General features: G+C 29.4%; 11 protein-coding genes across 11 annotated transcripts; 4 read left to right on the top strand and 7 right to left on the bottom strand.

Moving 5' to 3' along the window:
- Positions 1 to 40107: 40107 nt before the first annotated feature.
- On the bottom strand, positions 40108 to 41160 carry Bfra_002163 (uncharacterized protein; the record flags this gene model as incomplete). The annotated part of the gene is made up of 3 exons (XM_037332587.1): positions 40108 to 40260; positions 40334 to 40554; positions 40605 to 41160. The coding sequence occupies 3 exons, from the start codon at positions 41158 to 41160 to the stop codon at positions 40108 to 40110; spliced, it is 930 nt and encodes a 309-aa protein (XP_037196741.1).
- A 1107-nt stretch (positions 41161 to 42267) lies between these two features.
- Positions 42268 to 46142, top strand: Bfra_002162 (putative alpha protein; the record flags this gene model as incomplete). The annotated part of the gene is made up of 8 exons (XM_037332586.1): positions 42268 to 42345; positions 42398 to 42597; positions 42640 to 42818; positions 43047 to 43085; positions 43195 to 44234; positions 44288 to 45233; positions 45261 to 45689; positions 45742 to 46142. 8 exons carry the CDS (start codon positions 42268 to 42270, stop codon positions 46140 to 46142), a joined length of 3312 nt encoding a protein of 1103 aa, XP_037196740.1.
- A 556-nt stretch (positions 46143 to 46698) lies between these two features.
- Bfra_002161 (uncharacterized protein) lies at positions 46699 to 47305 on the bottom strand (the record flags this gene model as incomplete). Its single annotated transcript, XM_037332585.1, has 2 exons — positions 46699 to 47199; positions 47255 to 47305. 2 exons carry the CDS (start codon positions 47303 to 47305, stop codon positions 46699 to 46701), a joined length of 552 nt encoding a protein of 183 aa, XP_037196739.1.
- Positions 47306 to 49810: 2505 nt separating this feature from the next.
- Bfra_002160 (putative bar domain-containing protein) lies at positions 49811 to 51331 on the bottom strand (the record flags this gene model as incomplete). The annotated part of the gene is made up of 5 exons (XM_037332584.1): positions 49811 to 50441; positions 50492 to 50772; positions 50823 to 50938; positions 50989 to 51156; positions 51205 to 51331. The coding sequence occupies 5 exons, from the start codon at positions 51329 to 51331 to the stop codon at positions 49811 to 49813; spliced, it is 1323 nt and encodes a 440-aa protein (XP_037196738.1).
- Positions 51332 to 56165: 4834 nt separating this feature from the next.
- Bfra_002159 (uncharacterized protein) lies at positions 56166 to 57382 on the bottom strand (the record flags this gene model as incomplete). The annotated part of the gene is made up of 2 exons (XM_037332583.1): positions 56166 to 56930; positions 56987 to 57382. The coding sequence occupies 2 exons, from the start codon at positions 57380 to 57382 to the stop codon at positions 56166 to 56168; spliced, it is 1161 nt and encodes a 386-aa protein (XP_037196737.1).
- Positions 57383 to 57958: 576 nt separating this feature from the next.
- Positions 57959 to 59056, top strand: Bfra_002157 (uncharacterized protein; the record flags this gene model as incomplete). The annotated part of the gene is made up of 2 exons (XM_037332582.1): positions 57959 to 58363; positions 58418 to 59056. The coding sequence occupies 2 exons, from the start codon at positions 57959 to 57961 to the stop codon at positions 59054 to 59056; spliced, it is 1044 nt and encodes a 347-aa protein (XP_037196736.1).
- Positions 59057 to 59432: 376 nt separating this feature from the next.
- Positions 59433 to 60215, bottom strand: Bfra_002156 (uncharacterized protein; the record flags this gene model as incomplete). Its single annotated transcript, XM_037332581.1, has 4 exons — positions 59433 to 59674; positions 59739 to 59757; positions 59814 to 60026; positions 60082 to 60215. The coding sequence occupies 4 exons, from the start codon at positions 60213 to 60215 to the stop codon at positions 59516 to 59518; spliced, it is 525 nt and encodes a 174-aa protein (XP_037196735.1). The 3' UTR covers positions 59433 to 59515.
- Positions 60216 to 61323: 1108 nt separating this feature from the next.
- Positions 61324 to 61881, bottom strand: Bfra_002155 (putative f-box domain protein; the record flags this gene model as incomplete). Its single annotated transcript, XM_037332580.1, has 1 exon — positions 61324 to 61881. One exon carries the CDS (start codon positions 61879 to 61881, stop codon positions 61324 to 61326), a length of 558 nt encoding a protein of 185 aa, XP_037196734.1.
- Positions 61882 to 63424: 1543 nt separating this feature from the next.
- Positions 63425 to 64888, top strand: Bfra_002154 (putative oxidoreductase nad-binding domain-containing protein 1 protein; the record flags this gene model as incomplete). The annotated part of the gene is made up of 2 exons (XM_037332579.1): positions 63425 to 63742; positions 63872 to 64888. 2 exons carry the CDS (start codon positions 63425 to 63427, stop codon positions 64886 to 64888), a joined length of 1335 nt encoding a protein of 444 aa, XP_037196733.1.
- A 719-nt stretch (positions 64889 to 65607) lies between these two features.
- On the top strand, positions 65608 to 66384 carry Bfra_002153 (uncharacterized protein; the record flags this gene model as incomplete). Its single annotated transcript, XM_037332578.1, has 1 exon — positions 65608 to 66384. The coding sequence occupies one exon, from the start codon at positions 65608 to 65610 to the stop codon at positions 66382 to 66384; it is 777 nt and encodes a 258-aa protein (XP_037196732.1).
- Positions 66385 to 68321: 1937 nt separating this feature from the next.
- Positions 68322 to 71333, bottom strand: Bfra_002152 (putative ubiquitination network signaling protein; the record flags this gene model as incomplete). Its single annotated transcript, XM_037332577.1, has 1 exon — positions 68322 to 71333. One exon carries the CDS (start codon positions 71331 to 71333, stop codon positions 68322 to 68324), a length of 3012 nt encoding a protein of 1003 aa, XP_037196731.1.
- Between the last annotated feature and the right edge of the window lie 756 nt (positions 71334 to 72089).

Genomic DNA, 72089 nt, shown 5'->3' with positions numbered 1-72089 from the left:
AAAAATCTAATTCCATTATATTGACCGTTTTCAATTTTTTTGAACTACTCTATAATGACTATATTTAACATATAATAAACATTCAAGCTATTAAATATTGAATTAAGAAAATAAACGAAATTCTTAGAATTAGTAATATTATTCCTCCATTTTTCACTATGTTTAACGATTTTTACCATAACTCGATTTTTTGGATTCATAAGTCTTTTCAAATATTTAGCTATAAGTCCAAATTCTTTTGTAAAACGAATTCCTTAATTAATTATAATAATGAATTAGGGGTGTTTAATATTCATATCCTCCTTTATTATATTTAAATATTTATAAAGCTCCTCCTTTTTATTGTAAGCGTTTATTTTTACTATAAAGTCATTTATAAACCTTTCCGATTATACTGTTTACACTTTGACCATATCTATTATTTCAGTTTATACTTACTTTAGTAACTCGGGGTTTGTAACCCTGTGGTGGTAGAATCCGTGGTTGACGAAGTGATCCTTTCGTAATTGTCATAAATTCTATAATACCTTCATTATATATTGAATAAATCATTTTTAAAGTATTAATATGATTAATTTAAGTCTTCATATTTTATAAAACTTATTCTAATTAATAAGTTCTTAGTGAATTTCTTGAATTCTGAAAGGTTAATTGAAAGTTTTGGTTTGAAATAATAATTATTTATTAAGTAGAAAGCTTTTAGGTTTTACTTACTTTTCAATCCTTTCTTTCTTTTTCTTTTCTTTTCCTTTTAAATTGATTTCTTATTAGATTTCAATAAAATAATAGAAAAGTTTTTTTAAATATTTCAATTAGAATTTATTAAGAATTACTAATCTTTTTATTATACTTTTATTTTGAATCTTTTATTGAATTTGAATTTATTTATATAGAGATTAGAAATAAATCAAATTCTTATTTATTTAATATATTATATATTTGTAGCATAATGGTAAAGCTTGTGATTAAAGAATAAATTGAAAGTGATATACTTCCGAAAGAGTCTGCTTCTCTTTAAACTTTCGGCTAATACTTTCTATTCATCTTTTAGCTTCTATGCTTATTCCCCTTCTTTCCCCTTTAGCTTTAGTTTATCTCTTTGATCTCCTCCTGGTTCATACGCTCGCTCCCTTCTGTCCACCTTATCTACAACTCTAATATTCGAAGATCTCGAAATTCCTAAGGTCTCTTAGAGCCCTTATTTTCTTTTTTTCCATTAAAATTCAATAATAAACGGGTCGCAAAAAGAACCAATTTGATTCGTTAGTGACGAAGAGCTTTATTCATTATTGACGAATATATATATTAATATCGTAATGTACGAAATAGAAATTTGTATAGGGGTTTATATTGAATTTCTCTTCGTCCGGAATATTAACTTTGTCACTACAGGGTAATGAAATAATCGAAGATATCTATGAATACAATAATTTCGCCTGTGTAAAAACTAATAATATTAGTATTTATAATAAAGGAATTAATAGTATAAAATTACTAGTCAAACAGGTCTTATATATCATCATCTAGCTCCAAAGTGGGGTATAGAATTATAAAGAGAAAGGGAGATAAAGATTGCAGAGGGATTTGAGATATATAATTTAAGAAACTAAATATATTATGAATAGCTTGAAACATTGCGAATATTTTTGTTTCCAAGTTGAATCAAAGAATTAATTTAGTTTAGATGAAATTGATTCACAAAATAAATTTTAAAAAGAAAAGAGAGTAAAGCAAGTATAAGAAAATTTTCAATAAAAAGCAAAATAAAGCAAACAACTTTTAATGAGATTTATAAGGTGATCTATACTTTATTTCTTTTTGATAAGGGATAAGCTTATTAAATAGATTTGTTTTTGATATAAACTCATAGGTTTTTTATTCGAAAGTTTGTTATAATTATTAATACCCTTTTTTCAGCTTGTAATTCAATTGGATAGATTCTTTAGTAATTCAGTAATATAGAGGTATTACAAATAAAAACTCCTTATTTTATATAGAGCATATATAATATCACTATAGTAATACTATATAGGATTATTATTATAGCTTATTCATTTAATCTTATATCAAACCTTATTTTAAATAATCTTAAAGGTCAATATATCTTATACTTTGAATTCAGTATCTATAGATATTACAATAGAGAATAGAAGATTTATCTTTTGACTAGAAATAAGGTTATTAGGGGCTAGATATAATTTGTTAGAGAAGAAGATCTTATAAACTTTTATATTTTTAGATAGGTTTAGATAATATGAGTATCCCTTTTTTGCTAAGATGATATAGGGTTCTATTATTTGTAGATTCAATTTTCTATTAGATCTTTTGATAACAAAGTTTCTAATAGTAATATAGACTTTATCCCCTATAGCAAAGTTGATAGATTATTTATATCTATTTATATCTCTTCTTTTCTTTTCTTGAGATTTGAGAATAATCCTTTTTGTTATTTTTTAGACTTTATATATCCTAATTATAAAGGCTTATGTATTTTTTTGAAAAAGCTTTTTCTGTACTATAGGAATAACAGATATTATAGATCTATCTTAATCAAAAGAAGTAATAGAAGAATATCCATTTTGAAATTCGAATAGGGATATTTCTAAATTCTTATAAAAAAGAGTAAATTAAGTATAGTTCATAATACATAATAGATTGAACTAATTGTTCTAATAATAATTAATATAAGGATATAGACATTAATCTAAGTATTAGTTTATAATCTCTATTTGCCTATTTATTTAAAAATGGTAAGCTATAGATAATTTCAATTTGACTCCCAAAATACAAATAAACTCTTTTCAGAAATTTGAAATAAATTAGGGATCCTGATTGGAAGTTATTATTGATGGGGTATCTTTCTATTAATATATATAATTGAGGTATATAATTACTATATTTTTAGCTATAATTGTTTTATAGTATAGTATAGATATTAATTGTTTCGATAGTTTATCTATTATTATAAAGATATTATTATATTCCGATTTATTAGTGAAAAAGGATTTAAAGTCTATGGATATATTTGCTTATAGTTGAAAGTGTCACGGTCAATCTGTGTAAGGGCTGGTGAGGGCACGTGAGTAGTCCCTGTGGGCCTACTTCGGACCGATGCCAGCCCGCGCACAATTATAAATTGTAGAATTTTCATAGTTTAGGAGAATTAATGAAAAGTTTTTGTGCGACATCACACCTAGTTGATTCATTGCTAGTATCTATTCTAACAGAAAGGGTATAGGCAAAGGCTAAAGGAATTCTGGTATTTTATCTCTAGGAATATAAAAGTTATAATAGATAGTATAGTTATTAATATATTAATCAATAAAATCTGATATATCTTTCCAAAAATATCTTTTTCTCAGGATTAGCTTAATCTTTATTTTATTAGGATAGGCTAAAGAGATTTGAGTATAGACTTTTTTTACAATTTTGATGTATAGATTATTCTTATCTGGAATTACCAAACAATTCTTGTAAAGAAAAAGCCTATTCTTTATTAAATAGTTCTTTTTGAGTTTAATTATCAAATCACACTTAGGTTGAATAAATATATAATTCCGGTTAGTATATAGAATTTTGTCTATTAAATCTAAATTATTAGTATTAATGGATAATAGCTCTATTATTTCCTTTCTCTTTATATTAAGTTCATTAATAATCTATTAATTAAAAATTATATTTGATAAAAAGATTTAGATTTATTATTCTGAGTATTTAATCTTTTACTCAATGATTTCCTGCTCTCAATAGTTCAGAGCATTTGCTATAGTATTATTTACTCCTAATCAGTATATAATCTCGAACTAGAAATTTGATAGAATCTTAATCTATCTAGCTTGGTATTAGTTAAGAGTCTTCTTGATTATAAAGTATTCTAACGCTTTATAATCAATATAAACCTTGATATAATAGGGAATCACTATATATTCAGTATGCTAAATCTTAAAAGCTTTTATAATAATTAATATCTCTTTATTAAATATTATATAATTCATTTCTACTAGAAATATTGTTTTAATAAAGAATACTACAAAATACTATTAATTGTTTTTCTATAATTAAAAAAGAACTCTGTTTATTATATTATTAAATATATCTATTTCAATTATAATTTGTTTCTTAATACAATAGTATTAGAGAACAAATATCTATATCAATTTATATTTTAGTTTTTTAAAGCTTTTCTTATACCCTAAGTTCTAAACAAATCAAATATCTTTTTTTATTAATTAAATAAAAGGTTTGGCTATCCTTTCGAAATTTTAAATAAATCACTAATAAAAGTTATAAAATCCTAAAAAGAATTATATCCCTTAAATATTGATTGATAATTTTTATTCTTTGATTATATCAATCTTTTTTGGATTGACTTTAACTTTATTAGTATTTATTGTTTTAATTAAAAAATAATATAATATATATATCTTTTTAAAGGCATTCAATCTAATATTAGCTTATTATATAATCAGATCATATGATCGTCGCTTATAAGCTTACGAAAGCGACCATTAATCCGAAAACAACCATTAATCCGAAAACAGCCATAAAATACGAAAACAACTATAAAATAAAGAAAACAAAAAGAGGCTTTATTTCGAAAGAATAGATAGATTAAAAAGAGATCTACAAAAGATTAATAAAAGTAGAAAAACTAAATTAATAGAAAAAAGTATAAAAAGAGATCTTTTTCCTTTTGAATATAAAATAAAAGAAATTATTATTCAATATAGATTCTTTAATATTATATATTATATTACTTATATAATTTATTTTAATTATTAATTAGAATTAATTTTTATATTATATATTATTAGCCTATAATCTATAATAGATTATAAGCCCAGTAATTTATATATACAACTAAAAAGAAGTATATATATATCGAAATATATATCAAAATATATATCGAAAAAATAAGAAAAGAGTAAAAAAGCTGAAAGATAATCGATTTTGTATTTAAAAGTAAAGAATATAAAGAAATTTATTTAATTTAGATGCTTTATATATTATATAAGCGATTCTATATATTAATATAAATTTATATTAATCTCAAATCCTTATTCAAATCCTAAAAATATATATATATATTTATATATATATATAATACTTTTATTATATTACTAAATAATATAAAAAGAAATATATATATTATTAGATATATATATTATTAATATTATATATTATTAAATACAAATAAGTCTTTTTAATATATATTATTAAATATATATAATATCAATATTATATATTATTAAATATATAATAATTCTCTTATTATATATTATTAAATATAGTAAAATTAAATATTATATTTTATTAAAAGTATAAAGCTAGTTATTATTTATATACAAATTCTTGTTAATTTTTATATATATTTAAGAATTATATATATATTATTAATTTTATAATATATATGAAATTAATTGAAAACTTTTTTAATTGGATAAGGGTATAAAAAAACATTAAATAATAGGAAATATAATATAATTTAATATAAAAAAAGAAGAGAAAAATATATAAACAATTTATATTATTTTATTATATATTCAATAAGGATTAAATATTATTTAATAGTTTAAGAAACTAAAAGTTAAGTTTGATTAGATTTATTAAATATATTAAATTCTAATTATAATTTAATTATATATTATAATATTAATTTAAAAGCTATTAATAAAAACTCTAATATTACTTTTGAAGAAGTCTAGAATTCGATTTATATTTAAAGTGTTATAATAAAAAAAGAATTAAATACAAATCCGAATCTAATTTAAATTAAAGATTAAAATATTAATTTAATATTTAGATTAATAAGAAAAAAGATTAATTAATTAAGATTATATTAAATCCCTATATATAAAAATATATTATATATTATAATATAAATCAAATATTATATAAATCTTATAGATCAAAATATATTAATAAAAATTATTAAAAGATTTAAAAAGAAATTAAATAATAAGAAATACAAAGTAATTTAATATGAAAATAAAAAAGAAATCTATAATAATAATAATTTTATTATTAAAATAGAATTTTGAATAATAGTTAAATATTATTTAAAAGTATAAGGAAATAAAACTCAAATCGAATTAAATTAATTAGATATTAAAGATTTAATATATAATATTTTTATATTATATAATTATAATATAGAAATTATTATATCAAATCTTATATAATAGAATATTTAATTTTCTATTTATATAAGGAATATTATTATATACTTATAAATAAATATAAATATTAATCTTTTTAATTTTAAATCTAAAAATATTGATTTAATAAACAATATAATTAATAAGAAATTAAATTATTTAGATAGATATTAAATTTCTTATAATTATATATTTATATTAAGAGATATAGATTAATAAATTTATATATATATTTTTTATATTAATATATATATAAATATATTATTTATTAATATATTAAGCTTTTTTAATCTATTATTAGTTTATATTTTTAAGACTAAATCTAATTAAAGAATAAAACTAAATCTTTAGAAATTATATATATATATATATATTATTTATAGTAGATTATATAATATTATATTTTATATAAAAATATTTTAATTTGAATAGATTTATATATAAGGATTTATATAGATTTATATTAAAAGATAATAATTAAAATCTAATTACTTTTTAAAATAAAGTTTTATAAAAGTTATATTAAGATTTTGATTATATAGTGTTTATTATATTATAATAAAATATTTATATATATTAAATAAAAATATATAAAAAATGAATACAAATTAAGAAATTAAGTTTATAGATTTTAAACTGAATGATTATTTTAATTATATAGAATAATATAATAAATCTAAGCTCTTTTTAAAAACTAATAGTTTTATATTCTATATAAATAATTCAGAAAAAGGTTTTAATTAATTTCTATATTTTAAAGAAAATAATATATTTATTTCAAAAGAAATTTATTTCAAATATAGTGAAAAAATAAAGGAATATAAAGATAAATCTAAAAGAGTTTTAGTAATATTAAAATCAATAATATTAATGAATTTAAAAAAAAGATTTATAATGAAATTTCATTTGATATAATAAATCGATATTTTAATAAATTAATAAAATCAAATTATAATAATTTTAATAATATAAATGAATATATAAATCATATATTATTATTATATATATATTTAAAAGAATTAAAATTCGAATTATAAAAATCTTATATAATATGAATTATATTTAATAATTTAAATAATTTATTTGATTTATTTAAATTACGAAAAATAGAAGATTTATTAAAAGATTTAAATAATAATAATAATATTAATTTGAATAAACTTATATTCAAATTAATATTCAAAAAATTAAAAATAAAAGATTTTATAAAATCTAATAAAATTATAAAATTATTAAATATTATTCTAAATTATATATTTTGTAATAAAAAAGGATATTTAGAAGAAAAGTATTTTAAAAAACATTTAGAATTATATAATAAGAATTATAAAATATCTAAAAACTTTAATAATAAAAGTAATTCTAAAAAACAATTTTATAAAATTATTAAAGAATTAAATAATCTTAAAAGATCTAATAGAATTTATAAAAACAATAAAAATAATAAAAATTCTAATCAAAAACAAAAGAAAAATAATAAAAATTATAATAAAAATAATAAAAATTATAAAGAAAACTTTGATAATAAGATAAATCAGATTTTTCAAATAAATTATAATTTAATATTTAGCTTTAAATAGAAAAATAATATTATAATTATATTTATATTAGTTAATTATATTAGTAGATCTAAAAATAATATTATAATAAATTCAGAAGCTATAGAGTACTATTATTCAAATAAAGATTAATTTATAAATTATAAAGAATATAAAGTTCTAAAATATATAAATATAGTTAATAAAGAATCTATATTAATATTAGAGTAAAGGAATATTTCTATTATTATAAATAATAAGAAAATATTTATTCGAATGGTAAAGTATATTTTATTATTAAAATTAATTCTAATTAGTATTAAATAAGTTATTAAAAAGAGTTAGATTAGTGGAATACTATTTTCTGGTAATATTTATAAATTTTCGAATAAATTTTTAAATATAAAGGCAAATATTAAATGGATTGATAATATTTTCTATTTAAAATACAATATAAATTATAATTTATTAAATCAAAATAAGAATATTATTTATAATAATAATAAAGATTCTAAAATAGATTAAATAAATAAATTTAAAAAAAAATCAGAATCTAAAAAAGAATCTAATAATATAAATCTAAAAGATTTAAATCTATAATATAAATATTTAAATTATATAAATAAAGATTATATTATAAAAACACTAAATTTAAAAGATTTTAAAATAGATTTAAATTATTATAAAGTCTATATATATAATAAAATAACTCAAAATATTAGTAAATCTCTATTAAATTTGAAATTAGACAAATTTGATAAAATTAGTATTAATATTTGTAAATCATTTAAAATACTAGGATTAAAAGGAGAAAAATATTTTATTATTTTTATAAATTGGGCTATATGAAATATATAAATATATTCTATAAAATTTAAATTAGATATTTTTAATATATTAAAAGAAGTATTTTATTTAATATATAATCAATTTAATATTAAAATAAAAATAATTAAATCAAATAATACTAAAGAATTTAATTCTAATTAATAAAATTTATTTATTAAATCTAAAGGAATTATATTAGAATATATTAATCCTTATTATTATTCCCAAAATGAAATAGCCAAAAAATTAAATAAATATTTAATAAAAAAAATACTAATATTTATAAAGAATAAAAATCTATTTATATTTTTATAATTTAATATATTAAAAGAAATAATTTATATTAAAAATAAATATTATAATAGAATTATAAAAAGCTTATTTTTTAAGTTATTATATAATAAAGAACCTAATATAAAATATATTAGAATTCTAGAATCTTTTATATATATATTAAAATATAAAGAAAAAAGAAATAATAAATTTGATTATAAATCAGAAAAAGGAATTTTAATAGAATTTGAATTTTTAAAGAATTTATTATTTTATATTTCAAATAGAAATAAAATAATAAATTCTAGTGATTTTATTATTAAAAAAGATATGTTATATTATAATAATAATATTAAAAATAATCTTACTAAAAAGAATCTATTAAAAAAGTTAAAAGAAAACTCTAATATTAATAATCAAAAAGAAAAAGTAAATATATATAATAATATATATAAAAATTTAAATAAAAATATTAATTTTAAAGATTCTAATATTAATAAAAACAGATTAATAATTAAAATACTATTTAATTCTAATTTATTTACCCTTATTAAATAATTTAAATATATGTAAAAAATAGAATCATAATTAAATATATATAATTTCGCTTATATATTATATATTAAATTAAAGAATTAAAATTATAAATTTAAATTAAATAATATTAATAATGATTAATATAAAAAGAATATATTATTATTATATTTTAATATAAAAACTAATGAAAAAATAATAATAAAAAGGTTTTATAATAAAAATCTAATAATTTTTGAAATATATTTATATAATGAATACAAGTTATAAATTCTAATTAAAAAGAATATTAGGAAAAAGCTATAGAATATAAAATAAAGATTTTTGAAAAGAATAAAACCTGGGATATTATTATTAAAAAGAATAATAATAATATAAAAAAACTAAATATCCTAAAAACAAAATAGATTTATAAAATTAAATACTTATTTAATAATAATATTGAATTTAAAGCTAAATATATAACTAAAGAGTTTGAATAACTATATGAATTAGATTATTTAAATATTTTTATTAATATAATAAAACAAATAACCTAGAAATTGATATTTATATTAGTAATAAATAAAGGGTGATATATATACAAAATAGATATAATTTTAGTTTTTATATAGAGAAATATTAATAAAAATATATGTATTAAAGCCTCTGAAATATATTATAATAATAATATAATATTAAAGCTAAATAAAGCTTTATATAAATTAAAACAATTTACTAGAATTTAATATATTATATTAAAAAGTATATTAAATAAATTAAATTTTATTAATATAAAATTAGATAAATATATATTTATAAATAAATATTCAGAATTAATATTGAATATATTTATTGATAATATTACTATTATAGATTCTAGCAAGGTTCTAATTAAAGATTTTATTAAAAATCTTAAAAACCATTTAGATCTAAAGGATTTAGATTTAATAAAGGATTATTTAGATATTCAAATTAATTTAAATAAAGATTATATTGAATTATATTAAGAAGAATATATAAATAAATATCTAAAAAACCTAAAACTAAAAGATTACATCCCTATAGCTATATCTATGATTACTAAAAATGATATAAAAATAAATCCTAATAAAGTTAATTTAAATAAAATAAAATGGGCTCAAAAAGCAATAGGGAAATTATTATATTTAGTACTAGGAATTAAATGGAATATTGTTTATTCTATATTAAAATTAGCAAGATATATGTCTAATCCTAGTAAAAACCATATAATAACTATAAAAAGAATATTTCGATATTTAAAAAAAACTAAAACATTTAAAACTATATATAAAAAAGATAATAATAAATATATCAAAGGATTTTGCAATGCAAATTATATAGAAAATAAAAGCTCTACTAAATTCATTAGTAACTATATATTTACATATATTAATAATCCAATTAGCTAAAAAACTAAATTGCAATTTGTTATAATACAAAATACAGCAGAATCCAAGCTAATTACTATAAATTTAACCACTAAAGAAACTATATATTTAAAATATATACTATAAGAATTAAATCAATTTAATTAAAATAAATTCCCATTATATACAAATAATATATCGGTAAGAGCTATATCGAATAATCCTATATATTATAATAAAAGCAAATATATTAATACTAAATATTATTATATAAAAAATCTTATAAATAAAGAATATTTAAACCTAATATAAATTTCTATAGAAAATCAATTAACTAATAAATTAATAAAGCTATTAGAAAGAATCAAATTTTCAAGATTTATTGATATAATTCAAAATTTTAATAATTATTATTATTAAAATAAAAATACATATAAAAAATTAGTATTCTTTTTCTTTTTAAAAATAAGAAGATTTTTAATAAGATTAATATATATATATATTTATATATATATATAAAAAGATGATACATATTAAAGGGAATTATTGTTTTAATTAAAAAATAATATAATATATATATCTTTTTAAAGGTATTCAATATAATATTAGCCTATTATATAATCAGATTATATAATTGTTGCTTATAAGCTTATGAAAGCGATTATTAATCCGAAAACAACCATTAATCCGAAAATAACCATTAATTCGAAAACAGCTATAAAATACGAAAACGACTGTAAAATAAAAAAAACAAAAAGGGACTTTATTTCGAAAGAATGAATAGATTAGAAAGAGATCTATAAGAGATTAATAAAAGCGGAAAAGCTAAATTAATAGAAAAAGCATAAAAAGAGATCTTTTTCCTTTTAAATATAAAATAAAAAAGATTATTATTCAATATAGATTCTTTAATATCATATGTCATACTATTTATATAATCTATTTTAATTATTAACCAGAGTCAGTTTCCATATTATATATTATTAGCCTATAACCTACGATAGAAATAGAAGTATAATATTCCCCTTATTATTGTTATATATAATTACTATTATCTATTTTCGATTATCTAATTATATAGCTTTATTTCTATTATATTTCTTAATATCAATAATAATTATATTAATATTTATAATATTTATTATAAAGCTAGTTTTATCAAAATTCTATAAATTATAATCAAGAATACTATATTTTGTATTAAAAGATTGAGTGGAAGAGGCCTCTGTATTGACTATATTACTACGCGTGTAGACATCTTGGTCCCCTCTTGCTCCCCTCGGAGGGGACCAATATGCCTGTCTATGGTTCGTCAAATCTAGCCTGTTTAGGTAACCGTATTACTAATCACAGCACGTGATTAGTACCGGTAACTTCTATTCCTTTTAACATTTTGTTTGTATATTCAATATAAATCGAAATCAGTTTTCAATAAGTATAAAATCTTTATAAAAAGCTATTTGAAAATTATAAATATATTTAAAATATGTTTTTAGTTTTATATAATATTTAATAAATCAATAAGCCCAAAGCTTTCGAACTTTTTTTATATTTCGAAATTCAAGAATATCATTCATTATATCTTCTATTTCCTTTTATTTAGGTATAAAACCTTTCAAATTTATATTAATTATATACTGAATAATGATTTTCTCTTTTAGTTCTAAGAGATTTTGAGATTTAAATTGAATTTCTATATAAAAAAATATATCATCAATTCTATATTATAATGTTGATTATAGGATATTATATAGTATTATAGTTTTTCGAGTATTTAGCTTCTTATTTTTCTGAATAGCTGTGATAACGAGTAATATACAGGCTTTTTTATTATTCGAATTCATTATAGATTATTGATAAAACGCGTGTTGAAATAAGAGAGTTGAATTGAGGTGAAAGTGGGCTATCTACTGATATGGGCTATGTACTGATAAATCACGTTATGTATTGTTTTAATTAAAAATAATATAATATAACATAACATATAAGGAACTTAGATATATGAGGAACTCGAACACTTTTAGCCCATCACCAATTTGAAACCATAATAACTTTTATTATATATATCTAATTACCTTCTATATCTATTTAAATTAAAAAGAAACTTCAAAAGACTATAATTTCATTTCAATTAAAAAAATTTAAATCAATTAGAAAAACTACAAAGCATTTTGAAGTTTTTAAATCTACTCTAACTAATAGACTAACTAAAAAGAAAACATATTCCTAAATCTACAAAATAACTCAAATTCTTTTAAACACAAAAGAAAATACTTTTATATAATAGATTTCATAATTTACTATTATTGGATTCCCTACTATACCTATATTAATGAAGAAAATAATCAATGAAATTCGTTTTTGATATATTCGGATTATATCATCTCAAAATCCTACCTTAATAGAAATTCCATTTATAAACTACAAATAAATCTATAAATTCCAAAAACGATATCTAAAATTTAAAATATACTTATCGTAGGTTATAGACTAATAATATATAATATAAAAGCTAGCTCTAATTAACAACTAAAATGGATTATATAAGTAGTATAACATATAATATTAAAGAATCTATATTAAATAATAATCTCTCTTATTTTATATTCAAAAGGAAAAAGACCTCTTTTTATGCTTTTTTCTACTAATTTAGCTTTTCCGCTTTCATTAATCTCTTATAGATCTCTTCCTAATCCATTCATTCTTTCAAAATCAAATCCCTTTTTGTTTTCTTTATTTTATAGTTGTTTTTGTATTTTATGGCTGTTTTCGGATTAATAATTGTTTTCGGATTAATGGTCGCTTTTATAAGCTTATAAGCAATGATTATATAATCTGATTATATAATAAGCTAATATTAGATTAAATACCTTTAAAAAGATATAATGTAATGTATAGGGAACTCGGACATATGGGGAACTCGGATACTTTTTCAATTATTCTATATACGATCTTATTCTATAAGCTATATAATCCTTCAATTCTAATTCCAAATCACTTAAACTATTCTCTAGTTTTTCTTTTTCAATTTCTTTTTCTGATTTTTCAATTAAGTATTTATATGATTATCCTTATAGCTTTTTCTCCTTTAATTTTTTCTTTGTTTTATATACTATTTTCAATATTTCCTTAATATTAAAAACAAATTGATCTTATAATTTGATTCTTTTGTTTTTAGTTTTTTTCTTTCGAATCTCAATTATCTTTTGAATATTAGAGAACTATTTTCGAAATAAGATTATTTTAGTATTTTGAGATTTTATAAGTTTAATTATTCTCTTAGTATATTGATAAATTAGTGATATAAAAGAATTACTATTTGTTAAAATTGTATTAAAGATTTGATTTGCTTATCTTAGTTTTGTTTTATTTGAAAAAAAACTTTTGAATATAAATAAATCTAGATTTTGATTGAGAATTTTCATTTATAAAATAGAAAATTACTAAAAAAAGTTAAATAATAATGAATTGAATACTTTTTATAGAGTAAAAAATATTAAACTAGTTTCTTTTTAGTTAGTTTTAATATTAGAAGAATTTAATGCTTTTTTTCTAATATTTTAAAAGAATTTTATTTATTTAATTCTTTAAATTTGTTTTATATTAATTTGAGAATATTAATTAATCTTTAAAGTATAATATTGTTTTATTAGTTTATATATTGTAATATTAAATAACTAAAATAAATAAAAGTAATAAGAAGATAATATAAATAAATTGATATTATTATTTATATAGAAAATAATAAAGCTATTTGTAATATAATTTGAATAGCTATTTATAATCAAAAGTTGAAATCGGTTATCTAACATTTTTTTGGATTTTGATTTGAAAATCTTTTTTAATTATTCTAATTTATAACTATTTGAAATTCATTTATTTGTATTAATAGAGAACTACTAACTTTAAGATATATCCTTTGGAATTCATATAGAATTCGTATTCTAAATCTTGAAAATGATTATAGATAATAAAGCATTTCTAGTTATATTAATATATTTAAATACAATTATCTATTCTTATTTATTAACTATAACTTTCTAATTCGATTTCTAAATAGAATCAATTATTATATAAGTATTTTGAGTATTTCTAATTTCAAATCTAGTTTTATTTATATTATATATATTATTTAATTTATACTTTCGCTTAATAAGATATATATAAAATATATTAAATCAAGTTTGAATATTCTCCAAAGTTACTTTTTTAGTTTGATTAGATTCTAATTAATATAAATAATATATTTTAAGTTTTGAATATTGTTTTTGAAATCTATAAATTTATTTGTAACCTATAAATGGAATTTCTATCAAGATAGGATTTCGAAATAATATAACCCAAATATATCAAAAACGAATTTCATTAGCTATTTCCTTTATTAATATAGATATAATAAGGAATCTAATAATAATAAGTTATGAAATTCATTATACAAAAGTATTTTCTTTTGTGTTTAAAAGAATTTAAGCCATTTCATAGATTTGGGAATATATTTTCTTCCCAGTCAGCCTATTAGCTAAAATAGATTTAAAGATTTCAAAATGCTTTGTAGCCTTTCTAATTGATTTAAATTCTTTCAATTAAAATGAAATTATAGCCTTTTGAAGTTTCTCTTCAATTTGAATAGATGTAAAAGATAATTGGATATGTATAATAAAAGTTATTACAGTTTCAAGTTAGTGATAGGCTAAAAGTGTCCGAGTTCCCCATATATCCGAGTTCCCCATATATTACGTTATATATTATATTATTTTTTAATTAAAACAATAATCCCCTTTAATATATATTTTTTTTTTTTATATATATATATATATTAGTTTTATTAAAAATCTTCTTATTTTTAAAGAGAAAAAAAGTACTAATTTTTTATATATATTTTTATTTTAATAATAATAATTATTAAAATTTTGAATCATATCAATAAATCTTGAAAATTTAATTTTTTCTAATAACTTTATTAATTTATTAACTAATTGATTTTCTATAGAAATCTATATTAGATTTAAATATCCTTTATTTATAAAATCTTTTATATAATAATATTTAGTATTAATATGTTTACTTCTATTATAATATATAGAATTATCCGATATAGCTTTTATCGATATATTATTCGTATATAATAGGAATTTATTTTAATTAAATTGATTTAATTCTTGTAGTATAGTTCTTAAATATATAGTTTCTCTAGTAGCTAAATTTATAGTAATTAGCTTGAATTCTATTATATTTTGTGTTATAATAGATTATAATTTAATTCTCTAATTAATTAGATTATTAATATATATAAATATATAGCTATTAATAGATTGGTACGCTAAGACTAGCGCACCTGCGTATATAGATATATATATAGCCTCTTCATAGTATGAATAAGAACTTCATCCTTTTTTCATATTATTCATATATCAATTAATAGCAAGTCCATAGTAATCATCTATTTGAAATATATATTTATATTAGAATACAATTATACTTTTGGGAGTGAGTTTGTATATATTTATTATAATTATTAGTAATTTCAAGATATATATCTTTTTTTCAAAAGATTTATATATACTATAATTCATGACTAATTCCCGCTCTTATTTCTTTATAATAGATACCTTAGAGAAGATTATTCGAATGGTATAATTACTTCATTTAGTTTATATTACTAATTATAAGTTCATAAATAAGATCTTCTTAAATACTCTCAATATAATTAATTAATTATTAATTAAATATTTAATATAATAAAATAATATAATTAAATCCTGAAGTATATATTGAAGATTCTTTAATAATTCTTTTATTATTCTATTTGAATAAAGTTCTAAATTATCTTTTCTTATTATACTCTAATAATTCAGAATAGTAATAAGTATTACTAATAATACAATATTAAACCCATTTCAAAAATCAGGATTTCTTTATTAATCAGATTTTGTTTATCTAAACCAATTGAGTTCTATCTACTCAAATCAATTGAGTTCTGTTTACTCAAGTCAATCAGGATTTAACAATCTATACAATTTAATTTCTTATAATAAAACTATTAAAGAAATCTTTTATATATATTCAATTCCTAGTGCCTTTTTGCTTTAAGGTGTATGAAGAATATTAAACAACTAGAAAAAGGAATAAGAAGCTCTGTTTTCATTACTACTATCTTCTTTATTCCTTCTAAACCCGATGAAACAAATATAGATAATAATATCGGAAATACTTAATATGAGATTATAGATAAAGAAGAATAAACAAAGTCAAAACAGCTTTAGTAATTTCTTTAGATATTTCAATAGAAAAAATAGACAAGGAGTATATACTATTAATAATAAATAATATCCTTAAGATATTAATTATTTCAATTTTAATTTATTAGAAGAATTTGGTAATAAAAATTATACTATTATTAAGAAAAATATAATATGGCATAATATATACCTATTTATAGATTATATCAAAAAATATATATTAGAAGATTAGATATCTATAATATATATAAACTTATATATATATTTCCAAGGTAAAACTTTACTTTGATTTACTAAAGAATTAAATCTACTTATTAAATATAATCTTATATATATATTGAATAGTATAAAGTAATAGTATAAACTGCTTATTATATGTTTTAAGAATTCAATATCAAAAGCTTTAAAAAAGCTTTAATAAGAAAAGTATATAATTAATAATACTTATAAAAATAAAAGTATTAGATTATTTATAGCTACAATTATATACCATATTAAAACAATTAAAATAGATAAGAATATATAGTAATGTAATGTATGGGGAACTCGAACATATGGGGAACTCGAACACTTTTAGCCTATTACTAATTTAAAATTATAATAACTTTTATTATATATATCCAATTATTTTCTATATTTATTCAAATTAAAGAGAAACTTTAAAAGACTATAATTTCATTTCAATTGAAAGAATTTAAATCAATTAGAAAGACTATAAAGCATTTTGAAGTTTTTAAGTCTTTTCTAATTAATAGACTAACTAAAAAGAAAACATATTCCCAAATTTATAAAATAGCTTAAATTCTTTCAAATACAAAAGAAAATATTTTTGTATAATAGATTTTATGATTTATTATTATTAGATTTCCTATTATATTTATATTAATAAAGAAAATAGCTAATGAAATTTGTTTTTGATATATTTGGGTTATATTATTTCGAAATCCTATTTTAATAGAAATTCCATTTATAGATTACAAATAAATCTATAGATTCTAAAAACAATATTCAAAATTTAAAATATATTATTTATATCAATTAGAATCTAATCAAATTAAAAAAGCAATTTCAGAGAATATTCAGATTTGATTTAATATATTTCATATACATCTTATTAAACAAAAATATAAATTAAATAATATATATAATATAAATAAAATCGGATTTGAAATTGAAAATACTCAAAATATTTATATAATAATTGATTCTATTTAAAAATCAAATTGGAAAGTTATAGCTAATAAATAAAAATAAATAATTGTATTTGAATATATCAATACAATTAAAAATACTTTATTACTTATAATCATTTTCAAGGCTCAGAATATAAATTCTATATGGATTTTAAAGAATATATTTTAAAGCTAATAGTTTTCTATTAATATAAATGAATAAATCTCAAATAACTATAAATTAGAATAATTAAAAAAGGTTTTTGAATCAGAATCCAAGAAAGTATTAGATAACTAATCTCGACTTTTGATTATAGATAGTTATTCAAATTATATTATAAGTAGCTTTATTGCTTTCTATATAAATAATAATATCAATTTATTTATATTATTTTCTTATTGCTTTTACTTGCTTTAGTTATTTAATATTATAATATATAAACTAATAAAACAATATTATACTTTAAAGATTAATCGATATTCTCAAGTTAATATAAAATGAATCCAAAGAATTAAATAAATAAAACTTTTTCAAAATATTAGAAAAAAAGCATTGAATTCTTCTAATATTAAAACTAACTAAAGAAAAACTAGTTTAATATCTTTTACTCTACAAAAAGTATTCAATTTATTATTATTTAATTTCTTCTAATAACCTTTTACTTTATAAATAAAAACCCTTAATCAAAATCTAGATTTATTTATACTTAAGAATTCTTTTTTAAATAAAATAAAATTAAGATAAATAAATTAAATCTTTAATATAACTTTAATAAATAATAATTCTTTTATATTACTAATTTATTAATATACTAAAAGAATAACTAAACTTATAGAATCTCAAAATACTGAGATAACCCTACTTCAAAAACAGTTTTCTAATATTTAGAAGATAATTGAAATTCAAAAGAAGAGAACTAAAGGCAAAAAAGTCAAATTATAAGATTAATTTGTTTTTAATACTAAAAAAGTATTGAAAATGATATATAAAGCAAAGGAAAAACTAAAGAAGAAAAAGCTACAAGAATGATTATGCAAACACTCAATTGAAGAATCAAAAGAAAAGATTGAAAAAAAAGAGCTAGAGAATAATTCAAGTAATTCGAAATTGGAATTAGAGGATTATATAGCTTATAGAATAAGATTGTATATAGAATAATTGAAAAAGTGTTCAAGTTCCCTATATATCCGAGTTCCCCATATGTTATGTTATAATAACTTTATTTATAATAATCTCAATCCCTATCTACAACTATACATTAATTGTTCTATAGATATCTAAATAGTAACTCAATTTATAAAAATATTAACTTCAAAGTAGGAAGTGTTTTATAATAAGATTAAATTATAATCTTATTCTAACTTTAAAAAACATAATAACAAATATCAATAAAATAACTTTTGTAATAATTATTATAAAAATAATCACTTTTTATTTCGTTTATTTACTTTATTCCATTTTTTTACTCTATTAAAAAACTCTTAGTCTACTTATTAAAATTATATTAATAAGGGAAAGTACTCAGGCTTCAAATTAATATTCCTAGTTCCTCTACAAAAACCTAGATTATAACTTATAGATAGCTTTTAATTATTAAAAAATCTTAATATGGAAAGAAAAAGCAAGTATCCCTATATAAATAATTTTTATAAAAAAAATAGGCAATCTATTTATAAACACTTTTATAAGTATAATAATATAAATTATATTAATAATAACTTTTTAAATATATTTAAAAAATATGAATTTATATATAATAAGGAATTAAAAGAATAAAACTATATTACTATAAAAGAAATTATTTATAAAAAAGCTTGATTTTAAAAAAATAAAAAAAATAGTAATTTTAAAAATAAATCAAATAAAAACGAATACTTTGTTTTGAATAGTATTCAAAATTATAAGAAATATAAAAAATATAATAAAGTATTTATAATTTAAAATAAGCTTTTTAAATATATTTATTTAAATTTGTATATAAAGAATCTATAGTTTATATAAGATATTAATCCCAATATTATAAAACTAATAATTATAGAAACTCTGTGTACACTAAGGATTAATAATAGCAAAATCTTAGTATACTAATAGGCTTACAATATAATCTTCAATATTAATACTAGTACTTCAAATAAAGATGTATAAAATCCGCGGGTTTCCTAAATACTTTTGAATAAGGAATTTGGGATTGTATTTAAACTTAATACCTTTTTTATACTATAGATTATTAATACTATAATATTAGTAATAAATAGGAAAGAATAATATAGAATATTAATTTATTTATATAATAATAATAGCATATAAATCGATTAATAGTTAAGAATTTAAAATCTATGTTAATAATAGGTATTCTTATCTATTAATTGATGTAAATTAAGTTTCTAATTAATTTAATATATAAATTGAGGAGAGTTTGTATATCAATATTAAGGGTATTAATAGTTACTTTTATTTAGAATAATTAGTAAAATTCGATATCTTCTTAATTAGTTCACTTAAAAATAAATTTGTCTTAAACAAAATCAATATTAAGATCTGAATAAAAAAGGGACTTAATAGCTTAGATAATCCTATTATTCTATTAGAAAACAAATTCCTAGTATTTTATAGAATCTATATAAATCTAGGTAGAAAGATACTTATTCTATATTTATATAGAAATCTAATTATATCTCTAAAGATTTATAATAAAGAAGAATTTGTAATCCAAAAGATTATATTTATAATAAGGGTAGTAATATCTCTAAATTTAATAATCCCTATTTCTATTAAGTATATTCCTTTTTTTAAGAATAGGGATTACTTATTTAAAGACAGGATCTCAGAAGCTCAGAATATTATTACAAATTATAACAATTTTATAATATTCACAAACGCTTTGAGCTTATTAATAATCATTTAGACAAAGACTTATATAAATACTATTAAGGATTACAAAGAAAATAAAGGATATTTAATTAAAAACAATTCTTAGGGAATAAACCCTAGTAGTCTTAAATATAATTTTGAGAGTAAAGAATATAATTTATAAGCATTATTATTAATAGAATATAAGCAGATTATCTCACTATCTAAGGAATATAGAATTCTGGCTCTCAAATCCATATTCTCTTTAAAGCCCAATATATTCACTAAGAATCCTTTATTACTTTTAGGTATAATCTGGAAGATAATATCCATAGGTATCATAAAGTCAATGGATATAGTAGAAATTGTAATATATAATAAAGTATATATATACTATGAAAATTAGGAATTTATGAAATATATTATATAATTAATTAAAAACTTTAAGAATATATAGATTAATAACAAATCTATTAATTTCTTATATAAAAAAGAAATATTAATTGAGTTAATTAAAAAATAATAAAATATAAAGATAGTATTATATAAATATCTAGTTAGTAAAAAGGATGAAGAGGTTATTAATATTATATTTAATAGACTGTATAATATAGATTATATAAAATAAATTATTAAGCTAATATTATTTGAATATATAATGTTTGTAGTGTGATATATAATTAAGGATAAGTATAAGGATTATATTGTTATCAATTTATAATTAGTCAATAAGACTTTAATCTTAAACACCTATCCAATATTATTATAGTCGAATGTAATCAAAGCTTTAAAAAATATATTATTTATTACTATTATTAATACTTCAGTCTTCTTCTATCAATTTATAATTAAAAAAGAAGATAGGGAGAAGTTTATTATTATAAGCTATTGAGAATAAGAATATTTCAAAGTAGCGTTTATAAATTTTAAGAATTTATTAATATATATATAAAGAGTTTTTAATAAAAAGCTATTTTTATATAAATAGTATATTTATACTTTTATTAATAATATTATTATTTTTTCTAAAATAGTAAAAAAATATTTATAATATTTTTATAATATTTTCACTTTTTTCAAAACTATAAATCTTATTCTAATTTCTAAGAAATCTTTTTTGATATATTCTTTAGTAATTTTATTTAGATATAGGATTAATAATTTTAGGCTTTCTATAATAATAAAGAAAGTAATAATTATAAAAAATCTAATATTCCTATTTAATCTATAAAATCTTAAGTATTTCCTTAGAATAACTAAGTATTTCAAATAATTCATTCTTTATTATATAAAGATAATCAAATCCCTTTAGAATTATAAGATAAAGCTATTAGCTTAAGGTTGAGAATAAGGAGCTATAGATAAAAAGAGAAAAGGCTTTTATAAATATATATATTGAAATCCGACCCCCATTGAAATAAAGGTATTTTAAATAATTAAAGATTATCTTTCCTTAAAGAGATTTTTTATTTATATAGATTTATTATATTATTTATTTATTAAAATTAATGAATTTCTAAAATAAAGTTTTAGAATTATAATATTCTATTTAAAAAAGAATTATATTCTTTTTGAGAATCTTTTAAAGATTGTATATATAGCTATATAATCTATTCTATTTCTTAGCAAATTACTTAGAGTAGCTAAAAAATATTATTATTTAATAGAATTTAAAATAATATATCTAGTTTATATATATAGACAATTAAGAGTTATATTACAATTATTTAGTTTATTAATTATTATTCTTATTGATTATATAGCGATTCAAGGGATTTATAAGAATAATTCATTTAAAATATCAAATACTATAAAAACAAATTAGAAATTGATTATAGTATTTTAATATTTATTATAATATAATCTCGAGATTCACTATATTCCGGGTTAGATTAATATTATTTCTAATATTCTATTCTATTTACTAGTTTCAGTTACAAAAAATATAACAAAAGATAATAAGTTAGATAATATCTGGATAATAATAAAGATATATATAGCTAATAATATTAAAGCAAAATTTATTAAAGAATATTATAAAAATACTTATTTTCAAAGAATCCTATATTTATTAGGAATTATACTAGATAATCTAATCCCAGATTATCTAATTAAAAATAATATCCCATTCCGTTTTAATAAGGATCTCTTATAATACTATTCTATTAATAAATAAAAAAGATTAGCAATATCTAATAATATAATTAAAAACATTTTCGAAATAGTATATAACAAAAATCACTATTTAGATCTTAAACAAACCAAATTCGAACTATAAAAGTTTTGTATTTCTAAGCTCACAAAGCGTTTTACAAATTATATAGAATTCTATTTAAACTATAAAACTAATTCTATATTTCAATAGAAACCTAATAAACAATTACAATCTATTCAAATATCTTCTAAACTATATTATATAATTATTATAAACTTTATTATTGATTTATTAGAAATTAAGATAATATTATTATAACTAATAAATAATTATAAATTCTTTGATTTTATAATTATTATAATCTACAAGTTTTTAAAGAAATCACTTTTGATTCCGGGTTATACTATTTATATAGTAGTCAACTAGATCGATATTATTTATATTATGCTTATACTATATAATTAGGAGATACCATATAATATCATTTCAAATAAGAACCCAAAGTTTACCTTAGAATTCTGAATAAAGATATTTCGAAAGTTGTAAACCAAATTATTTATATTAACAACTTGATATCCATAAATAGATAGTCAATCTAAAATAAAGAATCAATAAATAGAGATTACTATTAAACACTATATTTATTGTTATTCAAAAAGAATTAGATTTCTCTATTTATTCCCTTAACAATTATAATAAATAATATCTTCTATACTACTATTATTACCCCACTAAATAAACTAATATTAAAATTCTATTTGAATAATAAAATCTCAAGTCTTTTAAATAAAAAGGATAATAAATACCTCTCTAAAATCATTTGGGAATTATATTAATAAGATATTGAAGTAATTATAGATTTTGTAATTAATATAATAAAGAAGAATTATAACCACAAGTATTATTTATTAATAATAAATATTAATAATAATATATACCTTAAACTATATAAGGATTATTAATTACTAAATAAATCAAATTGCAAGATTTTAGAGTAATACTTAGAACTCTTTAAAATCTTAAGATATATAAGGAAATTAGTATACAAAATCGATCTCCCACCTTATTAGAAGGTTTATTAAGTTATATTCATTATGTATTTGTATCCCAGTTTTGCTAATAAGAATCCCTTTAATCAATCTAAATCCGATTATATCAAATCTATTAAAATAAAGAGTGATAACAAATTCTAATAATTATATAAATTAGAGAGATTTATACATAAAAGAATAATTAAATATAATAATAAAAATAATATTAAGTATTTAATAAAATATAAGAAATAAGGAAATATTTAGAACAAATAGTTTTCTATTAAATTACTTGATAATACTAAGAACCTTATTAAGGATTATAAGAAAAAATTGGAGATAGTATCAATTCTCTTTAAGTATAATAAAGGTTATCCTTTTAAAGAATAAAGCTCTACTAATAATAAAGTTTTATAGATAATTATAAATCATCTTATTCGATTTTGGAATTATAGATTTTATAATTCATCTTTACTTTTAATTACTTTCTGTATTTATTTTCAATAATATTATTAATATTAAAATTTAATACTAAATTATTTTCTTTTCTTAATTATTTTTATTTAAACTTTCAACCTTTTCAATTTCAGTTAATTACAATCTCAGATTGTATATAATAATTCTTTTAAATCAATTAGGATAGCCCCTTTACAATTAATCCCTTCTTTCAAGTGATTTCTCATTCTTTTTTATTCATTCTTCTTTTTTACAAAAAGAATATCGAGAATATAAATATTTCCCTAAATAAATCTCAAGAAAATTGCAATCTTTTAAATCTAAACAAAACAGATTGAGATATATATCTCGAATAAAACATTTTCTTATCTATACAAACTTAATTTAATATAAATTTGATAAAATAGGATTTTAATAATTCTCCTGTTTCTTTTTCAATAATCCCTAGGCTTATAAAAGCATTTTTAAGGAATAAGAATATAATCCATATCGAACCCCCTCAAAAACTTGGTAATCTATTAATTTTGAAAACTTTAAAGAATTGGAATCTAATATCTTTATAGTATAAATCTATAAATCAACTCAAAATTAGGATTCTTAATATTAATATATTAATAATCACTCCTATAAATTCTTTAGGATTTAATTCTAAATCTATATTAGTATAAAGAAAACCACTTTTAGAGATATTATTAGTAAAAATAACAAATCCTTTTGATCCTAGAGTATTCTTATATTTTAATAGATTTATAAAAAGATTCTTCACTTTCCATATACTAATCCTAATTTAGAATACAATTAACAAGATTTTTGATATAATAATATCAACCATCGAATTCTTTGATAAAGATATTATATTATCAATAAAGATATCTAAAACCTTAGAATATAGAATTCTATATAGAAGAATTAAGGATAATAAAATACTAGATTAAAAGAATATTAATATCTATATCAATATATATAATCCTATTCTAACTAATTTAAAAGATTGTATAATAATAATTGAAGTAAAAGAATTGAAAAAATATAAGTATTCAAAAAAAATGAAAATATTAGTAAATAAAATAGTAAAAATAATCATAGAAGATTCTCTAACTAAAAAGTACAGAAAAACTATACTATTAGAGTTATTTAAGTAATCTAATAATAATAAAGAGAAAACACTTTTTAAAAAGATAATATTAATACTAATTCCAGGATTATTAAAAACCTTTATTATGGTTGAAAAGCTATTATTCAAAAACTAAATAAGCTATTTATAATAAAAACTAATAGTAATAAAGATTCAACTCTTTTTATTAATAATAATATTATAATACTAATTATAGAGATTAAAAGTTTAATCAAAATTAAGAAAGAATTTATTAAAAATAATTAAACAAATAAATTCTAATCTAATATAATATATATTATAATTATTATATAAATATTTAAAACAGATGTCAAAATAGTTAGTATTACTAATCAACTTTTAGAGAATATAATCAAAACAATAATAATGCTTAGATATTTGTAATTAATTATAGATTTATATATTACTAATAAGATTATTTATAAATTCAAGAAATTCAATTATATTTAAAAACTAGAGAAACTAAGGTTCTTCTTTTTTAACAAATCTAATAATATATATTCCTACTTTATAACAAAAGGTATTTCAAATTCTTTCTATTTTATTTCTATATTTTTTATATTGATTATTAATAAAAATAAAGAAATACTCTAAATTTATTAATAGAATATACTAAAGAACTTTTGTTTTTTCTAAATAATAGTTATAGATAAATAAAACTCTAAGATATAATACTTTATATAAAAAAATATAATAATTTAAAATTAAAATCCTAATTATTACCAAAACAAAGTTTAATCTATTTATAAAAAGATACAAAAAGAATTCTATTAATCTGATTAAAAAGCTGAAACCTGGATCTATAGATTCAATTTTGAATTTGATTTTAAAACTAGAATTTATAGTAATTATAAGCCTATAGCTTATTATTACTTTTATTCTTAAAATAAGTATTATAATTATATTATATATAAAATAACTAAAATAGATAAAGGAGTTGTAAAAGTACTAATATTAGATAATTATTAAAGCTAAGGATAAGGCTAGAGAATAGAATAATATATAAAAGATATAAATTGTAAGGGCTAACAAATTGTTATTGGTAGGATAATAAATTAAATATAAATATACTTAATAAGAGAGGTTTATAAAAGAGATAGGTAAGTCAAAAAATCTTTTGTATACTACAGAGTTTCTAAAAGCTAAAATGAATATATAGGATATGAAATTTAATAATAATTTATTTATAAATTAGCCCGATCCTCTAATTCTGAATCGATATAAGATACTAATTCTACTTTTTCTTTTATTAATTATAATAGTATAATCTATATAACCTGTTCAGTCTATTTAATTTATTTAAGTTATAAATCCTATCTATACATAATTAGTATTAATATATATTAATCAATAGGGATTCGATCTTCAACAATTTCAAATAGAGTATAATAAATTCAATTGAGATTATAGTATTAATTCTATATAGATATAATCCTATTATTATTTTTAGATATTTGGAAATCTGATATAAGTACCTAGGTATTATTCTATATTCCCAATTTTATATCAATACTAGAATTATAATAAATATTAAGGTAATATAAATTTCAAAGGCAATCAAATATAGTTTTAGTAATTATAGTTATAATTTTAATAATAAGTATAATTCCAATTAAATCCTTATTAATTCTAAACTAGTATTAGTAGTTAGGATTAGTTTATTATTATATTGTAGGTTCAATATTAGGAGTACAATTATAGTGAAAATTAGTTATTAGATTTGTTGAAATAGTAGAATTAAGAAAACGATGATTAAGGAATAAATTAAAGAAAAGGTTATAAAAGATAGTATTTGCTTTAGTTTTACTCTTACTTTTCTTTCTTTTTTAATTTAAATATTTATAAAGATATTAATACTTTTAAATTTATAATAGAATTTTATTTATATACTTAAAATATAGCTTTAATTTTATAAATTTTTCTATAAGAGTATAGAGAAAATTTCTTAAGAGAAGTATTTGGTATATTAAGATTAGTGTATCTGTATATATAGATATATATATAGTCTTTTTATAGTATAAATGAAAACTTCATCCTTCTTTTATACTATTTACGTATTATAGATTTAATAAAGCTTTTATTTCTCATATAATTTGTATCGTAAAATCTTTTAATATATTTATTATTATCTTTTTTATATATAGTTTTAAATATTTTAATTTTTTTTAAATACTAAAATATTCTTTTTATAACTATTATATAATCTTTATTAGAATTAGATGTATATCTTACTAATTTTAATATAGAATAAATAACATTTTATTTAGTTTCTAATATTAAATATAATAATTTCTCTATTACTTTTTGAGTTTATTTTATTTTATCTAAATTAGCTTTATTAGAATTTATTTTTATATTATTTTTAATAACTATAAATATAGCTATAGGGGTGCAATCTTTTAGTTTTAGATCTTTTAGATATTTATTTATATATTCTTTTTAATATAATTCAATATAATCTTTATTTAAATTGATTTGAATATTTAAATAATTTTTTATTAAATCTAAATTCTTTAGATCTAAATGATTTTTAAGATTTTTAATAAAATCTTTAATTAGAATCTTGCTAAAACTTATAATAACAATATTATTAATAAATATATTTAATATTAATTCCAAATATTTATTTATAAATATATATTTATTTAATTTTATATTAATAAAATTTAATTTATTTAATATACTTTTTAATATAATATATTAGATTTTAGTAGATTATTTTAATTAATATAAAGCTTTATTTAGCTTTAATATTATATTATTATTGTTAAAAGGAATAGAAGTTACTGGTACTAATCACGTGCTGTGATTAGTAATACGGTTACCTAAACAGGCTAGATTAGATAAACTATAGACAGGCATATTGGTCCTCTTCGAGGGGAGCAACAAGGGATTAAGATATCTATACACGTAGTAATATAGTTAATATAAAGACCTCTTCTACTCAATCTTTTAATAGGTTATAAGCCCGATTAATACAGCCTTTGGATATAATTAATATAGTTATTATTATAATTCAATTTATAGAGTTAAAGAATATGTAATACTATTTTATAACTAGTATATGATACTATAATTACTATTATTATTAACTTGTGAAATTAAAAAAGTATATAATACTATTTATAAATAAAATATACATAGTATAATAAAAAGGTATATAGTACTAATTATATTTATATTTATAACTTATATGGATTTATTTATATAAAAAAAGGGGAAAAAAATCTTGCAAATTCTCTATATAAATATCAAAATGAATAAAATCAAAGAGTAAATAAAAAGTATTCCGAACTTCACCCAAAAGACCCACAATTAATAATTTCAATAAATAAAAATATAATTAAAAGGAAAGAATTAATTCTATATAATTGAGTTTATATTATAAGAGTATATTAAAGTTGAAAAAGTTGGAATAGAAATCAATAATACTAAAGTTTTTTCAATCCTCAAAGGAAGCAAAATTGTGAATATCAAATTCAATCTAAATAAAAAGGTCAAATATTTGAAAGATAAAGTTAGTATATTATTATATATATATAGATTACTTAGCGATAATAATAAAGCGCTTATTAATAAATATGATATAATACGAATATTATGAAACTATCTGAAATCAAAGTATTCAAGAACTAATGATATTATAATTAATTTATATTTGATAATAATCTAAACATTTATTTTTAAGTCTATTAATCATTTAGAAATAACTATTATTAAAACTTAAAATAAATTGAAAGAATATTAACACAAACTTAATACTACTAACCCTATATTCAAAAATTTATATAGAAATGAAGCTTTGTTTTTAATTATAACTAGAAATCTTTCAAATAAATATTAAATAATAATTAATATTATAAGTATTCAAAGTATATTAATAATAATAAACAAAATTAAGTATCTTATAATTAAGAAGTTTAATATTCAAGAGATAGAATAAAGCTATATTACTAATAGGAAATATATAATCCCAAAATAACAAAAAGAATATAAAAAATCAAATCTACCTATAAAGTAAGATCAAAACAATAAAGCTAAAACCTATACTTGCCACCTTTATAAATAAAAAAAATACTTTCTATATAATTATAAAGAATTCATATTTATATAAACTCTAATCCACAATCACTATAAAGTTAAGTAATAAAAAGCAATACTTAAAAAGATAATCAAAATATTATTTACTAAAAAAAGAAGCAATTATACTTATCTTATAGATAGCAAGAATCTTCTAATTAATCTCGATTTATTAAAAAGCGAAAAAGAGTTTAATAATAAAGAGTACTATATTTCTAAAGAATTTATTTATAAAACTATTCCTTCTTGTTAGTATATAGATACTGGTGCTTCTTTACATATATCTAATCAACTTTCCCTCTTTAGAAATATCAAGAAAATAAAAAGAAAAACAATAAAAGTTAATAAAAGAGTTATATATTATAATTGAATAAATACTACTATAATAAAACTAGAAAACAAAAATATAGTTTTACTTTTAAAAACATTATATATATCAGAATTAGGAGTTAATCTTCTTTCTAATAAGAAGATTTGTAAAGCTAAACTTAAGAATAGATTCAACTCAGATTATATATATTTTCGAAAAAATGAAATAAATATTATCAAAATAAAAATAAACAAAGGAATTTATATAATCTCAAATATTATAAAAGGATATAAAGATATTGCTTTTCAAAGTATAAAGATTATTAATAATATAGAATTAAACAAAATCATAGTAGAAATCTTCTCAAATAAATTTAAAAACTTAAAAAACTATTTATTATAATATAGATAATTTAATTATTTTAATCTAAAAAAGATATAAAATCTTTATAAAGTTATTATACTAAAAAAACTAATTAAAATTCTATTTAAGATTTCTGTATATAAAGTTTATATATTTATTAAAATAAAGAATCTAATTCCAAAACAATTTAATTTTTATAAAACAAAAAGATTAGAATTTATTTATTTTGATATTACTAATTTATTTCTAAAGTTTTTATAAAAAAATTATTATTTCCTATTAATTATAAATAACTAAATAAAAGTAAATTAGACTTTGATTTTAAAAACAAAAAACAAAATTATATTAAAACTAAAGAAATAAAAAACTGAATTAGAATTAGATATAGATGATAAGATATTAGCTATTCAAACTAATAATATATTAAAGCTAATTTAAGTTATTAAGAAATAGAACTCTAAAATCCAATTGGAATTGATTACTATAATATTATCTTATTAAAATAAAGCTATCAAAAAAAATATTAGTATTACTAAAACTAATATAAAAATTATACTAAAAAAAACTAGATTACTATTAGAATTCTAAAATAAAACTATTGAATATAATATATATTATAGAAATAGAATAAATATTAAATCAATTATTAATAATAGTATTATTAGTTCTATTGAAATATTTATAGAATTAACTTTAGATATCAGTTATTATAGAATATAGGAAAACAAATACTATATATATATTAATCTAAAGATAATCCTAAAGGATTAATAATATAATAAATTATAAAATACAATTTAAGTAAATATCTTTATAAAATACTTATATACAATTAATAAGTATATCAAAGTATATTCATTAAAGCTAGATTATATTGTATAAGTAAGCTAAATAATTATAAACAAATCCAAAAGGGGGGAAGACCTAAATCTGAGAATAAGAAACTTTATATTAGAATCTTAAGGTATAGAAAATGTTATTCCTAATAAGAAATTGAGAGACAGATCTTATAAAATACAAAAGATATAAAAATCCCTATCTGAATTATTATAAAATACTACTATCTCTAAACACCCAAAAGTTATAATTCCTAATATATCCAAAGTTAATAATATTTAGTAATTCAATAAAAATAGCAAAAGGAATATCATCAAAATCAACCCTCCTATAAAACCAACTCTATTTCTAAAAACAAAAGAAATAAAGATACTAGATATAATACCTATAATTAATAAATCTTTGATTGAGATTCTAATTACATATATAAATATAAATCCCCCTGAAAAATATTTTTTTCGAAAATACAAATAAAACAATAATAAATTAGATAAATATATCCAAAAATTGATAAAAATAATAATAATAATACTCTTAACAAATCCAAATAAAAATACTATTAAATATACTATAATCTCTATATCCCTTATACTAAAAATCAATTTAAATATTAAAACGAAATTATCCAAAAACCTTTAATTGATTTTGAGAAGTTTGATAAATAAGGATATAACTTTCCCTATAGAATAAATCTTAAATATTCCTATTCCTACTATATATAATTAGATAATCTCAAACCCTGAATATAAGAAAAAATGGAAATAAGCTATCAAAAAGGAAATCAGCTCATTGATTGTAAATAATATTTGGGAAGAATACATTCTACTGAAAAAAGGGAATCTTATTTCAATTAAATAAATATTTATAATAAAAACAAAGAATAATAAGGTTGAGAGATTTAAAGTACAATTAATAGTAAAAGATTTTAATTAAATTCTTGAAAAAAACTACAATAAAATATTCGCTTCTATAATATAGTTTGATATACTTTACTTATTCTTAGTAATTACTATAAAAGGAAACTTGGAATACTAATACTTCAATATAAAAAATACTTTTATAAAATCCTATCTCAAAGAAGAGATATATTTTGTATTACTTTAAAAAGTTAATATATTAGATAAATATGTTTTATATATATTACAAAGTTTATATGGCTTTAAGCAAATTGAACAAAATTGGAATTAACTTTTAAAATCCAAATTAATTAATTGAGGCTTTATTTAAAATCTCATTAATTCGTATTTATATACATATACTACTTGATAACTTAATCTATTAATTTATATTGATGATATAATCGCTTTCTCGATTTCAAAAGATTAATTCAATTAATTCTTTATAATACTTTTCTTGTATTTTAATGCTAAGAATCTAAAAGAGATTAATAAGATTCTAAGTATTAGGGTTATAAGAGATTAAGCAAACAAATCATTCACATTAAATTAAAAAGAATATCTAGAAGCTATACTTACTAAATTCGGAATTTTATATATTTAGTATTATATTAAGAAGATATCTACTATTGATTACTTATATCTACAACCTGCTATAGAAGACAATAAACTAATTGATATTACCGAATATCAATAAGTTATAGATAGCCTTATTTATTCAATAGTATATATAAAACCAGATATCTCCTTTATATTAGATTAACTATTATAGTATATAACAAAATCAGCGAAATACTATGAAATAAGAGTAAAGAATTTAATATAATACTTAAAAGCTATAATTACTTAAAAACTCAAATATAGACTTGAAGAAATATAATACCAAATTACAAAGAAGTATAATCTACCAGCAAATATTATAAAAATCTTTATTAATATAGATTGAATAAATAATTAATATAATTGAAAAAGTATTTCTGAGAAAGTTGTTATATTCTATAGAGGACCAATATTATAAACTAATAAAAAATAGAATTTAATAGTAATATTAAATATTAAGTCCGAATATATATCAATAGTGATATTCATTAAACAAGGGAGATAATTAGCTTAAATACTTAAAGATCTTAAAAAATAGAATATATATTTATATACAAAAATATTATTCAATTACTAAATAATAATTAAGGAGTAATAGCTTTAATTAAAAATTTGTACTTATATGAATAATCAAAGTATATTAATATATACTACCACTTTATTAGAGATTTTATTGAAAAAGAAAAGATAGTAATTAGTTATATTAATATATTGGATATAATAGTAAACGGGATAATTAAACTTCTAGTAAGAATAGTATTTGAAAGATTCAAAGAGATATTAGGATTGAGATAATAGAAATATAAAGAATTAAGGAGATCAAAAATAATAACTTCTATAAAGGAGTATTAAAAGGAATATAAAAAGAAAGAGATTTATATATTACTTGAATAAATATTTAATTGAAAATAAATTTCTTTCCTAGATTAACTAGAATCTAAGCTTCGATAGATATTGTTTCTATTACATTAATCTCTTTTAAAGATATAATAAATATCTCTAATATAATTATTATTATATTCTATTATTTACTATTCAATTAATAATATATCTAATTTAATTAGATATTCTAATTATTTACATCTTTTTGTTTCAAATAATTGATTCTATAGTTTTAAAGGTTGTTCTTAATTAAAAATATATTTTTTGATAATAAAATAATAAGAGGATATTTCATAAATTAATCAAAACTTTGATTAAAATAATCTATTTTAACTTGAGTTTCTATTAGTTATATATAGCCTAAGATTATATTATATAATCTTAAGTTGGTAATAAGAAATGATAGATAGAATTATTATCAAGTGTTAATAATAAAATTAAGAAATATATAATAAATAATTACTTTATCTTTTGTATTATTATAGTTTTTAATTTCAATAAAAGAATTAAACAATAAATAATAAGATTTAAATATAGAAAATAGTAATATAAGAAATGTCTTATTAATAAAAGTAAAATCATTCACTCCAGAGTTTATAAAAGATTAAATTTAGAATAAATATCTATTTTTTGAAAATATATAGGGTAGGCTTATAGAGTTATTTCTCATTAATTTTATTAAATCAAGAAATCTTATATCCTGGATTACGTTTAGAAGGGAACTTCTATTTAAGCGTATTGATTTAAATATTAGTTTTTGATATTACAAATGGATTTGATAGTTTCCGCTTATATTTCTAGGTTCAAACTCTTTTTGGTATTATAAAAATCTTTATGGGAATCTTTATTCTCTCAAATTTCTTCGATTTCGGTTATAGTATTAAAATTGTTTGTGTATAGGGTCAAACTACAATTAGCTCCTAGTGAGAAAAATGTAGTATTATAATTGAAATTGTTTTCTGGAAATGGAGTAGTGTTTAATCTAAAGATTCTTATATAGTTATTTGAAGTACAAAAAGAATTTTGGAAACAAGATTAAGAAAATAAAATAAAGTTATTATATATATAAAAAGTACCCTTAAATATACTTTATATAAAAGTACTATTAATAACTTTTTTGTTTAAAGTTTCTTTAATTTATCTATAACAGTTATGTTTTCGAATAATAATTTTAAGTTTATTAATCTCCATAAGCTTGCTAACAAGATTTTTGATAATAATATAATCTTTGATATGGAGGCTGATAGCTTGTTAAAGAAAATCGAATATTTTTCTTTCCAAATTACGAAAAAAAGTCTTATTATTAATGATTTCCGTTTATATAACAAGTAGTTGGAATTTCTAATATTATAATATAAAATTACCTTTTTTAAACATTATTAAGTATAATCCAATGTTTATACTCAATTTATATATAATCGACTTCAGTAGGATTTTTATAAATTGCTATAAGCTTATTAATCAATTATAGTTTTATTAAGAGGGGGATTTGGATATATAAAGAATATAAATATTATTGAGCTTTTTTTTCTATCTAATCTGCTATATAAAATCAACATTGCAATTCTAAAACAAATAATATTATATATAGCTTTAATTATTCTATAATTAATAGCTACTATAAACCTACTTTTGATTTTATACCATCTTTAAGTTTTAATAAGAGATTAGTAGATTTCGAAATATATGGTTTTTCTATAAGAACAATATTAAAACAAAAATAGAATATTTAATAAAATAATAAATCGTAATTGAATATAACTATCAGCAAATAGGTACTCTTTTCTAAATAAAAGCGAAATTATTTCAAGGTATATCTTTAAGAACGATTTTTCTTCTTTTTAAGTATAGAAATATTCTATTTGATAAATCTCATAGGAATATTAGAAGTTTGAACTCTGTTTTTCTTAAAAAAAAATATATAAGATTATTAAAAAATAATATAAAATGAATTAGCAATACTTTGAATATTATTAATTTATATTTATAATCTAGTGACTTGCTTTTATAAGAATTTGAATATTTATATTTAATTTACGATTAATTATATTTAAGTATCGATTTGAGTAGTGTTATTTCAAGGTTAATAAATAATTCCCTTTTCCTTATTCTTTCCCTTTCTACTAAAATTAATACCAAATCCAAAAACAATATTGTTATTACTTGTATAAATCTATTCTAAACGAGACTAAGCAAATAGACTAATTGAGAATGATTGTATACCAAATATTGATATGAATGAATTAATATTGGAATTGATAGATATAAATATAATAGTAATACTTGTAATTTGTATATTTATTAATAAATTATCTTTATTGAGAATTAATTGGAATAAATCTTTTTTCTATAAGTAATATCGAATTTATATAATTCATTTAAAAAGATATTAAATTATAAGATATTATTTAATTAGTTATTAAATAGTTATACAATTATATAGAGAATTATAGATAATATAATACTTTGTTTTAAAAGAACTACAAAAACAGAATACAATTTATCCTTAGAATTTATAACTACAGAATCGAGAGTAAAGTACTCATAAAGTGTTTCTATATACTAGTTATATATATGTGATTATATATATGCACATACGCGCATATAAGCAATTGTATTACGATTAAGTACGATCCGTAACAGGAGTACAAATAAGCTAGAGTCCAATCGGGCTAGCTCGCTTATGAAAATTCTGTATATCTTTAATTAGGAAGATTCTATATTATAGTTCTTCGAGCTATGTTTTAATCTTCAATTCAAACCTATTATCTGAATCAATATAACTTTGCTGAATTAGAACAAAGTTACTGAAACCCTATTATTATCTGCCTACCTTGTGATATTATATTCTTATTTATATAATATATTCTATATTGTATAGTATAATAATATAACTTATGATTTTATTTAAAAGCTTTTTTGTAGGTTTCTTTTACATAATATAACTTATAGAAAGGATTCTATTTCTCTTTAAACTTTTAGCTAATACCTCCCGTTCACCCCTTAGCTTCTATACTTATTCTTTTTTTCCCCTCTAGCTTTTATTTACTTTTTTGATCTTTTATGTATATATCTTTTTGTTTATCTTTTTTTCAATTTTAATATTCAAAAATCTTGAAAGCTTTAAGACCTTTTAAGATTCTTATTTTCTTTTTTTTAATCAAAATTCAATAATAAATGAGTTACAAAAAGAATCAATTTGATTTGTTAATAACGAAGAGCTCTATTTGTTATTAACAAATATATATATTAATATCGTAATATATAAAATAGAAATTTATATAAAGATTTATATTGAATTTATTTTTGTTCAGAATATTAACTTTGTTATCATAGAGTTTACGGAATTCGAGTTCACCATTTTTCAAGTAGTATTCACAACGAATATTATATCCAAATAAGTATGATTTTATGCCACTAAACCATAATCCCGTTCTATTATTGATAAGAAGTAATTGTTTTTATTAATATACCCCTAAAGTTCGTTGTGTATGGATGGAGAAAAGTCGGCTAGTCGGGTAACAGACACTTGTATGAGGTAAGCGAATCAATTTGCGTGTTTTCACGTGAGGTCAATTATTCTTATTGTATATTGAAGAAATATACAGGTTAATAAAGAATATCTGATAATAAAGGTTTTGAATCGATTATATTGAAGAGTAGCTAGAAGCAATCTCGACGATAAGTTTTAAAGTAGAGAGGATTGTAAAATACATATTTATGCTTGAATATAGACAGCTTTATATATAGTAGTCAATAAGCAATTGGTATTTATGTATACGATATCGATACCCTCTATAATATAGACATTTGAAGAAAGCTAGTAGGTTCGGAAGACTCATATAATAAACTTGTATAAAGCTTGAAAAAATTCATTAAGCGAACCTAATTCTACGTCAATACCAACCTACCTATCTAGCTAGGCAGACAAACTAGTAAGCTCATTAAACTTGCGATCAACTATCAGGTCCCCAAAGCTCTTCCCTTCAATAGTTGCTTTTAGTCATTCCATACAGGCTTTCTTTTCAACTGCGAAGACACAAGGTCCAGAGGATCGGGATTACCTGGGTTTCTGGCGTCAATATAGGCAATCAGCCGCCATGAAGACCCCAACCTATGTAGCCTAAGTACACATTTTTCGACATCTTAATATCATAATCGCGTGCTATTAAGGCAGATAAATACACTTTGGCATTCGAAAAATCTCTGAATAGCTGCAATGCCCAAACCTCTGTAGGCTTATGATAGGCCCAGTACCCAGACCGGCTTCAACAACCTTGATGCCTAGATGATGGGAAGATAAATGAAAATATATAAGAGACAAGAAATCGTCTACTGAACTTTCTCAACCCAATTTACCTCAATACAAAGTTCCTTCATCTATCACTCTATCTTAAATCTCCGCATTCACATTCACACATTAACAACCACCGGAAACTATATTTTCTCACCATGCAAGGAACCACGCAAAGAAAAGTTCTTCTCCCAATGTTCCGCTCGAAACTTCATGAACATATTCACCTAGAATACGAGTATCAGTTTTGGCGCATCTTCACTGGGGAGGCGCCAAGTCTAGAGTCAGTAATACAACTGATGCAGATCATTCTAGAGTATCCCACAATAGTAAAGAATGGACATTCTAATTGGGACACATATCGCAGGTTGGAGGAACGCCTACAAACATGGAGTAATGCTCATGGGACAAACACGGAAATTGTCTCGAAACTTTTTAGTATCTACCCCGTGTTAGTTCGTGACCATGGCTTAGCTTTTCAAGATAAGATAGATGATGTAAGGGTTAAGAAAGAGGCGGATAAGGCAAGAGGGAACGGACCAAAGCCGAATAAAAGGGAAAATTTAGGTGAAAAAACTCATAGGGAACGTTCCACAAGCCGTCCAAGGGGATCTGGTAGAAGATAGTTGATTTTTTAGTTGGCGTCTGAATTTGTTTTATTTGCTGTCTCAAGGATGAGATTAGAAATTTAATAATTAGCGTTTGTACTTTGCTTGTCTGTTGGCCCTCGAAATTGAATTACCTATCTTCATTTAGTCCTAAGAAAGAATTGTACAGTGTTTGAATCCATTGGGAACTAGGTACCATCCCCTCGGATCGCGGGCTAGCATCAGTGCAAGATATAATGCTTCGAGTCTTTTTCGCTGAACATCAGTTTAACTAGTTGTTAACGACCGCAGAGAAACGATATCAAAACATCCCGATCAAATTGAAGATAGTCCAACGAAGTCGGATCGTTGACTATGGGAATGTGTTTATGAGTTCTAGAGTATAAGCACTTCAAGCAGAGGGCTGCCAAATAAAGAAATTGAATCCAGTAATGGAATGATGATATTAGAGTTCGCATTAATCACAATATGTCGTCCTCTAATCTTGATGTTCAAGGTTGTTCTCAGCTTTCCAATAATTACTCACCTCGTACTTTATCATACGCTCCGTTTTGATCTATAAAGATAATTTCGCATCATCGTACACTCTCCTCAGAACGTCTCAACTAGCAGTGCTAAGTAACAAACATCATATTCTGTAGACAGACTCCTCACCAACACCTCGACTAATCATGTATTTGACTATTCAAAGATAGCCCTATCGCAGTATATACCGTCTCCTCGCCGTCATAGCTATCACTCTCTAAGCTCCCTCTCAATAACCAACCCCCCTTCTTCAAACATCGCGCGAAATGCGTGCTTTATATGAAAATGCGGATGATTACCGAATAGATATAATCATTTCATTGCCCTCGCTACTGCCGGTCCACTTTATTAGAGTAGTCTTTCATTATATGTTCAACTTATGCATGTCAAACTCTATATCAGTTAACTGAGTAGCTCTTTTCCCTTCATTCCCCATTCCATTTTCCAGGCCTTGGCGTAAAATATGATAAATCTGTTTGATACTAGCATCTAAGTCAAAAGGGTGTTTTCAAAGGCTCAGGAATATCTCTTAACATAATTCCGTCAAATACCTTTCCCAGAAAGCAAGGAGTGGCAGGAAATAGTCAAGAACTTTAGGAATAAGTGACAACAGAAAGGAAAAAGACTCAACCGGCACCTACCTACCTTAAATTTTTTCATAGAAGTTCTATTTCCAGGATTCAAAAGCTGTACTGTAACTATCTGTTGCTCATGAAAAGTTCGGAGGCTCACAAATGAGAGAAACAGTGAGAAAGTAGCCGAATGAATTCCTAAAATTGAGGCTTACTTGGGCAGATTTTCAAAGATACATTATCGAATTTGTGAAAAACACCAGATCTGTAGTTTTGCTTTTAGGAATCTATATAAATTTGATATTGTACTTTCAGAACTTTTGCTTTTCACCGTGCCCATTTTAAGGGAATCAAATGATTGTAATTTGGTGATACATCTTTCGAAACCTTATTGGGTAGATCATAAGAATCTCAACACTTTTGGTCGACCCAAACGTTCATACTCTTCTTCAGCCTCTTCCCAAATTCGATCACGATCTTCATCCCATGCTTCTTGATTGAAATTATCCGGCCAACCATATGTACCTTCTAGAGAATGCTTGATCTTACGCCGCTATACAAGCAGGAGGCAGATAGTTAGTCTCGTATATTACACATCATTCATTACAACATGGAATTTTACTCACCATCCATTCGTCTGCAAAGTCAATGTAGCTTAATGCACTCGGTCCCGGTGGAATGACATCTAAAGCCTTGATTCTATTCAACTGTATACGAAGGAAACTTGGAGCATGCCTAGGCCAATAGTTTCGATAGTAGCAAGGGTCATCAGGTCGCTCAAGGGGTGCATTAGAGGGGTTCGAATCGTCTGCACCATCGTCCATAGTAGATACTACTCGGATCGTATCTACAAGCATTATGTTAGGACGATAAGTTTGTCTCGGACATTACACTTACTTTCTCTTGTATCAAGGATTATAACAGGCGTCTCCGGATCCCCAGCAGACAGCTGAACATCATACGGTAATATATAGCGCTCGGCTGGGGGGTCTTTTTCCTCATCAAACGATGGAGACTCGCGACTAGCGCGCAGACTAAAACCATGATCCGAAATTTCAAAAAGTTGACTGGATTGATAAAGAAAAACCGGGAAGATGCTACTTCCAGAAGGTAAAAGCCGGATTAGTGATTTTGCCGCATCAGAAATATTGAGCTCATTGCAAAGCGCCTCATCAAGGTGATGACCACCCTCTGGAGGCCAAGTCACTACATCCTTCGAAACTGCTGACAGCCGAACATAATTTCGGACAATTTCATGAATGAGATATACAATTTCGGCCTCAACGTAAGGGGTTCGTTTGTTGTATATAGGGAGCCATTCGATTGATGAGTCATTATTGTCAGGTATGTGCGGAATTTCAGTGGGTAGATCTCTCCTTTGAGGTGGCTTGTACTGAGAAGGTTGTGAAACCGGGGGGAATAACGAATTGGGAGATCTATGGTCAGTTGACATTTTGGGGAAAATTAAGTAAAACTGAAAACTACCAAGGTGCGTAGATTTATAGTCGTCAAGAATGAGGCGGAAGTTATTGCTAATGCCAGGTATTATGCTGAGTCATCACAATGTATGAAACCGTTCATAATTTTCCATCAATCGGCTGTTATTAAGCAGTCAATGGGGTTCCTAAGTACTTCTGAATTAGACAAAAAATGCGAAAATACCTTGATGTTATATCACAATAACTCTAAAGCTATTTGGATCTATCCGATGTGAACTAGTGAATCAGAATTTTTAATTTGTACTTAAAAGCTTTCAACCCAGGATGCTGATTGGTTGGTTTACATCGGAATTTCCACAACGGTGTTTTACTAGTCTGCAATTTAGGTGTGTTCTTAAAGTATCATAATCTTCTTTTTATTTTACATTCTCGATTTATATAATTACAAATTTTCACTTCTAGCTCATTCTAATGCCTGGAATTCTGTTTCCCGCTACTCCAATTTCCCTGGCTCGGAGTAGTGGGTACTTTGTGGGCAATCAGTCTAAATCCCATGGAGATACCTCTACACTTGTACAAGTGCTATGTACCATACTAGATAAATTTCCGAATTAAAACCAACAGTTGCAAAGTTCCCGGTTGCCAAAATTCATTTTCGGAATCAGTATCGTGCCAGGAGGGCCTTCCAGCCGTTGGATTGAACCCTCTCCAATGTGGATCTTTCTCCCTGGCAATATGTATGAAAACCCTGAAGATCTGGCGCTTCCAGCTAATCAATTCACCCTGGTAAGTTTAAGCCTTTCGTGTAGGTTAGGCCGGAGATTTTGACCCCTACGGAGTATCACCATCACATGCATTGCACGTTTCTCGAGCCCGATGTAGATCCGCTCTGTGGAATTTACACAGTACGCGATATGCCCACTATACGCCTAGCATACAGTGCTATTATTATCCGGGGACAAGGGGAAGTAATTTGAAGAAAACTATATGAAATCAAATACAGCGGCTGCTACCTACCTCAAGCTCTTCATTGATATAATATGCTTTCATTGCTGTAGAAGCTTCATCAACAGTCCAAGGTAGCAAGTAGCTTGACGTACTCAAAATAGACAGCAAGCAGTATGAAACTTCTAATGCTGGTAGCTCTGCTATCAAGTCTCACACTAGTACGCTCAAAAGCCGTCTTTGCACATTTTATGGTATGAAATGTCGTCTACCATGCAACGTCGTTTGCTGATATTATATATGCAGGTCGACAATACAGCTTCATACAGCACTGATGACTGGGAAGACGATATCAACCAAGCTCAAATTGCTCATACCGATGCCTTCGCGTTGAATATCGCTAATAATGATTCAACGATTGCTGCACGGCCACCAACACTCTTTTCGATCGCTGGGAGCAAGGGCTTTAAACTGTTCTTCTCCTTTGATTATGCTGGTAATGGAGCGTGGTTATAGGCAGATGTGATTGCTCTGGTTAATCAATACAGAACGGAAGCTGCATACTATTTTTACAATGGGCAAGCCTTCGTATCGACATTTGAGGGTGTTGATAACACGCAAGATTGGCCAACAATTATCCAGGACACAGGTTATTTCTTCATTCCATCTTGGTCGTCTTTGGGCGCCAAAGCAGCTATGGCCACTGGAGTTCCGAATGGTCTCTTCAGTTGGGGGGCCTGGCCTGAGGGACCAAATGATATGTTTACAACAACTGATTATTCCTATCTTCAATTTCTTGGCGGAAAACCCTACATGATGCCGGCTTCCCCCTGATTCTTTACCAATCTTCCCGGATATCACAAAAATTAGTTATGGAGGTACGTGCGAATTCTTTCATGATTCATACTTGATCGTGCCCGTCAATTTGAACATCAAACTGACAAATACCCAACAGGGGAGATGACATGTGGTTCGACAGGTGGACATAAATCTGGTATGCAGCACCGGAATTTGTAGAAATTCTAACGTGGAACGACTATGGAGAATGTATTTGTCCCCATTACTTGATTTTCAGAGAGGAAATACTAAGATTGTTGATCTAGGTCATTATATTGGACCGAATCGTGCTAAGGCCTGGTCCCTTTTCGATTCAAGTTACGGAAAAGCTCAATATAATTATGCAGATGATTTTCCCCATGATGGATGGAGGCAGTTTCTACCATACGTGATCGAAATTTGTAAAACTGGTGCTGCAACAATTACTGAAGAAGGTTTGTCGGTTTGTTTTCGACCACAGCCAGCTTCAGGCTGTGCTACAGGAGGAACTACAGGGAACACCGCAAGTCAATTACAGATTCAGTATGGCCCAGCAGAGATCGTCCAAGATGAGATCTTCTTTACAGCTCTTCTTGGATCTACAGCGACAGTCAAAGTTACTGTAGGTGGTGTCGACCAAGCTGCTACATGGACGAGAATTCCAGATGGCAATGTCGGACTGTATCATGGCAATGTCACGTACAAAGGTACAGGGCCTGTTATTGTGACTGTTCTAAGAGATGGTACCCGAGTTGCACAAGTCTCGGGAGGTTCCATTTCTACAGTTTGCACAGACAGTATTGAGAACTGGAATGCCTGGGTTGGATCTGACACAGGACCATCGGTCTCGGCGGTAGCTCCAGCTTATCGTTCAACAGCTCTACATTGTGTTAGAGGAATTGGTCCAGGGGATTATGCTGAGCTTTGTGCTCTCGCATGCACGTATGACTATTGTCCAACAGTCTGCACCTGCAAGTATAATAATTGTCCAAACGAAAAATGTATCTGTACGTCAGCAAGCTTCACCGAAAATACAGCTCCAACATATTCAACCCTTACTGGCTACCCAGCAGACAAAGATGGACAGGACTACGGCCTTTGTGAATGGGCGTGTAATCGAGGCTTTTGCCCATTTCCTCCTTATTCTAGTACTGCTCCTCTCGCAGATATTGGAGAAGATGTAACTTCGTTTCCAAGTTATACTGTCTCAAAGCTTACCGCGACAAGCAAAGCAAATAGCGTGGCCCTGCTTGCCTACTGGACAACTTGTGAGTACCTTCCACAGTGCGCCCCTGGATTTCGAGCGGTTGGATATGGCCATGGCAAGGTGAGTACTTATTAATAAGAAGGTATCCAAACCCTCTCTAATCAATTCAACAGGTTCATGATGCCGACAGGAATGCTTATACTGCCGATGGTTGCACCGGTGGATCCAAGGGATTTAATCGTGCATTTTGTGTGGAAACTGATGTTAGTCTTGGCCAATGCAATTGGCGAGGTACTGCTACATCCTGTTCTCAGACATGTAAGGCCGGAGAATTTCTACTTACCCAAAATACACACATTGCATTTGCAAAGGCTGGCTGTAAGGCGGGACATTTCTCAAGTCTATGCTGTGAGAAAATTGAAGTTCCCAGCAAAGATCTTGTAACTTGCCCCTACACGAACTTGAACAATGTTATCACTGGAGGGCATGGCCCTGTTGTGCGGGCTATATCCAACTCAAAAGCGTATCTAGGTGGCTCTCAAGTCACCGCCGGTGAATGCATTTATAACCCTGTAGGAAATGCTTTGTCATTTAGATTGAACCAAATAGTTGCTAATGGTGCAATTTTGAACAACATACCAGGTACATGGGAGGCACACGTTGGGGGTGTTGCGGATTTCAAACCTACTAAGAACAAGCCGCCACAAAGTCAAGCCAAAAACATCGATGAATGTGATACATGGCTGGCAGACTATCATACTACTTCATTGTCAGTAACTTCGACAGTCACTATTAACTGCGACGAAGACAACTGGCCCCAAGCTTGTGCCCATTACAATTCAGTTGAAAGCGTTATGACACTACCGGTAATTACATGTCCTTGGCAAAATCAAGGATCCAAGGACAGACCGGCACCTTCCCGTTGGAATTCACAGCATCACAGTGTGTGGTGGCCCTTTGTCGATAGCTTCCGAGGTCCTCTTTCTTGCCAGAGAGACGAGTATCCACCCCTTTACTTCATGCCTACAGGACATTTAAGCGATTGGCGGCAATCAATCCGATTATTGCCTAGCCGTCAAAACAATCTAGCGGGAAAGAAATGGAGACTTCTCTGCCAAAGTAAAACATAAACTGTCAGTGCTGAAGGCGGAAGTATTGCCGATGGGACTTGTCAATCGACAATAACGACTTTACAAAAGGTTCGAGCTATGAGTATAGCATTTGACACACGGTATCTTCGACAAAATGACGACATGCTTAGTGTTAATCCCTGTTCAATAAATGCATTATTGACCAGCGATCGAGGCTTCGTACTCCTTGCAAATGACCCTTGGTATAGGCCTTGGAGATCGGCCAAACCAGCAGACTATTCCTCGAACAAAATTCCGTCGACGTTACTAAACAATTTAAAGAGATCGGTTCAAAAACGCAACGATAACGGGCTTAACCATGAACAGATAGAAGCACTTGCCAGATATGAATATCATTTCGTATCAATTCCGTCGTCCCTAACGGATCTTAAATCAGATTTTATCACTGGTGAGAAACATCGACTCCTTGATCTCCTACTTGCTCGTTTTTTGATATTTCAGACATAAACGCAACTGCTAACATACTGCTTTTTTAGTTGATGTTGGTAATACAACCCGCCGAGCTAATGATGAAGATGTTTTCACAATCTTGCAAATTCTAGGCAACGAATTCCTAGAGGACGATTGCGAATACGATGAGTTTCACTGCAGCGGACCAACTATGGTCGACCAGGTTCAGACTGCAACATGGGATCCCCCTGTAACATCTTCAGTAGTGCTGGCTTCTTCGTCATCTATGACTTTGACAGGTGCAATTATGCCAGCTGCGACTGGTCCAAAGCCCGTTCTAACTGTTGCGACTTCGTCGGAAAAACCTATACCCACGAAGATCGCCGAGGGAAATAAGAAGGGTCGAGGCGGAGAAGATGGCGCTGTCCACAAGCACGCGCACTTCAATCATAGATACTCGCATCGACATCATCGCAAAAGTTTGTAAACAAGGAGAATATCATATTGAATCAAGATAAAGAATCTTTGGTACAATATCTAACGTTATAACAAATGTGTAATGAAAATGAATCCTGCACAAGTGAGAACAAACACTTGGCTATTGTTAGTATCAAGTTGATTGATATCTATAAAGGACAACGACTTTTGGGGTATTTTCCTAAAACTCCAACGCTAAATACTCTAAACCCTGTAGTATTTTTTGTCCCTCGCTGTGTGACATACAACCTATTGAATAGTAAAAAAACATTTTTTGAGTAATACTAACCATCGGCATACAAGAATGGAAAGTCTATAAGCCCCCATTTTCTCTGTCTACAATCAATATTTTAGTGAACCATCATAAATTACCACGAAAAAATATAAGAAAGTATGTTAAAGCTACCCTTTGCAATACGGTGCGGTGCTATGGCTCCCAAACTGTAATCGCCGTCCCTGTTCTTGAATCTCGTACAATCTATTAGAGAACTAGAGAATGTGGAAGACATTGATATCAGGGGTGAAATGGATGGTAGTGTTGGAAAGTTAGCCTAGCGATTACTTCCTTAGTCATAATAATACTGATCATCTTGACCACTTTGGCCACTTTGATAACCACGTGAATGAACGCCCGTATACCCATCAGGCGGTTGACATACATATGATTGAGTAGCCGATGTTCGACCCGTAAAAGTTTGTATAGCCCATGATTCACTGTCTGAAGAACTGCCCTGATTTTCTTGATACTGAGTATGTTGACCAGGATGAGCTGCATGATAAGCTGGTTGCTGTTCACTTACATAGCCCTGTGAATATCCACCCATGAAACCACCAGCCTGTTGAATACAATATGGCTGAAGAGCCGATGCTTCACTAACTGAAGAGCTGCCCTGGTAATCACTGGATGATTGACCAACCTGTTGTTGAGTTGCTGGGCGATGATCTGGCTCTTGTGCTCGAACGGCATTATCAGTCTCCAAAGACCATGCATTTTGGTTTGCTGGGACAAAATTTGGCCCTTTCAAGAACTCATCTGCTGGGAGCGGCGGACTAGACCTAACGCCATTCTTAAAATCGTTATGCTGTTTTATCGCTTGTGCTGCCTTCTTTGATACCTTGTACTTCCAGGCCTCCCCACAACCAGCACATATCAGGCGTGGTTGAAGCCGACATGCGGGCTGCTACTGCCACGGCCACGGCAACGGGTCAAACGTAATGTGTGGCCACTGTGACGAGAGGAACGTGATGGACGCATTATTGACGAGTACTAAAAATCCCGACTTTCAAGTAACCAAATGTCGAAATACTGAGAAGCTCAAAGTGAATACTAAGACGGCGATGAGGAATGAAACTTTGATTTGACAGCAAATTCTTCGAGTATCTTCAATCGTGGTGGTTAAGAATAAGAAGAGGTCTCCGACCTCGCAATCAGAAACAACTTGTGGGTGGTCTTGAAAATAAATGATTGAATGGCTTGTCGAGAGTGGTATTTATGTTTTGTATCGAGTGTATGATAGTAGAGTACGCGAGGAAAATGTGTATGAAAGGGAGGATGTAGTTGATGAAAGTGCCAGTTTTGAGGTGCGAAAAAACGGTTCCCGTATGGCCTTTTGAAAATCGAGAGCAAAAATTGCGTGAGAGAGTACGAGTATGTGATGGTAATATGTATGATCTCAAACCGCACGATCTTCAACTGTATCTCCTATTCAAAATAGGTATCTGGTATCACGATATTCTCTTCAGAGTAGAGTATCCACGAGGAAGAAGAAAGGTTTCTTAAAGGAGGACATCCTAACCTATTTAAGCGCGTATTGAGGTACCAAATCGACCATTTTTCTTCCGTCAAGTTCATGCTTCCTCATGATCAATACAAATGTTTGGTATGAATATGCCTCAAAATATGGGGGTTCTGACTCGAGATACACAGTATTTCATGATTCAGAAAGAGATACAGTATGAATATATCTCAAATGACCAGATAATGACTGTTAAAATGAATTACATGATATTTCGTGATTCGAAAAAGAATGAAGTATGAGCATACCTCAAAACCAGTATTTTATGGCTAGTAACAAGCAAAAAGATAAGAATCGACTCCATATTCATGATTCCACATGATTAACACAGACAGATGTACGATATGAACACATCTCAGAACCAAAGGTCCATAATTCCAACTCTATGAAGACTCATGATCAAGACAGAACTATAGTATGGACATAAATCAAATCATGGCTTCATGACTATCGCAGAGAAGGGTGAGTAATGATCACCCCATTTTCGTGATCCGTATGAGAAATGCAAAATTTCGATACTGATTTTTGCAGCATTGTGATTTTGGTTGTTGGATTCAGTTGGAGACTTCGGCAGTTTCATTACGTCTACCATTTACATGCGCAACCAGTGCCCCACGAGCTCTGCCACATCTGGTATCAGAATTGTATTCCTCGCCTTTTTGATCGCGTTCTGAGGGCTGAAGATGGGAGATGTCGATATGATGCGTTTTGATGTAATCTTTTTCCAAGAAAGTATTACTCGTTCAGCCTCGTCGGTCCAAATTTCTAAGCCGCACAGCCACATTCAGCCACCAAGGTTATCAAAACATTATCTGAACAGTCGCAACCGTCTCAAAAGGTGCAGAGGGTAGTGCTGTGGGTTTCGACGATGTACTAAGTATTCCGTGTAAACAAATGGTTTGCTCAACTGTACGCCGAATACGTGATCATACCCATACACAACATCCACAGCAGATTTAGCCCAATCTTCATACATATTTTCACATTCCCATGTCGAGAAGCTATCGCTTTAACAATACAAACTAACCCGCACCAACCTATCCCCATATTATCATATCCCAAACCTCTATTTATCTCTACAGCTCTGCTAACATTGATAACATAAGTCACTTGACATGAGTATTTCCGGAATGAATGAGTTGAAGTGTACACATACATCGTCTGAATACATCTCGAACCCAGAGATTCATGACCTCGACGCCACCAAAGAATCATGAACACAAAAATAAGTTTCCGGCAAAACACAAACTGGAGAAACTCAATCCATAAAATACTATTCTATACCTAAGTCCTAATATTTTTTCGCTATTCGATGTCATCACCCTACCATCGTTTCATCGACTAACCTCCGGTTCTCTACGTATCATTTATCTCCCTCATTTCAGTTTGTATGTATACTCCGTACTGAAGCATAGTGATTCCATATACCGCTTTCCCTCATGACCATCTTAGCAATCAATCACTATTCCAGCTAGCGCACACTCTCCAATTTTCCTTCTCCCATTCAGCCCTTCAAATCCATCCATAACCTATTCCTGTTTCCTCTCTTCCAAAAAGAACGCCCGGAAAAGACAAGCAAGTGAACAGACCCAAATCAATTTAAAACAACCCTGAACTACCATGGTATTTTTTGTACTTCTTGAAAAACTCGATCTTTGTTTTACTCCTACTATTTATCCTTATCCCGTATCCTTACTGAATGGAAACGATCTCTGCTTATCCACACATAGCATTCTTCTCACTACAACAAGAAGACAAAAGAAAGGAACTATAAAGAAAGAAATTGTATGTGCAAAGAAGTGAACAATATAATCGTCCGAAATACTGAACGACAGATGTTCAAGTTATGTATGTACTACCACTCAAACAATAATCACATCCCCTAATAACGACTATTGACACTAACCGAAGTCATATCCGCTCTCTTCATAGGAGGAGGAGGAGCCGGTTTCTTGGCTCTACTGGGAGGAGGTGGTGGAGCTCTTCTCGAGTTTGGCGTAGAATTACTACCATGACTAGTAGCTGGACTAACTGATCTTGCACCGTATGATCTATCTGGGCTATTGCTGTTAAGAGTTGAATCATCACTTGGATCATTAAATAAATCAGCTGAAATGATATTAGTCCTGGCAGTTGGTCTTAGAGATGCGCGTAAAGAACCAGCATCTGAAGGAGGAGGAAGAGAATTAAGACGATTCGAAGAAGGAGATTCGCGGTAATGAGTTGTTGGGCCTTGGAATGTGGACGATCGACCAATTGATGGACGCTGTGGGGAACTTGGGGGGGAATATTCCTCCCTTCGATCCTCTCTTCTACCAATTCCTGATGTTGAGGCAACTCGAGTTGTGTTAACACGAGGAGTGTTGGATCGGATAGATGGACGTGGAGCTTCTAGCTCTGGGATAGGTTCTTCATATGTAGAGTATCTCTCACTGTATGAATGAGCTGTGTTGGAACGAGGTCGTGCTTCTGGGCGTCTAGGTTGACGTGGTGGTTGTGCCGCTGATCCTCGTCTAATATAATGTCAGTCACAGAAAATTCGCGTGTATCATTAATAACTTACGCAGCTGGCCATTCCCTCTTCAATTTCAAAAGTTCATCACGACAACGGTCGTAATATTCGAGCTCGGCTTCCAAAAAGGCTCCCAAATCTTGAACACTTTCCGCCTCTGCCTCTCTGATATCTTGCATCCTTCTGTAAACATCTTCACTAGATTCTTCATATTTCGCTTTTTGTGATCTGAGTTCTTCCTCGACTCTAAAATCTTCTCTCTTTGCCTTTTGCATCTTGGAAAGGGAGGCATCGTAAGCCAATCGTCTTTGTTCGAGCTTCTTCCTGGCAGACTTTGAAAAGTTAGATATTGCGTATCTGGACCATGGCACATTATACAAACCTGATATTCCTTCATTTGAGCCAAAGATCTCTCCAAGGATTCGAGCCAACTCGAAGTTGCGTCCACAACATATGTATCCTGCTGTCTCGAAATTCTCTCATTCGTTCTACCCATAGCTATATCATTATTAGCCATTTTCTCAAATACCCTCTGGGGATCTACCTACCAATAAGGCAATTTCCAAACTCGGAATCCGGTTCAAAGTCTTCTCCATGATGTATCATTGTTTGTCCCATGAATGCTACTGGCAAGATCTTTTCTCTGTCATCTCCTTCATTTCGCTTCGAAAGTGATTTGACATAAATCGTCATGGACTTTTGCAACTTTTCCATTCCTGGTAAATATTAGAATAATTCATGAATCGGTATATGGCAGACTGTACCCTCATGTCTCATTTGCATTTCTCCCTCCAAAGACTTGAATTCATCCGAAACTTCAGTCTTGGACTCTTGTCCCATCTTCTCTCCAGCCCATTGCTTGACTCTACCAAATTTCTTGCCGACGTTCATATTGGCGGTTTATGTTGGAAGGCAGTGAATTACTTTCTTGGAATTGTTCGTGTATGTTGCAGTATGCGGATTGTTCGGGATCGAAGGGAAGGTACTGGAGTATTTTAATTGTTGATTTTCGTACAACAAAGAAAAGGTTTATTTCAAGCCAGCAATTGTTATATTTATCCGAGGATCAACGAGAAGTTTCTCGGTATTCTCTGAGCGAGCGTGAGACAATAAAAGTATTGGCAGATTTCCCAAAGGTGTAAGGAAGAGTGAAATCAAAACTGGAAGGCGAATTGAGGACTGGATTGCATAAAGTATGATAGCCACAAGCAAAGTTAATTCCTCCAAACTCTCAATGATTCGCAAAAAGGTAAATCCTGGGTAGAACAACGAAGCGTGAATGGTTGAATTCGTGATGGGGAAGTAGATATCTGAGAGTCAATCCCCCAGATCCTTGTATCTTCGACGTGTTGTTATCAAGGTCGGGGAATAGCTTGGATGAAGAGGTTGGGAAGAGTGGGGAGATGTAGTAGTATATTGTATTGCAGTAGCTATATGTATTGCATATGCACCACCAAGGACGGGATACTTTCGATGGAATGTTTTCCAGGAAGGTGGTTGAACGAATGTGTACGAAGAAGCTCTGTGAATGGCTCGCGGTGAAGTTTCCTTGAATTGATGTGGAAAAGAGTGTGGTTGGTGACTGGTTGTCGGGTATTTTTCCCCCTTAGTTGTACCGTACCTAGGTAAGCCTTTAATGTTCTGGAACGAAAAGAATGTGGTATTGAATTGATTGTGGTGTGGTGCGATTGAACGGGTGGTCGAATGGATGGATGGATGGATGAATTGACGACGAGTAAGAATGAATAATAAATCAACCGTTCCTTTCCTCTCCTTTCCTTTCTTCCTAACCAATATCAAATTTGGTAGGAGGTATGGAGGCACGGGATGAAATCTTGATGAATCGGAGGGTAGGAAAGAATTAGGCAATTGATTTAATTAATTAATTGATTAATTGATTGATTGATTGATTCTTAATTGAATGATTGGGTCGGTTGGATGGTAAAAGTCTCCTATCATGAGATGGGAGTAGAAGTGGTGGAGGGAATGAATGATGTGAATATGTGAATTATGAAATGTTTATCAGTTTATCATTGAGCGTAGGTAGGTACTCGCATGAGAAGCTTGAAAAGAGAGATGGGAAGAGATTCAAGAGAAGATAGAAATGAATGAAATTCTTATCATATCATATAATGTAGAGGAGGATAGGATAGGATGGGAGAATAGGAGAATGTCCTTCCATCTATCTAGGTACATCTAACAACAACAAGAATAGGTACCTACACCACTCATAACCAGTTATGACTGGTGAACCAACGACGATGATTCTTTCGAGGCCAATGAACCCCCCTCCATCGACCAATTTTCAAACCCTCACATTTGGATAAACACTTTCTTTTTCATCCATCCCATCCCTCAAGCCACATCTCGTGTCGACCATCTTTTTAGTCAACCTATCAGTCTTCATGATTCTCTGCCCCTGAAACCTTAATCGGCATCTAAATTACTCCCATCGGAAAGACTAAAAATATGTTGTACGACGACTTTATAGAAATATTCGCCAATCGTTCTAGAGATCTTCTACGAATCAAAGACTCTGAGCTTGACATATTGCCCGTGGTGCTTTGTTTCCCCTTTAAGTTTTAACGCAATAGATCATTATTACTATTTCCATAAATAGGTTCAGCACTTTTAGCATCGACATCTTCTCGTATTGACTAGACAAGAAAAAATCAATGGATTTTGCTTAGAATACCATCATCTAATACAACTAATATAATATTGATCAAATCTGTCACTAATAATCACACCATCACAATCCCTCGCAAAACCATTTCATTACTGGTCTCGTGGTCACCACCCAAATTCGGTCTGCCAACTACCCCTCCTGAAAGCGTTACGCGGCAAACATTCAGATGAGAAAGGGGCGCAGCTCAATCGGTACAAACTAACCTCAAACTTCAAGCCAAACGCCCGAAGAGGTCCTATTCTACCCTATCCATCCGGACTCTAGAGTCGACCTGATAGTCTGCTCGGGCTCGTCCTTTCCACAAAAGAGCATCGTGTTTGATGTGTACACTACTAAACTCTAAGCCTCAGAGATTAAATACACCACATCACAACTGAATCAGAAGATATGGAACATCTGAACTTGACACCTCTCAAATCAGACAGTATTCAGATATTTATAGCAAGCCGATCTTGATTCGATCTTTCCCTTCCCAAACACAACTTCTCCTGATTCCCTCTCTCCCTTTCCCTTTCTCAATCCAATCACTTCATCCATCTCAGACCCGCGGGGGAGACGTTTCATCTCCAATTAAGAAACCCCACTGGCACCACCAGCGACATCCATAAACCCATAAACCCCACTCAAAACATTAGCAAACGTTAGCTACCGAAATTCGAAAATCTAGACCCTATCACTATCTTTTGGTTGAGATGCTACTTTACGATGTACAGTAAGTAAGTAGTAGGTAGAAGTAGGGAGCGGATTATCGTAATATCGTTCCCATTACGCCATTTTACCGATTGACGAAAGAAAGGCTTTCGTGTTCTCATTGCTCAAATACCATTACTAGAAAGATAGGGGTAAATGAAATTCATCATCGTCATCATTATGATTCCATTTAAACCAATGTCGGCGTAACTAGAAATGTCTATCAATCTCGCATCTAAAACACCAAAAAATAAGAATTCATATCTCCAAACAAGCATTTTGGATGTCTTAATCGATCCTCTTTCTTTGCTCCCGTTACTTTATAATAAACCTACCATGCCCTGCTCATTCATTTTCGTTCATCACAACTATCGTCGCAACCCTGACGCTTAAAATGTAGGATCTCCCCTTCTGACACAAACGAAAAAAATCACGATTCACCAAACTTTATTGTGGCCCAGATTTTGGAATTAATCTCAAACTCGCAATATCAAGGTAGTGTAGGTATGGTATTCATGCCGTGCGTGAACTTTGGGGCTGTGTCTATAAAGTTGAAACCTGTAGACCGGTAGACATGGCTTACCCAACTATTGATCGCGGCATTTGTTTAAGTCGGTGAATAAGTGAGATAAGTAGTCTGTTACTACTACTAGAGTGAGTGACGGGTGTGAGTTATGTGAAGTTGTTGAAAGAGTCTTTCTTCCTTCCTAATTGACGAGGATGTCAAAATGTGGAAAATGCGTGAAGCAAAGAGACCCCTCAGGAAATGTGTCCAAATTCTTTCCCCGTCACCAATCGATAAAATATTCAACCTTAAACGCAGCCAGCAACAAACAGGCTCTGTGTGAACTCACAGGATTCATTTATTTCAATGGTCCGAGATGCAAAATGGACCTCATGAACAAAAACAAATTGTCCTCGGAGAGACTCGAACTCTCGACCTTTGGATGGCTAAAGTGATTGTTAACAACCACCTCATATAGGAATATGAGACCAACGCTCTAACCAACTGAGCCACGAAGACTTTTCTTTGTTGTTGGGGTATCGAAGTTTATTTGAATATATGATTTTTTGCGTATTTGAAATAGTCCCGGGGGAGGTTCGGGCTGTGGGGTCTTATGCTCGGCGCTCGGATTGATTGATCCAGTTTTCGACAATGGAAATGCTTTGATATCAACGGCAACGACGACAAATGAAAGGCCTTCGTGTTTTACTTGGTCAGAGAATTTCTCTCATGTTTCCTTATAATATGGCGGCCAACAACTATTATCGGGTTGAAATTGCACCAGGCCAGCTCGACCTAGCGGACTGTTCTATCTCATATCTTCTCTCCATGGTGACGTTTTAAGGTTTATAAAGCACGCGAAAAACACTTTAGATCTTCGAAGATATCGAAGATTGAGCTTTCAAATCTTCCAGCTCGCAATGTAAAATGTGAATCGGTTGGAACAATGATCTTGTCTGGGAGGGGAATGAGCGGTAATTGATACCTGCGTGTAAACATCATTCAGATCTCTCAAGCCTCGATGGTCAGACTTTAACTAGCACTTTCAACAACTTATTGACTTTGTATATAAAAGGTTTATAGAAGTGTCGAATTGATAGTAGCGACAACCCAAGACTGAATGTGTGTTTCCTGGCAATTGAGTCTTAACGGGTTCTTTTGTTCCCGGAAGACGATATGGTATGTAGTATGAGATTCAAAGGTGTTTGAGTTTTGTTTAGTTGAAGTTCATTCATTTACAATAAAAGCGGTAGTCAAGTAATAAATGTGCAAAAGAGTAAAGAAGGAGGAAGCTGGTGGACGAGATATGGAAGGAAGGGGCACATACGAAGTACTTTCACCGATGAGGGGATGCGTGTCTACGATATGCATTTTAATTAAGTTGTCAACCAAATGAACAACACGCTTTCAAGTTTACAGATCTGTGATTTATGACATTTAATTTTGCCTACGGAATTTCAGGCACTGTGAAAAAGGATAGAATATTCGGCATGGGCATAGCTTTGAGACTCTACATTTCTTTCGTGTGGAGGGAAAAGATCTGGATAGACAGAGCTCACGGCACATAATGATATAAACAATGATTATGCCCATCTAAGTCTTAATAATGATAACACACTGCTAATATAACTACCCCTCCGTCAGTTCCAAGCACCTGAATTTCCATATCCTCTAAATACCCACCAATAGTCTATTTACCATCAACTCTGAGTAACAAGCAAATTCTCCAGACCACCAAAGGCGTTTGGTTATATATCCCAGCCGTAAAAATTAACGTCCTCCCTTTTCCAATCATCTACGTTCTCAAGACCACTTCCCGCCCTCCAACACATTTCCATGTATCATTGAGAAATTATGACGGCGCAAGTAGCCCCTTGATATAATCTCCTCCGTTTAGTACCCCTCTGACATTCACACCCATTACCAATATTCCTATTTCCACATTCCTTACAATGCCGCTCCCTCGTATCTCTACACTCACCACACTTCGTACAATACTCCCACAAAATAGGCTGTTTCCATTCATTCTTACAAAAACACCAATAATCATTCTTCGTATCTTTTGGTCCTGCGACCCCAAAAGCTTCTTTAAATAACTCTTTCTTCACATCTTCTCTCTCTTCATCCGTGATATCAGACCTCATCCATGCTTTTCCGATGCCTCTGAGTTTTCCTGAGAAAGCGGGAAATTGGGGTGGAGATATCATATCGCCATATTCCACTCCCATCAACATGCTTCTTAATTCTTCTATTGTATCCGGATGAATCAAATCGAATCTTCCATTTCTCGACTCTTTTCGAATCCATTTTAGAAAGTCGGGACTAGCTGCAACAGGAGAATCGGAGGATTTTGGGGATCCAAAAAAGACAGATAGGTCATTGAGCATGTTGGCGCAAGAATCGCATTTGCAGCCAGAGGAAGGAGAGGGCGAGCAGCCTCGTCCGGATTTAAAACATTTGCAGCGGGTAGAAATGCATCCAGACCGGCAATTACAAGTTGTAATTTGGACTGGTGGAGGGATATATTGTTCGGCTTCTGGAAGAGGAGGTGGTTGAGCGTTGGATTGTGGCTCGGGGGTCATCCAAGGCTCTGGCGTCATTGGAATCTAGTAAAATGTTATCAGTTTATGATTTCTCGTGAGGTAAAGGCAGGCCATCGTACCTCCTCAGGTTCCTGAGAACTTCTCGGAGTGGGTAGATTGCCATTAGTGGCAGTCACAGACAGGTCCTTTGGTGCTGAGGCGGGAGCATACTGGCTCAATTTTGTTGGGGATTCTTCGATGCTCTCAAGCACTTCATCATCAAGTGGTACTTGGCCCGCAACCAATGGCTGTGAATGGTCTTCAATCGGAAGTTTTCGTAACGATCGAGCATGAATATCGCGTATGCATTTGGTAATATTGCCATTATTCAATACCTCGTCAATAACTTTCCGTAATTGCGAAGGCTTGAAGTTCCGCAATAACTCTTGAATGGGTTTGGTACTGGGTGTAGTGAATCGAACTTTTCGTCTCCTTGAGTTCCGATGTGCATCAGCCTTTGATCGACTGGATACCATGTCTATAACTGTAAAGATTTGATACACAATGGGAATAGCATACAATAGAGACAATAACGATTATGGAAGACAGAAGGAATCGAAAGGAGATATAGATGTATCTGTGGCATAAGAAAAGTAACTACTTAACGCGTCTCGTGTGAACGCGCGAGATGAAGGATAGGAATGTGATAGATCAGAAGTTGGAAGCATTTCCTTCCCTGCCTTTCTCATCATCTTACCAAAATCAACAGGAGAGCTACTCGTTGACAAATGAGCAAGTTTTGATTTCATTCTTAAAGTCTTACACATTCGTGGATAACAAAGTTGAGAATATCGCTTCGAATGTTCTTGAATTGATGTGAGGACGAACAAACAAAGAAGCCCCGAGCCCCCCTCTCTCCTTTTGAGAGGGAGGAGGTGCGCTTAGTCATCATAATTTTGTGCACCAAGAAACCCTCGTGCTTTCGCGTGTCCTCACAAATGCGAAACGCGTCTTCACATCTCTAGAATTCACTTTAAAATCAACTACAATCTTCGTGCTAATTCGCCTACATCGAAGAACTTTGCTATACATCTGCCAGAATTAAATTTCAAATGGCTTTACTTAAAAAAAGAAAGGCAGAGGAAGAAGTACCATTAACAGAAGGATCTACTGAGATTGATAGGACCGCCAACGACATGGAATTAAATCCACAAGCATCCATGGCTGCTTTGTTCAGAGCAAACAAGCTTGTTCACGATCTAAACGAATCGCAGCTTCGTACAATTCTCGTTCAGGCATATGTTTCTCATCCCGAGATAGCTCATGTGGTAGATTTGGAGCATGAGAAGATGCAACATCTGGATAAAGCTCCATCAGAATCAGACCCTGAACCAGACCCTGTATCTATTTCTGTAGCGAAGCACGCTGTTGGCGATTATAACAACCTGGAGGACAGTGATGAGGAGGGTTCAGGCTGGGAACACGAAGCTTCGAAGAAGAACAGAAGAGTGACGGAAGTGAGGATGCGACTATTTCCGTAACATCCTGAGAGCCTGCTAACATTTTCACAGCTCAAACAACGCGGTATCTCCGAAACATTCTCCTGTTCATGTAAGACTGGTTGCACAAATGGTAGATGCGAATGCTCCAAGAATGCTTTTAGTTGTGGTCCAAACTGCAAATGTGCCTCGTGTGCCAATTACCTGAACAAATTTGCCCTCTTCTTCGGAGAATCGAGACTTCGCGCTACAAATTGTTTTGCGAGTTGGATGAAAGCACAAGGCCCTGATCTGGATCTCGATTCCGCATTTACACAAGAGGAACTGAGAAGTAACATTATGGGAGTCGATGAAAAGAAATATTACGATGCGCCTCAAGGATCAGTATTCTACGATGGTTCTGATCCTGAAATACAACAGCTTGGTGAAGAGTGGCTCGAGGCAAAGACTGAAGCAGAGAGGAAACCTATTCGAATGAAGTTGTTCAGAAAGGCATTTGTTGAGGATGGTGGGTATTATTTCTCTTTCTGCTCTGGTGGATGGGAGGAATTTACCAGTACTGTCCATTGTTCCGTTTGTGATGAATGTAACGACTGGAGAGACTGGCATTGCAAGGATTGCGGGAAGTGTTCATACGGAATATCTATCCCTTGTGATGGTTGTGGTGGAGTTTCGAATGGGTATCATGATCAATTCAATGATGTGTGGTAGAATTTGATCAATTTTGGTTATGAGAACGCCACCTTACCATTATTTCACAATGTAAGTTGGGTTGGGGCTTTTCAAGAAGCTTTTGTTTGGTTTGGTGGTGGCTAGGTATAATATTTATGACGAAGCCATCCTTTAACACAGTGCGTTGTTATACGCTATCACTACAAGCTGACGCCAATACACTACCGTTGCATAGAGCTCTGGGATCTATTCAATTCAGTCCTTCATCACTAGTAGGGTAAAGCTTATGAACGAGGTGTTCTAGCTACTGATATCTCAAGGCACTCAAATGGATGGGAGCAGCTAGGTTGTTGATTATAAGTTCTATTCATTCCTAATTTTGTTTCGCCAACGCTAAGATACTCCATTTTTAAACCCGATGCAACCCTTCTATTTTTACTCGTTTCATTGGCACTTTAGCCATTTCATCGCCCTTGGTAACCCCCGTCCTAAACAATATCAACAGAACTCGCATTTCTCGCTGGGTATCGCTCGAATTGGATACATGGAAATGGAGTCTCTGGTGAAACTTCCAGACTGTCCAAAGTTATTCTGAACATCAGACTCCTGTCCTCTCACATCATCCTTGCTGAATTGCCAAGTTCCACTGTCGTTGCACTAAAAAGTCAAAAGTCAGTGATATTTTCCCAACCATTATGCGGGGGAAAATGAGTTTGCTCACTGGAGTTGGGCTATCCTCACTGCAAAAATTGTTAGTCTACGGCTTCAGCGGTTCAAAGAACAGGCCAAAACTTACGTTCCGCAATTTCCATACAAATGTGTGATATTGAATGTAAAATGATCGCCATCAGGATATAGACTGAAAGTCACATTGGGATTACCACTGCAGGGTGCATCGACCGGAGCACCATCGAGTGCGAATATATAAGTAGTTGGACTTGAATAACTACACGTTACATTGAGACCTTGAGGAGCGGGAGTGGGTGTGTCAATCAAGTTGAATGACCAACTATTTTCCCCTGTTAGCATCTCTGAGAGTGGAGGTCCTTGAGAAAAGAACTTACAAGCCGCCTGTACCGTGTCTAATGTTTCCAATGCTGATTTTTTGGACATACCATGGAGTAGGAACCATGAACTGATCCGCTAGACCTGCAGTAATGGCTCCAGCGGAGAAGACAAAAAGTTTTGAGAAGTGCATGTTGTTTGAGAATCGATGAGATTTTGATATGAAGTGGATGATGATAAGTTGATAAAACAATGATGATTGAAAGGCTTTCATCAAGCGGACGACCTTGAATTAAATACTTGAAAACCACACTCAAGGCAAGAAAAAGAAAGAACCTCCGAGGTCGTTATGATGTTACAGTACAGCAAGCACGATCCATCGTATTCGATTACATATGCAGCGCCAAGCTATCGCCCTTTCTTCAAATACGAACCCCAAAATACGAGCTCTGTGTAACCAATGATCCAAGCTCTCCGACGGAAACCACAACGACTCTGTACTTTGTGTGAATCTGTGGGGAAACCGCACACACTCTCTCTGAGAATAGAGTAGGTAGATACCTACTTAATGCAGATCGAGAATTTAATAATAGAATGGTAACGTAGCAGTGGAACATCCGGACTGAAACATAATTCTCGGTTTATTTTTCGACCTCGGTATTATCTTTTGAGCTTCATTTTTTGAGCAATCATTGTTTTTTATTCTCTAAAAACGAATCAACATCGGTATGCCCGATGTGGTGTTACTCAAGTTGAGGTTTTTCACCAACGGGTGGCGCCGAGGTGGTGTTCACAAAAGAAAATATCATGCGAGCTATCACCTGATACTACGAGAAACAAGGTCTCACAACGTCATATCATTGGACAGTGTATGTTATTGGTGTTGCCAATCTTAGTAAATTGTCCACGAAAAATATAGATTATCAACCTCACACCATCTTACATAAACTATTAGCCTTTCTCGGAATCTGGAATGACATCGCCGTTCCTTTGATACCCGTCGCTTGATGTCAGCTGTCAGCTGTTACCTGCCAGCAGGCAATACTATGTATACAATGATCGTATGTCGAGTGCAAGTACAACTTCTCGAATTTTCTATTCCAAGGCATCATACTACATTCTCTCAATACGTCCAGAAACTTATTTCTCTCGCTGAAGACTTGCTCTTTCACATCGCTCCCTTAACAATACTTGCTGGTTCCCCTTGTATGAGCAGGTAACATTCCCAAACGCGTGAATATTAAACGAACCTTCCAAGGACAGTGCGCAATCCCCCTGGAAGCCCTCAAAAGCCCCTATCTTTACCTCTCCGCATCTCCACATCTCAAAATACCCTTCTCTCCTTGCACATCCAGACTCCCCCACACATCCCTCAGTAATTTCGAATCCAACATCCCCATTCGAACTCCAGTCTCGCTTTTTATGACCCATGGCCCAAACATTGAATGGATCGTTAATTCCTTGACCGGTGGTAAACACACTAACATATTTTTCCAGCTCGCATCTGCCCACCTAAATCCCCTTCGTACCATATCCCTTCTTCCAACTCCTAATTCAACGAGCTCCAATGGCCGGAGCTCCGGAGACGTGGCCCATACTTTGCGAGAAGAAGAGATGTAGGCGTGGAACGAAGGGTATAAGAGAGGATTGGGGATGATGGTATTGGAACGATTGGATAGAAATGGATTTCTGGTTGAGGAGAAAAACAGCTTGTGTTGGAGGAGAGGAGAGGTGGTTATCAAGGTGTAGAAATGCTTGTTCACGCTCTGGATACGGATCATGAGATCTGGGAGAGGAAGGTGGGAGAAGATCTGTTCGAGGAGTTCGGGGATTGCTAAGACTTTGGTGGCGTATGTCATTTTGTAGTCTCTGGTGCTGTTTTGTATTTTTGTTTTGATGGGGAAGTTGGTTCTAACACCGATGGTCTGGGAGATATTTCTGGCACTGTGGTTGTCTATAAGTGTTCTAACGTTGGGTCGGGGTTATGAATGTGTTGTAATGTTATGAACAAACAAACGTATTGAAATTTGACAGTAATTCACTACTTCTTGATATTGATGGACCATTGGGAAGATAACTCTTATTACGAATCATTTTGAATGTTGTCTGATATACCATTTCTCAGCTTCTGGCCTTGAAAGTGCTATTTCTTTTTCAGAATATTGAGAATGTATTTTTGGATTAACACTTGCTTCTAGAAGAAAACAAAGGCTAATGTCAAATCCTATGATTCAATTGATAAGTACTAGCTGGCATGCAATAAAAAGCGGGACCAGATTCATCGAAAAACGATCATTAGATCAGATTAAGAGATGCACGAACGTTGTTTCACTATCAGGGGAGTATGATACGTACGCCTTATACTTTTTTTCAAAAGGGGTGTGAGAGCACAGACATTTTTAATCTTATTTATTGTATTCTCATTTGATGGAGGTGCAACATTTGAAGATCAAGCGGGAAACTAGAAGAAATATAAGTCCCGATTTGCATTGTATCAGCACATCACTCTATAAAGTTCATCACTCTGATTCAGGAAAAAGATCCTTCTAAGTATGATCTCACCTCATCGGAAGCTTCGTCTCCCTAATTCACCTTGCGATCTTGACCATATTGAACTCTCTACTCCTCTTCATCTAGACATTTCCCAATACCGAACCTCCATATCGACTACTATCCCCCCATTTGCCGAACCCAAATTCTCAATTCCTCCTCTAATACTGGAATTACATAAACAAACCGTCCCAAGCGTCCCCAGCTCCCGATTCTAGCTTCCTCTTCTTTCTTCCTGTTCGAGACTCTCAACTTAATACCGGTATCAGACTCATCAGGAGAATGATATAGAATAACCTTGTATCTGAGCCCCAATGTGTAAAAACTATACAATCCGCAACCAACGTATACGTAACCTGTTGAGGCAACCGTATTTGACTTCTGCTTTTGTCGTTCGGAATGCTAAGTGGTTGCTATTAATGAGATTATTTGCAAATAATTTCATGTGTTTTAGAGTTGATCAGAAAGAGAAGGAGGTAGAGAGGTTGAGGTTGAGGTTGATGGTCTTCGCGGTAATGATTAGCCACAACAAAGTCAAGCCATAATTCAGCCACAATTCTCGAACAACTGCTTGATATTGACATCGTTATAAATCATATCTTTTTGGTACTCGTTGATCGAGATATCTCTGGACAAGTAAAGCACATATAGTTGTCTATAGCAAAAAGGAAAACAAATTCTACATATTGAAATCATATTACCACAATTGTATCTATGACTCCAGGATCTGGTGTGCTTACTAAGCTATGTACCTCACGTCGACTTCATCTCATCGTGCTTCCATACTGCGACACTTCGGTTTCACTGTGAATTCTTGATTTCTTCCGAGCTCCTACTGATATTTCCGAATAAATGAATCCAATTGTTCGTAATTATCTATTCCGGCACCCACGAGGAATATCGATAAGGTTATCAGAATCCAGAGTACAGCCGCCATTGAACATTGGATTGGATTTCCTTCGGAGTGTCTCTTCGGGGTCTAGGGTCACGAGTCTGGGAGAGGGCAATCTTGGTTCTCAATTGAAGAAGAACAAAAATAGGAGGGTGAACATCAATCGAAAAGAGATGGGAAGAGAGCGAATGGCAACAGATGGAGGAGGAAAAGATGGAAAAGACATAAAGCAATATCTAAGCCACATAGAACGGACGGCGACAGAACCAAGGGATGAAGTAAGTATATAACATTTCCATATATTCCAAAATATCTTTCTTCTCTTCAACCTCCTCTCATTTGAATATCATTCCCCTCCTCCTCAAACAGAAAGAAAAGTTTCGAATGTTGATTAATCATCTCTCTAGTCCCTTCATAACTTCATCCTCACACAAGTGACAAGTATAAACTCCACCACTCGTCTCTTTTATCTTTCGCCTCTTCATCCCGCATCTGATTCCTCTCCCAAACATCTCAACTGGAAACCCGGACAATGGATCGATCTCTTTCTCCCGGGAATACAGAGACCTGGAGGTTTTAGTATTGTGAATATTCCTCCTTATCAATCTTCCCCTTCAATTGATGACTTGAAAGAGGAGAAAGGAACAGGTATTGAATTAGCAATTCAAAAGCCCATCTTGAAATTAAATTCTGGGGGGAAGATAAGTGAACAGGTAGCTTGGTTATTTCAGCCGTCATCAGAAATTCTTGGAAAGGAAGTGGCGGTTAGAATTGGAGGATCATTTACCTGGCCTCCTTCTTTTTGGCATGAGGAGGGAAGCAAAGGGCATTGGAAGGAGCGGGTAGATAATGGAAACAGGGTGGTGTTTATAGCAGGTGGAATGGGTATCAATCCTTTGATGAGTATGATTTCTTATATTCATGCTGAATTGGGAGAGAACAAAAAAAGAGGAGAAGGGAAGAAGGTAGAAGGTAAAGAAGTAGATGATGAAACTAAAAGAAATGCGGAGGAAAAGAGATGCGAAAATCTTGAGGTTAAATTCCTCTACAGTACCAAGGTACCGGCTTCCATTCCAGCAGAAGGTGATCGAAGAGGAGGAGAGACAGAAGAAGCGATATTGTTTCTCGATCGTTTGCAGGAAATCTTCAAGAAGAGGGAGCAATGGGATCTTCAGCTTTTTGCCACCGGCTCCTCACAAGACACTATCAAGCTTTCGAAGACAACCCCAAATTCAAATATGGAAACCCATCATCAAAGAATATCTAACAACGACATTGACCTTATTTTAGGAACAATGGAGGAAAAATCACGAACGATAATTTATATATGTGGACCGCCCACTATGACTGATTCCATGGTTTCTTATATTCGGAATCTTCCTGGTATAGACCCCTCACGAGTTTTATGTGAGAAATGGTGGTGAACCTACGTCAATCCTTTCGAAAGAATCTTCTTACCAGGAGGATTCTGAAGAGACTAATACATTGTCATACGTTTTATTGGCAATTCGATGTACTCCCAAAAATACCATGAGCCTTGGAGGAATGTTTATATTTTGTTGGTAACTCTGTACATACTCATTTATTTTATCAACAATTTGATGACATCTTACACAATGTATTAGTGTTCCAGTAGACACTCATGCTCTGACCAACACTTTGGTAGACAGTCATACAGATCATCAGCAATTTGAGTTATGTTCATACAATTTATCAGTGTTTTAGTCGACACTCATACCTCACATCAACAAGTTTTTGCACACTCATATATTTCATCACCAATCCAAGATATATTCATAGATTTTATCAGGCTTCTAGTGCATACTCCCACATTTCACCGAGGACTCAACGAACACTCATACGAAATACTCAGAAAGATCGTGAATATGATCTTGCAAATGACTGTATCGTACACTCATTATGCCCCAGCAAATGTGCTCAATTAAGTTTGAGTTCCCGTGCTGCTTTCTTTTCCTTTTGTTTTTGAATTCGATGTACACACGGGATACACATTCTACATACACATACTACAACATCTGGCATTTGATACTGTTAATACGATACTTAGAGCCCGATTTCGACACGATTTACACTTCGGTACTTTCCTCACTGCATTAAGACCAGAATCGCCCTGATTTTTACCATGACCGGATTTCATTGGACCCATCGAGCCGATGCCTTATTTATCTGGGTTGCTGGTGGCGTATGGCGTCATGAAAACCGAATAAGGGAAGGGAAGTTTATGATTACTCAAAAACATTTGTTTGATCGAGTTGGGGACTTTTTGGATGCTTTGAATAAATTCGAGCCTTTTGACAAGGGAAGGGATGATTTCAACATGGAATCGATCCGAATGCATGTCTATAATAAGAAAATACATTGGAAGCAGCCTCAGTGGGTCGAAAGGCCCCCCTGGCTCTCAGAGGACGCCTTGAAAGGCCAGTTCGGCGAGGTAGGTCTCGAGGCTTTGCATGAATCTACCTCGCGTCTTCGTCATACTGCTGGGAGCGATACTGCTGAGTGGCGTGAAAGGGTCCAAAACGGTGAAAGAACCTTGCAAGATCAGGAAATATTGGCAGCTCAGGGCAAGAAACTTCCTGGGAGAAGAACAAAGGCAAGACCTCAAAAGAGAGAGCAGGGTAAAGCTCAAGCGCCGGATGAAGCTCAGAAGATAAGATTTTGGAGGGAGCAAGAAGAAAAAATACGGGAGCAAGAATTCAGAAGGGGGGTCAAGAAACTAGGTTATACGAAAGATGCAGAGTCCTCTGGAGATTTGTCTTGGACAGACCCTAATGCTTCCGGTTTCCATTACCAAAACCCTGAACCTGATTCATACGGTGGTGCTTTCAGGCCTGGAGTGAAAGATGGCTATCTTACTCCTCCTCTTCGACTAAAGACAACGTCGACGGTTCGAAGATAGGTTTAAGGAGTGAGAGCTAGCTCTGAAGTAATCTCTCTCTCTCCACACGCACGCCATTCCCACCCTCGTCCTCATTCTACACCTACGTCTTCATCTTCGCATAAATACACAGCCACACAATCTCAGTTCTTCAACATCATGCTTTTCTTATCGCCAAGCTCGACGTTTTTCTTGTTTTTCTTATTTTCCTTAAGATGGTTTAATGGTTTAAGGGTTAAGAGTTTAACAATTTCATTCTTCTTCTAATCTCTTTCTCTTCATAAATTCGATGCTTTCTAAACCAAAAACATTTCTAGGAAAGATATGCATGATTCAAAATTACGTAAATAGAAAAACAAAAATAGTTCCTCAAAGTAACGTACATACTTCAATACCACATTTATCCTCTATCAAACTTTCACATTAGGTTCACTTTGTGCTGATATCTAATCATATGCATGTACATCGGAACTACATCTACTAACCCATATCTCACCCCTATCTCCTACTCATCTCCTCTCAAATGACAACCATACACCCTCTCAGAACAACAATCCCACCACCAGAGATCCAACAATCAACCATCCATTCAAACTCTCATCACAACTAGACCTACCTATCTATCTATTCATATAAACTGCTCATTCACGAGCTAAACATCACATCATATCAAATCATAACACACAAAACCAAATCCAAAACGACAAATCCCATACCTAATACAATTTACCCGCTGCCTACTCCCAAGCAGAGCTACATAGCTAGCCAGCTATCCGCCATCGATCGAGTCCAAAAACTCATTTCATTTCACAGCCCCCATGATACCATAACATCCGACATGATGATGATGATGATAATGATAATGATGCTATTCAACCTCTCCCCCTCCCCCCAGAACTTACTCCCCTAGAAGCAATCTACCAACCAAGCCACCACACTTATACCCACCCATCTATGTACTCTCACTCATCCATCCATCCACCCACTTACTTACTTATCTCCTCATCTCCTCATCTCCCATCCTATCTTGTTCTAAATCTCCCATGAGAAAAATCCGGTTGTACTAAGATATCAATCAATCAATCAATCAATCAATCAATCAATCATAAACAATTGTAATCAATCTTGTGAGAGAAAATATAAGTATAAGTATGCATGAGCATAAGCATGAGCATAAGCATAGGGAGAAGAAGAAGAAGAAGAAAAAGAAGAAGAAGAGAGAAAAATACAATTCCAAATTTTCAACATCCCTCAGGCTCAAGGAGAAAAGAAAAGGAAAAAAATCAAGAACTCATTCACCTACCCACCTACCCATCTCTTCCCATCCCATCCCTAATCCCATCCCCTTGAAATATTAAAGTGTCAAAATCTATATACCTGGGTGCTTACACATACATACATACATACATACATACATACCTCCTACCTGCCTCCATTTCTTTTTTCTATTTATCTTCCAAACCAAACCAGAAGAAAAAGCAAGCAATCAAGCGAGGAATTATCCGAGAAACCCTTCCCCCTCCATTACCCCTCCCCCACTTTCCTTTTAGAGAACTACTAGGTACTATATTTGAGCTCCGATGCTATTTTTTGCACGTGCAGGTACTCAGTATGTTGCATCACACATTACATTACACTCACACATCACACATCACACATCATCAATTATCATACAACTCAAATCAAAATATAGAGAAAATAAACTTGCAAGCTTCAATTTTACTGCCATGCCAATATCGCTTCTAACACCACCAGTTTTGACCAGTTAGCCAGTTAATCCAACTACCGCCACTTCACACACCAATTGAGATTCTGGCCATGCCGCATAATCATCAAACTAGTCAGCCAGCCCATCGATGTCATCTCCGAGCCATTTATTCCAATTTAACTTATTTCGCTTCCCTCAACACTAGAACACAACACCAACACAGCGTAAAATTCCACCGGCATCAATCGAATCAATTATCCCAAACCCCTCTCAAACCCCTGGATCCCGCACTTCCAATTCCAAAGCCCGATCCCGCTCCAATAGGCATCGGCAACTGACTCTTTTCATTCAGTGGACTTTTTGGATCCCCAATACTATCTCTCTCACTTCCACTTCTACTCCCCGATGCATCTACATCACCTGATCCACTACCCTTGCGAGTTGGTGGCCAATTCAATGATTCATTCTGTTGAAATTGAGAGATCGATGTCGATGTGTTTCGGAACGCGGGAGCGAATGGACTCGGTGATTGATTGGTATTGTATGGAGAATAGTGAGGTTGGGTTTGCGATTGAAGATGTGGTCCATAAAAAGGAGTATGCTCTTCATCTGAATCCGGACCTTGGGTAAATCCACTCTCGTTACTTAACATACTCGAGCTTCTACCTCTTTGCCTTGTGGTCTGTGTCATTGTCATTAAGCCACCCATTTGAGGCATAGCCGGTGCCATATTCGAGATTGGAGCGTATGCGGGAAATGCGGACATTGAACTTTCACCGGCTGTTGTCCATGGGGCATTGACGTATAATTGATTCGTTTCTTGTTGATGCTGCTGTTGTAAAGCCATAGTGTATTGATCGATGTATGGGTAAAGCATGGTGAGATCATCAGTATATCGTTGGAGTTGCATTTGCGCCTCCACGTTATACTTATCCCAATTAGCCTGAACCATCTTTCTCTCATCATCTTTATCCCTCCGTTGCTTTTCCTTACGTTGAACTTCATTCAACCCTTTGGTGTTAGCTTCACGGAGATCATCTGCTTGATGAGTAAGTTTAATGGATCGGGCTTCCAATTTCTCGGATTGTCGTTCTTTGTTGAGAAGCTCAGCACTCAAAGCTGCGATTGGCTTTTCATTCTCCTTCTTTTTCGTAATGAAGTCTGATTTAGCTTTCTCGTAGAGGTCTTTTTGCGTTCGATACTTTTGCTTTGCTGAAATATACTCGGAATCCTTTGATGCTGAAGGTAATCGATCGGCAATTTCAATATCAGCTTGAATGGAAGTAATAGCTTCTTCTGCTTGTCTAATCTGAAGGGTGGCTTGTTGAATTTTCTGACGCTGTTTTTCATCATTGCCACCTGATGTGGCTATGATGTGTGAGAGCTTATCAATTTCTCTACGAAGTGTCTGGATTTTTGTGCGTTGATCTTTGCGTTCGCGTTTCTGACGGCTACGTTCTTCTTCCAGTTTGGTTTTGGATGCTCGAATTGATTGTTGAATAGTGGAACTGGGTGATCCTGGTCGTCCTGATACTTGAGGAGGGAGAGGTGAAAGGGAAGTTGCAGCTGCAGTATCTGATGGTGTATTAAGCGTTTTGACGCTGGTGCAAAAAATGACTTTGTTGTTAACGACATTGAAAAATTCAATCTCATAACTGCTAGAAGGCGCAAGCCCAAATATTTCTCCATCCCAGCACGTGTTTTTCCCAGCGGGCAAGCTAGGATTGATACTAGCTTCCATCCTCGTAGGTTGCCAATGTGCTTGATTGACCCTAACAAAAATGGGCATTCTCGAATTCACGATTGACCCCTCCGCATCATCTTGATTCTCGTCGGGAATTGTGAATTTGGGAAAATAACTGGTACTAAACAAAACGGCATCAGACCCAACATTGGTAATCCAAATTCGATCTGGCTCGGTACTAAAAGGTGCATTTCCAAGGTTACTAGCATCTGTCGCATTTGTACCCGCCGATTCCGCAGCTGCGTGTGACGTCTCGTACTCCTTGACCATGACGATTTTTGTACTTGCTAAAGCTGCCCATAAAGGTTGCTGTATGCGGACTTGTGCGCTTTGTTTTCTCTTTTTCCTGGTTGTAATGGCTGTATGGCTAGCATGTAATGAATTTGTAGCTTCGTTATCTGGTGTTTGTGGGGTTGTAGTGGAAGAATCATTGGCTCCATCTGCTGATCCTTTCGCTGCTTCAGGATCCCCCAGGGTAGATGCTGCATGATCGCGTTTTTGACTCCTAACATATAAATCTCGTATATACCGCACTACTCCTTGTGCAAGAATGTGAACTGCAAGAATATTTCGAATCCAAATCGGTATTCGGTCTTTCCAATTCGGTATAGGGATTGGTATCGATTCGAGAGGATCGTCGAGGTCGAATGAGCCTAAAAAGTTTCGTGGGGATGAAAGTAGGGTACGAAGTCCGACAGATTTAATGTTGCTGATCGAGGCATAATGCGAGACCCCAATGTAACCAAAGCAGAGAACTACATTCCTCATACCAGCTTCTTTCCCACTGAGACCTCCTCCCAAAGTTAATGCGATCACCGATTGTGCAAATTGTAAGATGAACTCCTGCAAAGGACCATACAAAAATACCCAGGTTAGGAGAAACAGTACGTCGACCACCATAATAGTTGCCAATGACGGTGTACCAGTAGTTCCTTCAAACATATCGATAAAGCTTATTCCAGATGTAGCAGTTGTGGACGGGGGGACGAATGTCAAAGTGGCGAACAGTAATTGGATAATCGTCAAGAAAGCGGGTGGGACCTGGAGAAGAACAATGAGGATGGCCAGTGTATCAGAGATTGGACAGGATGTCAAAACAGTCTTCGCGAAATGCCATGGGCCGGAATCGCGATGTACTGAAGGGTTTTTGGCAGAATTGACATTGATATGACGATGATTTTCTTGTGGGAAAGAAATCGTGGGGATGTTGTAACCATCTTGAGAAGAATCTGAATGACCGCCAACTGAAGTCCTCCTTGCCACATCTCCCCCCAACTTATGTTCCGATGTGTTGTCATCATTTCCAGGCAATTTCGCGTGTCCATTTGTAGGTGGTGGGGTCGAAGGTGGTGGTGTTGATGGGATAGAATCGGAGGAGTTCGCATGTCCGTTCATATGTCCATTACTCTTTTGCCTAGGCACCCTCTTCCCAGGACCTACAAGACCATTGTCGTGTCGAGTATCGCGTACATTGGCAGCGCCTTGCTGTCGCTTCGAGTTGGATAGAGGACGAGGCATGCGACGACCGGGTTGATTGCTGACCCAGATGAATATTCCGAGCCAGCTTGAATGGGAGCTTCGGAAATGTTCCTAGATTCCTCCAAAAGAATTCCAAACAAATAAAGAATAAATCAACCTTAGATCCAGCATAGATTGATCAAAAGGTGTAAAAGTGTATATTGAAACCATTCAAGAAGTTGAAAGAGTGATCAACTTGAATGATGTGTGTTTGTGTGAGAAAGTGATTTTGGTGGATGAGTTTATAAGAAAGTAATGATAATCATGAGTTTTAAGGTGGTAGTAGTGGTAGGTGGTAGGTGGTAGGTGGTAGATGGTAGGTGTTTTCCTTGTGCCTTGTGCTCAGGCTTTTTTTTTTTTTTGCTTCTTTAGACGAGCGAGATTTCAATCCTAACACACCACTTCACTCCACACAGACAACAGAAAGGTGAGGTCTGGGTTGCAGTTTGGAGTGAAGTTTGGAGTGAAGTCTACAAAGTGAAGAGGTGTGTACCCAATAAAATAAATTTGCGTCGTTTGAGAATTGAAGAAGAATTTACCAGCCAACGAATGAAATCCATCGACATACTTTTAGCTATGTTATGGACATGAAGATGATGACTAAAATTCCAAAGTCAATATCAAAATTGTATCAACTATTCGTTCATCTTCTCCAATTGGAATAACTACATGATTAATTGCATTAAATAGGGATAACACAGAACAAGACATTTTCTTCATAGATTCGGATTCGATTTCGATTTCGATTTGGATCTT

This window comes from Botrytis fragariae, assembly GCF_013461495.1.
Source record: "Botrytis fragariae strain BVB16 chromosome Unknown tig00000006, whole genome shotgun sequence".
NCBI lineage: Eukaryota > Fungi > Ascomycota > Leotiomycetes > Helotiales > Sclerotiniaceae > Botrytis > Botrytis fragariae.
This window is presented reverse-complemented; position numbering and strand designations above follow the sequence as displayed.